The following is a 72089-nucleotide window of genomic DNA, read 5'->3' as shown; positions in this document are numbered from 1 at the left end:
TTAAAATAAGTGCTTCAACATAGTTATCATTGCTGGAGGTATGCACAAATATTGATAGATGTCTTGTAATGCACTATTGAGGAACCTGCAACCCAAGTTTTTCATTCAGTGCAGAACTACACCACAGTTGTGTAGGCCTATATGATATGTCAATAAACCTTAGAAAATCTTGAAATCTTGAAAGGGATGTGCAAAATAGTCATTACATACAGTCTTTAATTAACTATTAGTAGAGAATAACGAGTAATGAATATACTTTATAGGGATCGTATTCATATCTAATAATAAAAATAATTAAATTCAATAACATGCTTTAACCACCAGGTGTCCCTTTATATCAGCTGTGCACCTTTATGGTGTAAATACAGCCTATCTACCAATTGGATCAAATATAAAAGTGAGCCGAATTAGTGTTGATACTGCAAGGAGACGTATTGTGTGAAAAGAAATGTAAGATGTTGTTTAATGGCTGATATATTTATGATCCACGTCACGTTTTCAGTTCCTTATGTTTGTCTTCTCATCAGGGCTCTATAAATACAGAACTACGGCAGATATGTAATATGTAATGCAGCCGAACCGTGTATTACAATGCCGTTATGTGATGACTTTCAAAGAGAAAAGCAAGCACACTCGGAATAAAGTATTATTATTATTTTTGTTAAATGTTTTCGGTCTGTTTCCGGTATTTGTTAATGACGATGTGCTGTGAGATGTGAGACTGGAATTGCACAGGGGGAAAATAACGTAGGCTATCTTTAGATGCGGATTTTGTTAAACTAATATGTTTAGGCTGTGGACCAACACTATACATTGACGGGGAAGGGGGTAGCAATAAAGATAACACCATTAAACAGTTACACAACATAACAGAAATAATATCGATAGCAGCATCCCTAGCAACCACCTTGGTAACAATGAAAACGTCGCGATTTCCTGAAGTAATCTTCGTAATAACTAGCAAACTAACGATCATGTACATCCACTGCACACATAATCTGAAATAACAACTCATATTTCTCGCATCAAATGACATCAAAACGCATTTTAATGGCCAAACTAACTTTGAAATAGGCATTTTCCATGAGAATAAAACGAATTTCGGCCATGTTTTATTTTTCTGCAGGGAGAAATTTGAAGATCATGTGACATAAGCCGCGTTCACACTGCGGTACTTTTCCCACAAAGGTTCATGCGAACTTAGTTCATGCAAACTCTTTAGTTCGCATGAAATAAGTACAGATCGCGTTCACACCAGAAAAAGTCCCTGGGGGTGGATTAGGCAAATGAAGCCGCTGACGTCACTTCTTCTTCTTCTGCTTTGGGTTTACTGGCAGGCCGCAAACCACTTCACGGCGTATACTGCCGCCCAAAGTCCCCGGCCGGAAGTCCCCGGAGTTGGGGACTGGCTTCAGTAGAAGCTGCTGGGAGTCCCAGCAGCTTCTACTGAAGCCTTCCGAGTAAATCGCCAGAACGCCGACACCTCCTCATCTCCACCGCTCCCACGTTTTATTTTGTGTTGCCATAAGTTAGTCTCTCTGCGTTTCTGCGCTGGGCTAATGCTAATGCTAATAATGCTAATGCGAGGATAATAACATGGCGGCTTCACAAAACTTTTTGGGAGTTTTACGGGGCGTGGTTTGCAATTCGCCCAGCCAATCAGGAATATAGCTCTTTTCTCAAAAAGAGCCGCTCGAAAGTCCCTGCTCTCTAGCAGGGACTTTCGAGGGGGTAAAAAGGTTCGCATGAACTACTTTTAGTACCGGCTCTTTTTGGTGTGAACGCGATCATGAACTAAGTTCGCATGAACCTTTGTGGGAAAAGTACCGCAGTGTGAACGCGGCTATTGACGCCAGCCATCGGAATGAATGGTGAAAAAAACGGGGTTTGTCAAACAGAGCACATGGTGTAGTCCAAACAATAGCTGGGGATTCTGGGTAGTGTAGTGTCTTCTGCCATCCTTTACTCAGAAAAAATATTTGTTTCTCCGAATCGAAGGGGAAAAATACAAAAGCATTGCACATAATTTAAACCAATCAATGTTGTGTAATTAACAAGGATAATCTGGTGTTTTTTAGTCGATGAGTAGTGCAGATATCACTGTAAAATCAATCGACAGTAAGAGGAATACTTACTTCCGGGTGTACAATTCTCCGTTATCCAATGGGAATGGACGCTCACATTGCCTTTAAGGGCAGCAGCATAAACGAATGCCGTGCTTCCATGAGCGCCAAATCCCGACGCAGATGGGAATACATTGCAATCAGTTGAAAGCTATTTGCGTCCCTTTATGACGCTGAAGGAGCCTAGGAGCGTCACAATTGGACGCCACGGACACTGACCAAACGTCGCTATTGGACGCTTAGGGAGTGAGAGTGTGTTGCTTCAACATATACATTTTTATTAGGGCTGTCAAGTTAACGCGTTAATAACGCGTTAACGCAAAAAAAAATTAACGCCACTAATTATTTTAACGCGATTAACGCATGTGTATTTTTTTTTCCTCAGCCGCCCCGTAGTTTCAGAGCGCATGGAGTTTAAAATACCATCTACAAACTGATGCTGCTGACAGCCCCACTCCTGCCGCCCGCTTGTGGCAGACCACACTTCCACGCTCACCGGCAGGCACCGACTGGCCATCGGGAGGACCGGGAGGGTGTGTGTTTGTGTGGCCCGAGCGAGCGAGAGAGAGACCTTCCGTGCATTGTTGTTGTTAGCATCGGGTGCTAGCTAGCTGCGCTAACGGATATACGGAGCTGTTTAAATGAAAACAGAGGAGCGCTCTATCCACACAACTGCGCCGAGCACTTGACTTGATGCAGGCAGTCAGACAGCGGGACATTGTAGGAGAAGTCAGCACACTCATGATTGCAGCAACATGATTGCAGCGTCCAGGCAGCTGCCCGTTCGAGCATATGCCTTGAGTTGCACATAGCTCCAACGATCCAACACACACACACACACACACACACACACACACACACACACACACACACACACACGCACACACACACCATTTGTATTGAATGAGAGAGGTTCCAGGTTGTTGTGTTTAATATTCATGAGAATATTTGTCATTGTTCAAATGATAATAAACATTAGCATAAAGCATATTTGTCCACTCATATGTTGATAAGAGTATTAAAAACTTGAAAAATATTCCTCTAAGGTACATTTAGAACAGATCAAAAATGTGCGATTAATTTGCGATTAATCGCGATTAACTATGGACAATCATGCGATTAATCGCGATTAAATATTTTAATCGACTGACAGCCCTAATTTTTATATATTACCAAGTGGTTTCATGTACAACCCACACAAGTATCATGCTAAATGAAGCTCTGTTGCTTGGATATCACTAGATCCTGATGTCAGTGTAATATAAAAGTACATAACGATTGATGTGTAACTTAGCATAATTTACTAGCTAGCTGCTAGCTGCTAACTGCCGCCTCGTTAATATAAATCCAGTACTATGCTGTCATGAACGCGCGGTGCTGTTACGTGTACGCAAATTCATGTGCTTAATGTGAACGAGCCTTTTGGGCGGCGTGGTTAAAGTTGCGCATGCTCTATGAGCGCACATACGGGTACTTCTCAGGTATGCCGGGTAATCTGTGACATTTCGCTCTCTCAAAAGTTGGGCCATTTTGTCATCATGCGCCATTGAGCAACTCTCATAGGAATGAATGAGGCCCCGCCTCCCACGCTGTATCCAGTTCTTATTATACATCCATGGGCGGAGTTTTAGGCGTGGCCATGCTCCTGAACCTATGTTAACAATTTAACCTCATTTATTGTCCTTTCACAGAGTACCATTCCAGTCAATTTTTATGGTATTATAAACATGTGTGCAGAGCTTTGGCATTTAATGACAATCCAAATCGTGTTTTTTTTAACATAAACCAGCCTTTGAATTTCATCAAAAGCAAAACAATTCTCAGTGAAAATTAAAAAAAATTAAACTTTGGTGAAAGGACCATAATTATCTTGACTAATGTTACAACTCAATATACACTCAAAATAATGAAAGATGTATCTGTAAATCAGATGTTCACTTTACATCAATCACCCGTTATATTTGTGGACGTTGCACCCACTAAACTCTATTGCCGGAGAGTTGTGTATCTTCAGTTAGGAATGTTTGAAATGAGATTGTATTTTTAACTCCACACCAAGCACAGCTTTGTAAGAACTGTTTGCTTGTTTTTAAAGATAATTACCAACTCTGGTTCTTTTTCAAGTTTGACATAATAAATAAATTGTTTTATATGTTTATGCGTGCTTAGCCCTGTGCTAGTGCACATATCTCTCTCTCTGTGTGTGTGTGTGTGTGTGTGTGTGTGTGTGTGTGTGTGTGTGTGTGTGTGTGTGTGTGTGTGTGTGTGTGTGTGTGTGTGTGTGTGTGTGTGTGTGTGTGTGTGTGTGTGTGTGTGTGTGTGTGTGTGTGTGTGTGTGTGCGTGCGTGCGTGCGTGCGTGCGTGCGTGCGTGCGTGTGTGTGTGTGTGCCAGCCATAGTGAGTGTAGGCGCAAGGCAAGAATTAAAGAGGCCCTGGGATGAATATGTAGAGCAGATGTAGAAGCCAAGCTCAAAGGCTTATGCCTGGTGCCCATTTGACACTGTAGGAAATGTCGTCTCTGACAGAAGGCAAAGCGTCTGTGCGGTCACCAGGTTGAACTAATAACTGAGTTCTTCAAAATGATATGAACATATACAGAAGTATACATGCTTGACCCTTCCAAAGGAGCTTTTCTGTTTAACAGCATAATAGAGGCTGTTGCCATAAGTCTGGGAGTGCGCTTTTACGACTTCCCCATTTAATTCCTGTTCCTAACATAAAGGCATTTGTAATATAATAAAAGCCAGCAACTTCTAGGGGGAAAATCTATAATTCACTCCAGTTGGGTAATTTATTCCATTTGTTTAGTAACAAAGGGCTTTGGTCCGGATCAGGAAACTACAGAGACAACTGTCTTTCGAAAGCGAGCAGACTGGCCTGTGATCAGTCAGTTCCTCCGGAGCAAAAACGAGGAAAGCGTTTCTCTGTAGTCTCAACAACGCCTCCGAACTCACACGCCGTTCTTACACCATAAGGAAACTCCATGTCAGCGTTTCATCTCAGGACTCCCACTCTCTCTGTCCCTCTCTCTCTCTTACTTACACACACACACACACACACACACACACACACACACACACACACACACACACACACACACACACACACACACACACACACACACACACACACACACACACACAGCTCTCTATTTATCTCCCTGCCTCTCTTTTGGATTCTTCTCTCTCAACTTGCAAGAAAACACACACATGCCCATAAACAAGCAGAAATAAAACATCCATTAGAAGTCTGTGAAATGTAGCCTCAGTGCATAATGCTAAGCAGCAAGAAAGGAGTGTTTGATTTAGCAGCTGGCCTGCATGCAGACAGTGTAGTGGGACGTTTAAACTGTGAGCTGCAGCCTAAAGGTCAGGGAAGCTGATTTGTGACCAAAAAGCTGCTGAAAGCCTGGAGAGGCTGTCAGGCTGCCTTGCACACGGTATTTAACCCTCGGCCGCTCAGGCAGAGCTGCTTTGTGGCCAGCACTTGATGACTTTGGATATGTTTGCAGCTACCAGGTGTGAATGTGTGTAACTTGTGTAAATGTGAAGCGGGGTGTTGATGAAAAGACCATGTGGGCACTGTCGACTTTTTTATTTATTGAGAAATTAGGGTTAAAGACTTAATGTTAAACAAAAGCAGTGACCATTGATAATGAAGACTGAAGAAAATGTTTGAGACTACAAATATTAAAACGGAAGCCATGACAAAATGGGTTTTTTTAACAATAAAGCTAATTTATTATAAGAAAAATAATTAAATGAACAAATACATTTGTCAAATCTCAATCATGTGATTATGAAACAAAGCATAATTTATTTGGGGCTATATGGGGATGCCAAATGTTTAATTGTACATGGAATTTCTTCGTTGCTCACAATCAATCATGCCTATTTCTGAATAGATAAAACATAAAAATTAAGTATACTGTTAATACAAATTTGAAAATAACTCATGTGATTTCAATTAATGAATAAGTGTGCAATAATAAATCACCATGTACGCAAAGTTACACTATGCCAATTTGCCATCAGAGCAGCATCTTGGCAAAACCAAAGGCTACTGTTTCAATATAAAAGAACACTCACACAAGAGCACTTTTAAAGCACTAAATATATTTCAAATTTATGATGAATCTCTTGTCAAAATCTGAAGGGGGAAGCATGTAAAAACAGCATATTTTTGTTCCCTCTCCCTTATGGTCTCTCTGACTGTCTGTTTCAGTACTAGAGACAGCACTGAACATACAGACAACAAACATTATCCATTATCAAATGTAATTCAAAGCATTTTCCAAGATGCACAGTTGTTAATGAAAGCAACTAGTCCTGACATGGTTTGAATTCAGTAAACCTTATGTATTCAGTTAAAATTATATGTTTTAGATAGGGTCGGGTGTAACGGTTCACAGAAGTCACGGTTCGGTTCGTACCTCGGTTTGGGGGTCACGGTTCGGTACAACAAGGAAAACTAAAAAAAAAAAGTCCCAAATGCATAATTTTTTTGCTGTTATTTATTTGTAACAGTAGTGCAAGTTTTGGTATGAAAATATGGACCTCTAACATTTGGAATCATTAACTGTATTACACAGTTAAAAACAAACACAAACAGTAACACGCACACTCAGATGGCCATATTATTTATAATGGCTGATGTCAAACAAAAAGCTGAACAACTAAAAAGAATGTCTTGAAAATATTAAAATAAATAATAAGAAAGTGTTTCAATCACAATCAATAAAAGGCAATACTGAACTGTATAACATCTCCTGATGTCAAAATATAAAATAAATACAATGATAAATATAAAACAAATACAATCTTTACCTTTAGGAGCAATGTCTAACATGTGTAATTAACTTGTGAGTGTGTGAGGCCATTATGCCTAAATAAAGGTACTCAAGCTTTACTCTATATTCAAGTTTTTCTTCAAAAAGATGAGTTTGTCTACGTTGTCAGTAGTGAGGGCAGATCTGTTGGCGGTAACTATGTCACCTGCCGTCGAGAAAACCCTCTCGCTGGGGACTGAGACTGACTCGGATGTGATTGAGCATGTTTGACGTGTTACCACTAGCACACCGCACCGCTGTCGAACAACGCCGACACACCGTCCTCGTCCGATCCACAACTCGCACCCCATCATTGTTGTAGTCCACAGGGAACCCGAAATGTTCCCACACACCTGATTTAAAAGAAGCAGGTGGGTCTTCTAGCTCCTGTGTGTTGTGCGAACTCGCCATAGATACTAACTGTTCTTCTTCATGTATTGTGTTTGTTTTGTTGTGTTTTGTTCTTGTTTTCTTCATTTGTTATTTACGGGCGGCTGGCTTTTAGACGCAATACCGCCCCCTGGATTATATATGTGTAATACTGCCCTGAGTGACAGACTTTTTTCCCACTCGTAAAAAAAGGCGTATTCGCCGTGTGACTGCATGTGCCGAACCGTGACATCCGAACCGTGACGGTACGGGACGAATACGGATACCGTTACACCCCTAGTTTTAGAGCTATAACATCCAAAAATGTCCTCCAAAATGTTTAGATTTTCACAGTGGCGTTGCTGCCCAGCTGTTCTGTGCCAGACAGTATTTCGGATTCTTCTCCCAGTCCTGGGTGATAGTGTTTATTTTTCTGCCAGCGGAGGCACCAAGTGTTAGTGCAGACACTGAACAAAGACTGCGTAAGTAGATTTGGTGTGGGACTTGGTATATTTGGACATCCACGCTTGTGTACAGTAGAGGCCCCTGAGTGCACTGCGGTGTGTGTTTGTTTGCACCTGTCTGTCTCTGTAGATATAACCATGAAAGATACAAGCTTCCATATGGGAGAGGGATTACAATTAAAGAATATCGAGTTCATCGAATACGTTAAAGAGTTTGTTATCTGTTATATAGATTTGTGTTCATGTAAGTGTTCTGCAAAGGTTACAATCCCAAAGTTCCCTCCAGAGTGAGTTTCTCTCCTCACTAACAGATACATGGTGAGTTTTTAATGTTATTCGTCAATGTGTGGCAAATTTTCAATACCGAGTAGTCTATTTTTAATATGAACACAACATGTAATTTTAACTCAAAAGTAACTGCATGTGTACAATTAATGTAATAAAAAAGTAATGTATATCCCTCTGAGATATAGCAAAGTAAAGGTATAAAGTGACAAAAAAAGTACCGCAAAGTTATACTTAAGTACAGTAAATGTTTCACCACTGGCCAAACAGATCGTACTGTAAAACATCTGAATTGTCAAATCTCTCTCGTATGGCATCTTCCTGTTTCTGTATTATATACTGATCATCACTGACCATTTTCTTGTACAGTCCGTTTACATCCTTCTGCAGTTTGTGGCATGCAACTTCGGCTATCTATTGAAACCATGTGTCTCTTATTAAACACTTCCCTTCCACTTCAAATAAATCAGCCATAGCTGACGTTCTAACTTTATTGCAGCTGTATTAGACTGCGTCATCCCTCTCAAACTACTGCAGATATTCTTTCACTTCTTTATTGGAGCTCCTGTTTGGCCATCCAGGCGTGCTAAAGGTACAACAGCTAGTTCCTAGTAATGCCATTTTGTTGCAGAAGAAGTGGAAAATTCCATGTTATCCCCATTTTCATACATTTACCAATTTCATCTGGCATCAAATTCAAGATTTGCTTTGCTTAAATTGATTTAAAAGAAAACCCTGTCAGGCTTTCATGACTGGATGCTCAAATAGTGGAAGGAACTATTTTTAGGAGCCACCACAACCCCAAGTCACCCCACCCCGCCCCGTGTCCCATCCCCACAGTCTACCCACCGCTCAACCCTGCCACACACACTCCTCTCCTGCGCTCCCAAAGCCCTGCTGTTACTCCTCTGTGATGAACTAATCTCCGAGGGTGAGGGTCAGGCTGCAGGAGAGGATGACACGCCTCTGACTCTCCTCATCCATCCAGGCCTTTCATTACAAACCCCCATGCAGCTCTGTCTTCCGTGAAACCCCAACCTTATAGCCTCCGTCTCAACCTCAGCCCAGGGCCCTGAGACAGCCAGGCAGCCAGACCCCTTAGAGAGGCACGGGCCCTTTGTGTGGCTGCGCTCCCCAGCTTGTCTGCCTCCCATTATTTCCCCAAATCAAAGCCAGCTCACATATGAAATGCTTTTGAGGTTTTAAGCTTAACTATACCACTGGTACAACTACTGCAGCTACTATTACCAACGCTGCGTGATGGATCAATATTCATGCGTGCCTACAACTGTACAGAATTATAGGCAAAGTCGTGCTATGGCAACAATATGTTTGTGTTTCCGAACTAATTAGACTCCATGAGCTAATATATCTTATTTTCATTAATAACTACACAGGATCTTGTGGGGAGTTATAATTACAGTGTAAGTTTTTCATTCCCAGTTTGACAAGTGGTCAGTCAAATGGAGTGCCAGAGGGCTGGAGAGTCCAGAGTACAGAGGGATTTCTTTTTTGCAGCTCGCTCTTTATTTAATTTAGCACGAGTGGAAATGAAATGACAGCTGTACCAAGCTTGTATAGCTCACCAAACGGCGATGATGGATGCTTTTTGATTTGTTCTTTTTTATCTGATGTACATTTTTACCCCGGTGCCCTTTCAATAAATAGTTTTAAGTCTGTCAGTTAATTCTGAAATTCCATCGATGAACTCTGTCCAGAAAAATAAACGGGGCAGCCACAGCAGTTGGCCTGGATGAGGAGTTGTTATTTTGTTCAGGCTATTGGCAGGGACTTTCCGCAGAAATATTGCTTATTTTGCTTCTGACAGTTTATGTGAAAAACGGCAAACTGTATTGCCATTTAAACACAACTGCTCAGCTCTGTAATTACAAGCTCCATTCAACAGATGAATGAGACAGACAGCCGCAGAACGAGGATTGTTCTTGAGATGTAGACATTCCTAAAATCTATAACAAAGTTTGGTAATTTGCAATCAGACGGAGGAAGAAGAAAAGATAATTCATCTCATCATATTTGTATCAATCACTTCTTGCTTTTTAAGAATTTAACTTGAAACCATGGAAATCCCAATAGGGCAATTTGTTGAAAACAAGTTGTAATAACACTGTGGTGAAATACAATGTCCGCTCTGTCAGTATTTCTTTATAAAGGATGTTGCAGTGCAGAAATGTTGACACAATCACCTCAAAAATTTCCTGCGTCAAAAAGGCAGCTTGGTCAGGAAGTTTAGAACCAATCATCGCGCTTCATTGTAAAAGTCATGAGTGGGCCAGTGGCCGTAGTGGCCCACAACCCACTGAGTGGGCTAGCTCAAAAATAGAATGGTACATTCCAAAACCAATATAACAGCGGCAGGGCACCATCACAGGACCGCAGTAAATTGCAAAATTATTGTGCATACTTTCTGAGGCACGCCTTAAAAACCCAGCAGTGTCCACATGCACTGCCGCTAACATCAGGTAGCACTTAAGTGTCCTTCGCCCTAATGTATGACTAAACATGCTGCCCCTTCGCCGAGCCACCCCGATATGCAGAGAGAGACACTGCCATGTGTTGCTGCCTCGCCAGGCAATAAAGACTCTCGGGCATTCAATAACAGGATATGGTCTGCATTTCTCCTTTAGAAAATGTGCACAAACAGCTCTTTAAAACAAAACGCTGCTTCTGTTTGATAAAAAAAGAAAAGACAAAGAGTCCCAAAAGCAGCCGCCCATTTCCTGGGAAACTTTGCTTTGTCGCTGTAGCATGTTTTTTTGTTTTCTCTCTTACTGTGCAGTCTGCTGTTTTCCCACTCTTATGTAGTAAAAATCAGGAATGTCCCCGCCATAATGAAGCGCCTCTATGAAAAGACAGGATGGGAGAAAATTGAATTAATGTTAATATGGCCATTAGGTTACCACCCAGCAGGAGAAATATGGCAATCCTCAGCCATTCATGCTGTACTGCTGTTAATCACTTTGTTACACTCCAAACTTTCATCTGCATAGTTTTGGCCAGGAGCAGGGGGAGACGGCAAACCCAGAGCTAAACCAGAGATCTGTCTGCAACCTACAGTAGTTTGTCTTCCAACCACGCACTGAAAGCTCCTGGTGAGCACACAAACTGTGTTGTGAGGTATCTTTGAGGAAAATATCCATTTACTTCACAGCAACACACAAAGGTGTGCCTCAAACCGGACTGAAGTAAAAAAGCTGACACACACCGACACTCTGGCTGCGACAAAAATCCCTGCTGTTTCGAGTTCTCCGGGGTGAGCGTATGCCAGTACTTGTTGGCCTTTGGGGAGGCTATTATGAAACGGAGTGGTGACTTGGACCAAAGCTGTCAAAACTTTTAATATAATCATGATGGAAAACTTCACCTCATACAAAAACTAAGCAATGCACAGTTTTACGTCTTCTGGGAGTTTATTTGTTGAAGAATTTATGGTCTAAATATTGACTTAAAATTGTGCCTTTAGTGCACTATGCCAGTTTGACATAAACAGTAACAGAAGCTATGAAATTGTGCATGCAGATGCAAAACACAGATGCTACCCTTTGCTCAGTCACATCTCACAGCTCTGAATGTGCCTGTAGCCTGTCAGAGTATTTGTATATATCCTGTGAATCATCTGTTGCATATCAAATAGATCCACAGTTTCATCTGACAATGGGAGTAGCATCAACATCAATGTGTTCCAGATCTGGCAACCTGATAGCCTGCCTTTCTTCTCCTTGTGAACAGATCATCCATTCAAAGCCTCTACATTTTACTTAAAACCGGCCCAGGCTCAGTGTCCGCTGACTGGTTCCACGTGTGGGCAGGCGGCACTGAGGTGTACGGTGGTTGTGTGCGTATGCGCAGGCCCCACTAAAGGGGTCATGAGTCACTGAAACATGAACGTGACTGATGCCCTTTCTAAGTCTTACTCTAATTACTGCTGAGGTGTCTGTGATTGCCGTGGTGACAATCCTGAGCTCTGTCGGTGTGCTGTTTCATCCCCGCCAGGATGACACTGTCACAAAACCCAAGTCCGTAAGGTGTAATTGTGCATTTTCAAAAGTACTGCATTAGTCAATCACTATACACCTTGGTGTTTGGATGTGCGTAGGTCGTGGCGAGCAGCGACCCTGTCAACTGCTGTAGTAATTGCTGCTGAGTAATGTTCTCACTTGGGTTTGGGAAAGTGCAAAAACTCACCAATAAATCTGGAGGCCATTTTAGGACTTTGCCCAACAGGCTATGAGTTTGCATGGGAAAAAAAACCTTTACTAGTATAAGCCAAAAAGAAATGGCAAAGTTGAAACCATACAACCTTAACAACATCAAATTAAAGCTCTCATCAAAAGTTGGCCGCCGTGGAACGAGGGCGAGAAGGCACAAAGTTGGCCAACAAAGCAGCGCAGTTAAAGGAAATACACACACCGCTGACTGCACAGAAGCACAGCCTCTAGTCATTTCCAATGCTTGCAAAGACAATGGGGATATGCTGAAGCTTAAGTAATAAGCCCAAAATGACTTCCAGAGCGGCAGGGCCTCCTCATTTCACCATGGCAGCCATGCGGGGAAATCAGAGCCACGCGAGTTGAGGGTTTCGTGGAGGATCAAAGATCGTGATTAGCTTAGACTGTCCATCCAACATTATGGGGAGCTCTGCCGCCAATGGCAACCATATGCTGGCGGGATTAGCCCTCCATCAGAATCACTATACAAGGGAGGAGGAGACGAAGACAAGAGGAGAGGAGACAAAAGTGGAAGCACGAAGCAAAAGAGGAGAGCAGAACCGAGAGGTGAGAGGAGCCCAAAGAGGCGGGGGAGGAACGAGAGGAGTGGAAGTGGAGAGGTAGAAAACATCAAATGTCAGTGATGTGTGGCACAACACGTGTGCCCAATATGCAAGAAGGCTTTTGGCAGGTTTCCCTGACCTATCCGGAAGTTGGAGAAACTGCAGGCTGAAGCAAGTCTTTCAACTTTTAAATGAGCCATAGTTGATGCTCTGCACTGCACAATTTGGAATTTTAATAAGCTGATACCAAGTGAGGAGTAAAGATGTGTTATTTCACAAGCTGTGTTCCAGGAGGGGGTCATCTAGTTCAGTGAAAAAGTGTGATTTTTCATTAAAAACTCAACTAAAATGCCTCTTCGTAATCATAAACACTTTGTGCCAGTCTATGTATTAATTTGATATACAGTGGGGCAAAAAAGTATTTAGTCAGCCACCAATTGTGCAAGTTCTCCCACTTAAAAAGATGAGAGAGGCCTGTAATTTTCATCCTAGGTATACCTGAGAGACAAAATGAGAAAAAAAAATCCAGAAAATCACATTGTCTGATTTTTAAAGAATATATTTGCAAATTATGGTGGAAAATAAGTATTTGGTCAATAACAAAATTTCATCTCAATACTTTGTTATATACCCTTTGTTGGCAATGACAGAGGTCAAACGTTTTCTGTAAGTCTTCACAAGGTTTTCACACACTGTTGCTGGTATTTTGGCCCATTCCTCCATGCAGATCTCCTCTAGAGCAGTGATGTTTTGGGGCTGTCGCTGGGAAAAACGGACTTTCAACTCCCTCCAAAGATTTTCTATGGGGTTGAGATCTGGAGACTGGCTAGGCCACTCCAGGACCTTGAAATGCTTCTTACGAAGCCACTCCTTCGTTGCCCGGGCGGTGTGTTTGGGATCATTGTCATGCTGAAAGACCCAGCCACGTTTCATCTTCAATGCCCTTGCTGATGGAAGGAGGTTGTCACTCAAAATCTCACGATACATGGCCCCATTCATTCTTTCCTTTACACGGATCAGTCGTCCTGGTCCCTTTGCATAAAAACAGCCCCAAAGCATGATGTTTCTACCCCCATGTTTCACAGTAGGTATGGTGTTCTTTGGATGCAACTCAGCATTCTTTCTCCTCCAAACATGTCTAGTTGAGTTTGTACCAAAAAGTTCTATTTTGGTTTCATCTGACCATATGACATTCTCCCAATCCTCTTCTGGATCATCTAAATGTTCCCTAGCAAACTTCAGACGGGCCTGGACATGTACTGGCTTAAGCAGGGGCAGAGTGCCTTAGTTACTTTGGTCCCAGCTCTCTGCAGGTCATTGACTAGGTCCCCCCGTGTGGTTCTGGGATTTTTGCTCACCGTTTTTGTGATCATTTTGACCCCACGGGGTGAGATCTTGCGTGGAGCCCCAGATCGAGGGAGATTATCAGTGGTCTTGTATGTCTTCCATTTTCTAATAATTGCTCCCACAGTTGATTTCTTCACACCAAACTGCTTACCTATTGCAGATTCAGTCTTCCCAGCCTGGTGCAGGTCTACAATTGTGTTTCTAGTGTCCTTTGACAGCTCTTTGGTCTTGGCCATAGTGGAGTTTGGAGGTGACCAAATTATTTTTACCGAGGAATTTACCAATTAATTCATTAAAAATCCTACAATGTGATTTCCTGGATTCTTTCCCCCCATTCTGTCTCTCATATTTGAAGTGTACCTAGGATGAAAATTACAGGCCTCTCTCATCTTTTTAAGTGGGAGAACTTGCACAATTGGTGGCTGACTAAATACTTTTTTGCCCCACTGTAGATACTAAACAGAGGACAGAAATTGAAACTACACATGTTATGCAACACATGCTACTGGATGCAACTGGCTTAAATGATTCCTATGCTACCTGGATCTGCACACTGCAGCTATATTACTTTTTATTCTTTTGTCAAAAGGAGAGGGTGGCGGCGGCAGGGTGGTGTGTGTGTCTACAGAAGGTCCAGTTATGATAGACACGGTTTGCCACTGCTATGCGGTATAACTGTTCTTTCAAGGAGACAACCTCAGTTGTTTGCTCCTAGCTGCAAATTATGCTGTGGCCCTGTATAATTTACAAACATTGTGTGCTATTTCCCTCTTTAAAAAAGCCTGATCAAAAGTGTATCTATAACCTTATTCTAAATTATGTTTTGTTTGGGAAGTAATTTCTGAACATTCAAATAGCGTAAAACGTAATGTACTGTGCAGAAATCATTTCAGATTAAGCAACAGCAGAGGTGTTCAGTTTGTATAGAGAGAAATGTAGTCTAACTGCAACACAATATATTTCTCTGTCTGCTACAACATTTAGCTGTGTAGATCTTGTAAGAAATGTATATATTTTTGGTTTCACCTTGCAATATTTTGTTTCAGCATGCTGCACAACACAAGAACGACAAACTACACTTTTATCTGAGCAGACCAAAAATAATCCAGACTGCAATTGCATTTGTATGGTTCATCTATAAGCCATAACAACATTGGATTCCCAGCTTGTGTTGTTTAGCCATTGGAATGCTGGAGGTGCTTTCACTGCAGTACAATACACATAAATTCGATATGTCTAGGATAATATCATTGGAAAATGTATTATTTCAACTCAGTTCAGCTTTTCAAGTTTAACCATACAAAAAAAGAAAATAACTATAACTGTCAGTTGTTTGTCCCTCTATCATTTTTGTGTCTCCTTCACCCACTTCCCCAGCTCTGTGCCTGTTCCAGATTACTCAGATGAGCCGATGAGTCGTAAGGTTTAATGGGCCTCTGCTCTCTTTCATCAGCAGAGCGCCCAGTCATCACAACTGAGTGGAAAGCCTATGTGGGCTTGGGTGCTCGGGGAATAGGAGCGGGATTAAGTGATATCATATTGTTCAGCAGGGGATCCCCCTCCCTTGGCAACAGCCCTGAGAGTCAGTCATGCCTTCAGTAGGTGGTAGTCATCTCAACTCGGCTCCAGAAACGGTGATCTCTCCATTGGTGATATTTTATATCGCAGCTGTCATGACAATACATTGAAATTAAAAAGAAGGCATTTGTTGGAAAGGGATGAGTCGCTTGTATATAACATCCAGTTATATTACTCACAAGGAGAATCTGCGATAATCTGTCTTCCTGCTCTTTCCAGCTGAAAGAGTGAGTGGGTGGGACAATTTAGCCAATTCCCTAAAGTCCTGTTTTTGCGTGGAGAGTGAATTATCTGATGAAACAGTGTTTTGTGAGGCAGCAGTTATGGTTTATATATTTTCTGTGTAAACCATGTAGCCCTGTTTGGCAGAAAGATACTTGAAGGACTCTGTGAAGTTACTTAAAAGCATTTTGCACTGAGATCATGTTGACACATTAGCACACAGTGATACTTAGATTAACTTACTCAGAGATGCTTTCGGGAAACCTGGCACTGGTTATAAGAGAATGTCAGGCTAGAGAACTGCTGCTGTTTAGGGACTGTGTTGAAGCAGTTCACAGTAGGCCTCAGATAACATCCCTGTGGCTCTTTAGCTCTAACAACAAAAGTTAATGTCACATTTTAGAGCCTTGAAACAGTTAAACCTCAAATTGTATTCTTGCATAATTAAAACACCAGAGAGAAAATCATGTCATGCTTAATTTGAATGTGTGCTTGAATAATGCAACAGGTCTATCCTCATATGCAGGGCCGGCCCTAGACTTTTGGGGGTCCTAAGCGAGCTTTGCATTGGGGCCCCCCCTCACTCTAGCACGTTTTATACTACACACAACACAGAACCAACTTTTGTCTTGTTAGCATAAGCACACATATTGTATAAATAAGCATGTAAAGTTGTAAACACTGTGGACCTAATGGTAAATATTGAAGTTAAAAGCATCAATCTGGTGCACTTTGAGAGCAAAATTAAGAGATCTATGGATACATCTCTCAACACCCATATGAAACAGAACTGTAAGTAGATTTTTCTTTATGGATATTTTACAAATCACTCCTTTTAAACTTTATTCTTGTTTTATCATATAGTATTTCATAACTGTTTTTCCTTTATTCTCTCTGGCCGTCCATCTCATAATGTTCACAGAAACTAGCTGTCAATTGGAATATCATTCAGAAGAATTATAATTTCATGCAAAAAATCTGTCACAAAAAGAGGTTGCCCATTTAAATTCAGGTGTTGTTATGGCAACGTCAGTGGGCAAACAGCCACATTTACTGCTGCAAATACGTTCACACATGCTGTCGACACGTAAAGCAGTGGCAACTATGCCACCATTTCAGCTGAATTTTTCTCAGAAATACTGTCACATAACATCCATATATTTCAGTGCTAGGTTGATGCTTAGCTAAGCTAACTATGAAACACTTTAACTGACAGGACTCAGGATCAACTGTGTACTGTAGCTTCTAGCTTCATGTCGAACAGTAAGTCAACATTACCCAGAGAGCTTTCTTTTAAATCACCAGGTAACGCTAAAAAACATTACATTTCGATTGTATGACAAAGTGTTTATTTAATATCTCTGGCTAGCTATAGCTACTTGCTAACGGTTTAGCGATTCAAAGTAACGTTAACGTAGCTGTAATTTATGCTTTGCTTACATGTTCGCATAACTTGGAAGTTTACTGACATTTACATACCTTGTTTACCTGGCTCAAGTGGTGGCTCTGGGGTTGTTGTGTGAGCAGTTGAGAATTGTTGTATTTTTTAAGAAAAAAATGTCTTATGTCCATCTTCAAAAACTCTGAGTCAGACTGACAGTTTATTTTAAACATTGTCACAGCTCACAGGATAGGTACCTGTCAGCCAATAAGACAGATGTTTATTTCCATTCAACTCTCTGGTTGGTCTGGTGTCTTGCGTCTGTTGCATTCACTGAACACGGGAAATTACAATCCTGCCGTCCTCTCTAGTGTCATGATGAGGTTCAGGTAAAGCACGGTTAATGTATTATATTATTGACTCAATAATATAATACATGACTTTGAGAGTAGGCAATCTAGGCATATTAACTAAATTAATTAAACATACTTATCACGGTGACGGTGCAACAGATTCAATATAAACGTCCCTGCCTTTTTATAAAATCCTGCCCATTAAAATAAGAACTACCATTAGGGAAACACTGATGTAATGACTGCTTTCAATGCAAGCCGTTCTAAATGTCAGATGTCATATTTCTTGGCCACCCAAGCTCTCCGTGTTATGAACCCTTTAGGAACGTTCACAGAAGATTGTCAAAATGCTATGTCAGTTATTTTCTTGACCAAACACACAAGCCTGGATATGGTAGAAGTGGAAGGTTTAAAGGGAATAAAACAACATATTTATCAAATCTGGTAGTAATAGTGTCTCTTTTAAAGTAGAAACCGAAACCAGGCTTGCAAGCGATATTAAGTCTTGCCCTTTCGAACTGAGCAATCCAAGAATATCAATAGCAGGTCTTAGCTGTCACTCCATATGCAGGTAAATTAAGGAAAACATCTCCATGGATGGTATCATAGCATATATGGTTTTTTAAGCAAATAAGAACCACAGCGTAGATATTTTGACATTTAAAACTAAAGACTCGGCTATGTATTTTCAAGACCCCTATTTTTTTGCTATAGACTGCAGTTAAGATCTGATTTACTTCTAACTCTAGGCTTAACTCATTATATAAATGTTTAAATTAGGGATGTCACTAACACGTTAATGCTCCTGATTAATCTGGAAACTTTAACGCGTATAAAACTAAATATTATTAGTCGCATATTAATCACATTGCCAAGTCTGACACAAAGTCTTTAACACTGCATTTTCTGTTTACTCATCTTGTGTTGAAAACGTATATATTTAGAATTTATTTTTTGTGGAGTGCAAACAGCTTTCAGGCAGTGAATTACTAAAGATTAACTCTGCATTATTGGTTAATGAATACCTTGTTTTTCACGAAGTAATTTACAAGTACTTTCAATGCTTTCGAACCACAAATTGCATAGTTATTAAATGTTTCTCAATTTAAAGTGAAAAAGCAGAACTCTGGTATATTGATTGATTCCCCTCATGCTGTAACTTTAGTAGTGCCTTCTGGAAGTATCTATTCCTGTCTGCGGCTGGTTTTCCAAAGGACAACAAAAAGACACTTAAGAACATTTCATCAAATTTCATGACATGGAGAAAAATACAACAGGACAAATGTTATTTTTAAGTTTATGACAGTTGACATTAATGGTGATATATGAAGTTTAATGTGTAAGTTAGAAATCTCTTCAGTTCTCAAATATGGCAAGGAATTTCACAGCTTTAAGGATCCCTCAATTTATTTTGAGTAAAAGTTGGTTCATTAAAAATACTGGAAAATCACATTTACTATTCTGGTCCACAGTATAAAAAAATCAAAGAGGGGAAGATTTAGAATTCCAAATAAAGAAGGCGACGGATTTTGTCTTTAATGTCTCGTTTTCTGTTTTTTCAGCGGGATCAAATGGTTACTCTGTACTTTGCTTGAGCATAAATATGTTAGTCGGACCGTCTGGAATGCTTCTGCATTTCAAGTGTACGTTTTGGTTAACTTCCTTACACAAAGAATCCTCCGTAAAGAAGAGCTTGTATTTTATTCTGAAGTTATGATGTCTGTGCTGACATAGAAAGTTGCTTCCCCACCCTGACTCTTTAGAGACGACACCAAAGGGAAAAGACTGTAAATCTATCATGCAAGACTCCCAACAATTTAGTCACCCTTTGAAAATTGCCTTGATGAGTGGTAATTGCCATCCAAACCCTTCCATCTTCTTCACACTTTCATGTCCCCTCAGTGGGTCTTGAATCACAGCATTTGGTGGTCTCCTAAACGACCCTTCAGGTGTCTGATCTCTGAGAGAAGACCACCAGAATTGCAAAACTTTGGCACCAAAGAGGGCTCTCTGGTGTGCCCATTAAATCATCTTACCCTATTCCCATCTCAATATAGCCACGTATTTCTGAACAAGATAAATATTTGACCAATACATACTGTAGGTGCAGGACTGAGCTCAAGCCAAAAACACCACTATCAAAACAGGAGAGAAAGAGCAGCATTCAGCAGTCGGGGATTATTGCAGATGCAGCATTTGCACATCTCTGATAAGACTGGAGTCTCATTTTGTCGCAGGGATTTAATTCAAAATCAAACATCCTATATAAAACAAACTAACATTGACCCACAGCCACAAAGTCAATCTTTGTATTTTGGTTATTTATAGATACAAATTAGGTCCTTACAAATGGGGTCTCGACATCCAGAAATATGTTTGCCCTCCTGTTGGCCCGAAGACCTTTTGATAATAAAATAGAAAAATAATTGACGGCAAAATACCCTCGGTTTCAAAGGAAAAGTAGTCTACATTCAGCGCTGTTGCTTCAATTGCAAACTGTTTAAAAAATATCAGCTATAATGTGGAAAAAATAAACACTGATAATTTGTTGAGAGACAATTTTGAAATGTTTACGGTATCTCAGTTACATAATGCCATTCGGGTTGTAGTCCAATTCGAGAGACACTGCTGGCTTTCATTAGCAGCAGGCATTTTTCTCCATCATATTGAGCGATGCTGCCAGAAGTCTGTGCTTCTAAAAACATTGCAGGGCCCTGCCAACGAGTCCCCCCACCTTCTCCTCTCAGCGCAGCCAGAGCGGGGCCAGATTGCTAAAAGGCAGCGCAGGCAGTGTGGCCCTTCTCCCAGCTTGGCCACTTTGGAAATCGCCACACGCAAGTGCTGGCCTCGCTGTCGGTGGCGTGATGGGGTCACCTCTGGGGCCTGGGGTGGGTAAACACACATGACCCAAGACAAACTTTCACAATTCCGCCAGGTGTGCAAACAGGAGGCCGCAAAAATACCCGGAAAACTCTGACCATGCAAAAACAATATAACTGCCTCTGATGAACTCCTACGAATGCAGAGATAGAGTCACAAAAGGCCAAACCAGCGGATAGAGAATGTTTAGACATATAAACGCTTAGACATATAAAAAAAAAAAATCTAGCTCAATAAAGCTCGGCACGTGGCCAACGGTCTATTTAGTGTCTTTGTAGTGTTTGTTTCATGGCCCGCACCAGCGATCCAATCCCTCCCGTCCTGATCCATTGTCTCCTGGGCCGTTGAGTCCTGAAGCTGACCTCTGTGGGGAGTCTTTCCGGCACCAAATGTTGGTTTTGTGTCCATATGAACTCTACTTGCTTCAGCACTCGGGCCTATGGCACCACGTCTGAAGGACACAGCAAAACAAGAATTTAACTACAAGCAGATGCAGCACTGTCCTCCCAGATCATCCGTTATGCTTCGTGTTAGATATTCCTCAGAGATTCGTGCTGGTAGTGGAAGGTAATGCCTGTTTGTTTGTTCGCAAGTCAAAAATCAAAGCTCTTGCGATATATTTAGATATGTTTTCATCTGGTTTTGCCCTTTTTTTCTGAATTATCAGTGGATAGCCTCACATGTCCCTCACAGGGTTACAACAAACCTATATTTCTTCTTAAACTGCCGTAAATCTTTGTCACAACAACATACAAGTTGAACCACCCCGATTTTGGCTTAATAGTGATATCTTTGTTACAGCTTACCTCTGCTCACCCCTACAGCTAGACATTGAGTAAGCACGTAGCAGCCTGCTGGTTATACTATTAGCAGTACAGATGAGAGATGTCTGCATGTCTGTAAAGTCAACCTGTAATTATCATGGCTGTAGATCCCCGAGCGAGAGACTAAGTCAGAATTATAGATTTATTCTGTCTTCAAATTAGCATCATGCCTCAGAATCCAGCATTTCATCTTGCAGGCTGCTGGAATGTTTTGAGAGTAAAAAAAGGAGTGATTGTAATTTAAAAATACACATCCCAAAAACCACCATCTGTAAAATAACGTTGGAGAGGCAACAATACGTGAGTGTACTGTTCACAGGAGACACATAAGAAAGCTCATTTAACTGGAGCTCTACACTTTTCATTTTTGGAAGAGTAGTGTTTGGATAAAAAGGTCGTAAAACTATCTACCTCATTATATTAAGACTGCTGGAAGTCAAAAATAACTGCTTTAAATCTTTTGCTAATTTAGGATTCATGGATCATTTCTGCTGCTGCATTTGAATGTGCTGCTGCCACAAGGCACAGTTCAGTCAGACCCCTTTCATAAATGTTCAGCTAAAAGATGTGTACTAAATATAATACTTTATGTCATGCATTTCTTAATTGTTATATTCAGTTGCTTTTAAGATGCTAGATGTCTTAAATCCAAGGAACAGCCAAGCTAACAATGTCACACATGAACAAAATAAAATAATAAAATATTAAACTACCTTAACATACCTTAAATTATGGTTAGCATGCATAAAAAAGATCTATTCAGTGATCCAGTATCATTTACAAAGCTCCTCCTGGTTTCATTGTATCTGCTGATTACTTGTATTGTGAAAAACACAGATTTGTGTGATAGTACACTCCCTGCGTATTTAAGATTAGCCCGGAGAATAGGAAAATACATTCAGAAGAATAATTCATGTGCAAAGAATAGATGAGAAAAAGAAACCTAGCTAACTTTATTTTTTAAACTTTTGCTTAATAGGTTTTTGCCAAATCAAGCACAAAGAAACAAATAAAAAACCTACAACAACCTCACAATATTTTAAAATAAATCGTTATAAAAATGTTAGTTGAATGTTCCAAACTCATATGGACTGGAACACACATGTCAAACTTTACATGGGATTGATACCACTGTATTACTGAACATATAGTTATATTTAATAACATTTTAGTGGTAAATACAAACGTATGTAATTTTTACTCAGGCAAATGTATCTTTAAAAAAGTGTCCAATAGTAACTATAGCAGTTACAAATGAACTTAACCTCAACCAACAACAATACAACAATAAAATAATAATAGCCACGTAATAAAATACTGCTAACATATTGGTGCTTCGTCATTCCAAACTCAATAAGCTATATGTTATAATATCCCTCTCACCCATCTTTCTGCACCGCGAGTCATTTGTTTTTGCTGATAATTCAGTTCACTTGTACCTGTATTAAAGTATTTTCACATAATGGCATTAATACTTTTATAAATAGGAAGATCTGAATACTTACGGCAGGTGAAAAACCCAGTCAGTGAATATTTTATTTCAGGTATGCATGTGAACTTAGATTTTCTCCTGTGCCACATTTTTACAACAACATAGAACACCCACCTCTGGTTAACTGCACTTTTGAGTTCCTTGCTTTCGCTTTAAAACTACTCCCAGAAGCACAGTAAGCCTCTAATTTTTTACAAGCATATTTAATCTGCATGCGCGTTATAATGGCACATACCGTAGCGCAGGTTCTTTTTAAGAATGTGTTTACAAGTGCCACCTTACCCAGCCATATTATAATATATGCATTCCTACGTGTCAATTTACTGTCTGATTCATCATCCCAGCATACATTATAATGTGATTTCTGTTTGAAGTTAAGTGTTTTATTTTCCACGAGGAGTAAATACATTCCTCGCCTGACTTGTCCCGGGTTGAGCTCTGCTGACTCAGAAAAAAAAATTGCATACCTAAGAAGCATCTAGTAGACAATGCCCCAGGGTTTCTTCTGTGCACGTACAGTTCATGTGCTGACGCCTTTGTACGGAGAACCATTTTTACAGTTCAAACTAGTCTTTGAGGTAGCAACGCAGACATTTAAACTCTGCAGGCTACTGTCAGCAAGAAAGACACATTCATTTATAAAGAGGATCAGGTGATACATGTGAGCTTTTAAACAGCTTAATAATGCACATTTTAATATGAGCTTTAACATAGTTATACAATGCTTAGCAATGTGGTGACTTCTTTTTTATCCAGTATTAATCTGGGTTGACTCGGGAGTATTCCCATCTGATTTGAATTTGATATTTAGACAGCCATAAGAAATAAAGCCATAAACTATGGTGCAGTTGTGTGAGCACTTTTAAATGATTATGCTGAGACAATACAGCCAGTGAACTCTGGGAGCTGTGATGCAGGCTGTATTATGACTGGTTCAAGTCCGCGTCCTGCTTATACATCTTTCTAAAATTATACACCACAATGAAGAAAAGCGGCCACTTTTAACAATGCCAAAAACTCCGATTTAGATCCCTGCTCTTTTTTTTATCTTGTTATTGTGTTACACAGGGACTGAAAGACGAGTCACAGCATTATGAAATCATGTGAGGAGGGCAATTATCCATCACAAAAGCCCCACAGAAAAAAATATAAAAAATAACCCACCGACTGGAGGAGACAACAGAGCCTTTTGTTTGCCCATTGTCAGTGACACAGTGCCGAACTCCTCCTCATAATGGCTTGTTTCTCCAGTGAGCCGCCTGCCTTCATCAGGCCTACTTTGTTCTCCACAGCAAGTAAACTGAGTTTGTGAGACACATAATAGGCAGCTTATGTGTAAGCCATTCAGGTTGCCATGGATGTCGTGACCCCCAGATTTGAGTCACGGCGAAAGCAGAGTTAACTTATTCCTCCTCACACTCGCATGACAGACAGTCATTTCTGTTATTGACATTTGCCTAGGGTGACGGCATCTCGTGACTGTTGGGCACCATGTGACCTCGTAGTGGAGTTGTATCATCGGCGCAATGTAATTATAATGCTGACATAGCAGTTCAGACACTTGAACTCTGTTGACCTCGGCCTAACAGCTATTGTAAAATCTCTCAGCTGTTGACAACTGACCACGCAATGACAGGGTTTACAGTCGCCGCAACTCTACTGTACCAACCTCAGAGGAGTGTTAGAGCATCACAAGGTCCTCAGTCATGGTCAGATAGTCTTCGGTATGAAGAATGTGCTCTAAGTCTCAGATCTGGTCTCGGCAGCCGGACCTGTCCTCACCTTTAACACAGCATGGCATATATAAACAGGACTCGTGGAGGACTAGTATTGCTTTTCATACTGAGAAGAACCATTAAGTTTCACAGAGGTGAAGAAATAGCAGGAGAGTGGTATGTCTGCCAAGTAAGAAAGATATATATAAGTCCACCTCCATCTACTTAGCACACAAATTAAACCGAGTTGTCAGTGAATGTTTAGAAATCATCGCTTGGGTCTCTGCGGGCCTCGCTGTTTGAGCTGCAGTGTAGGTAGGCACTGTTTATCCTGGACCAGGCGCTTGATTAAAATGAGGAATGGAGGGGAAAATAAAAAAATAGACGAGTCTCTCGGTGGTCAGCCACAGCCTCCTCATCGCAGTCTCCACCAACGATCCGACTTTACCCCCCTTTTTTTGCAACTCCAAGAGCTATTTTAAATGTGTGTTTAGGTTGTGCTCGCGCCATTCAATATTAAACATTTCCCCTTATTACTTAAAGGCTGACTTTATTTTCTCTCAAAGCTGTGATTCCAAAAACAGCTGTCCAGACACCACAAGAAAGGGCTTTAAGCGACTGGAAGATGTAGATACCACCGCTGGACTCCAAAAGAAAAATATCTACTTTTCATTACACCATACCGTACTGTACCTTACAAAACAAATCACACAGAACATCAACATCCTCTTGGCGTCGGAGCGTCGTAGATTCAGTTTCTGCACTTCAATGAGTTTTCGGGCCATGCTGAACTGAGACCCTTCATGACTCTGGCTTCAGTCTATGGGTCCAGGTCAACGTCCCGCCTCAGCAGCACTGTAAGCAGATATTTACGTTCACACCAGCGGCGCAACGGCCAACAGAAGCTGATTGCAAGTGGTGTTTGTTTCCAATGAAAGCACGTTAATTCGGGCTTGGCCGCAGTGTAAACTACCTTGGCGTTTTACAGATGTCGCCTGTTGAAGTGAATCACTGTACCTGCCTGTTTGCCCCGCTGGACCTTTCTGATGCCTCGCCAGAGAGAGTACACAACACGAGCCAAAAGGGGCTATTAATAAACCCTTCCTTTTCTAATACTGCAATACCTCCACGTGTGTAATGTCTGCGCCGGGCTAATTTTGTCACGTCATTTTTAGCCTTCGGAGAGAAACGAATACAGACGGCCTCAGTCTGAGTTAATTTTAACTCATCTTAGGTATCATTATCCCCAGATATCTTTCCAGAATTGATTTTCTTTCTGCGAAGTTCATCTGATGTGACAAAGCGAGGAAGGTAGATATTTTATACACACTGTTAATAGCATGTATGATTTTAAAGCATGTTCTAACACATGATACCTCTATTATGTTTCTGTGAGAGCTTGTGATAACAACGCAAGTCCATTTGAAGGTGTGTGGTCCTGAGTGGTAGAGAGAGAAAGTGTCTGGCAGGGTGGGCCATCAACCACAGTCCTCAGGGCAGACCTTGGCCAGAACCCCGAGTATGGCCAGGCTCTTCAACTCCACACACACACACACACTTACAAGTACAGCAAGTGTAGTATCCGGCCACCAGCGGAGACCCAGTAATGAATGAAATATTATATTCAACATCATATTCCAGCATTTAATATTATTACCGTCACATAAAAGCAAGGAGCACATATATTACAAATGTGTCTGCGCAGCAAAATGATAACCTTTTCAAAAGTGCTTTTTTATTTTTTCCATAGAACTCTCTCCACTGCTTCAATGCATACCCATTATGATATTATGTTTAATCTATTAAAACATTCACATAAACTTCAAATCATAGGCTCTTCTAAAGATATAATTAGAAAAATCCATCCAATCAGGCCAGAACAAATTCAATAAATACCTTTTTAACCAAACTGTTTATTTGCCAAATGCTCCAAAAACCTTTTATAACTAAATCTAAACCTTTTATTGGCATGATTTCTAGATAGGGGTTAATTGACTTGAATCTTCAGACTTGCGTTTCGACACAAGGAGAAGATGTGGTCCAGGTTTCAGTGATGGAAACACTTTATTGTGGTTTTCTTAAGGCAGGTGAACCGCTGACCTGACCCAAAAGTTGGACACGTAAAACAACGGTTGGCCGACTTTAACTAAACGTTGTTACGGTATCTGGGGAAAACATCATCCATTCCTGGCCATTTCAATCCTTGCAGTTGTTAAAGAATTCATGCAGAGATATCTGAGACTGCAACATCATCATAGTTCAGATTTTCGCCATCAAGGTTGTTTATCAGATGCCATGCCACCCAAGAAGTTATGTTTCCTGGCTTAGTAGCGGAGTTTGACATTTGTGCATTCTTTTTTTCATTCAGTATTTCAGATTCAATCACGATGTGCAAATTATACTCCCATCAAACTGCAAATGTAATTTACTGTGGCTCAGCAGAACTCGTTGCACTCTGTCCTAAAGTTGAACGCTTCTGACAGCAAAGAGTCCACTCGCAAAGACCTACAAAATGGTTACATACAACATGAAATATTATTCTTGGAGTACTGAGTACCGAACTAATTCTTAGTACAGTTTGTCTTTGGCACTGGTGGGCCAAAACATATTCCGGAAGCATTGTTCAGAAAGCATCACGCTAAACTGCATTCATGACCTGATCGATATAAATCTGTGAATGGAAATAGGTACAGTGTCTGATCTGGGGGATTCAGTGTGTGTGCAGCATTTGAGAAGACTTTCCCTAAAGAGAACGTGTTGACGTGCGCTGCAACTCAAGAGCCATGTTCTTGTTTTAGACAGCAAATATTTACAAAGCAACAAACCAAATCAAAAATAAGGTAGGTGGCAAAGACTTGTGGAGATGCTGTTGTGTAGAATTCGGGGGGGGATTGTTTGTATTTCAAGTTTGACATTTGTATTCCCTAACAGCACATTAAGGTAATTACGTTTTAAATGAAGGTTGTATTGCTCAATAATAAAACACATTTAGTTTCAGCATTTAAACAGATGATTTACACACACACATATTTCATTATTTGTATTTTTAGCTCTCATTTTATACTGACTAGTTAGTAATTATGTCATGACTTCACTTGGATGTAACACAATAACATGTATCATTGATGTAATGTAACGTTTGCAAAAAAATTACTGTTTATTATTACAATTTTGAATTTTAAGACAAATTGTGCTTATATAAATGCTCAATTCATGGACAAATTACACTCTAAAAATGTCATTAAACTGTACATTTTCATTATGTAACAGTTTAAAAATAATTTCATCATCTACCTTTTCTGATATTTAGTTTTGAAAAAGTGTGGGATATGTATCTGTGATGTCTGCTATTACCTCAATGCATCACAAGTATAACTTAGTTTACTTATGGAGCTCACAGCAATACAGATATGCTTTTTTAAAAATCAGCAGCACCACAAATACTTTACAAAGCACAGTTTCACTGACTCCCTGTTTGATAGAAATGTGTTAATATGAGTTACTTAATTAGATATCTCAAAGCACCTGGCACATGGCTTTTTAAATTCCTATACCCCAGGCTGTGATTAAACTACAATGACATATTTATGCAAATGACAGTTTAAAGGTAGTTTCAGTCGGCAATAACAAAGAGCACAAGGCATTGGTCGTATATGTACTGCGTAGTACATGCCCACTGGCCTGTGGCACCGGTTGGCTGATATACTTTCAAACCTGACTGCACTCCCAGGTCCATTCCTCACATTCTTCTGCGTCTCTACTAACACCGTCTGTGTTTTTGATCTGTTGAAACAAACACCTGATGGGCGCTGATCAAAGACGAGCCGTGACGTGCAAGGGTGTTTACTGCATGTGCGTGTGTGGGAATCTGTGTGTGCGATGATTCACCGATGAATGCCGTGAGCTGGCTGCGCCGCACTACATGTTGGCACGGCCATTCTTGCAGGGCGTCCGTGTTCAAGTGTGTGTTTCTCTCCGGGTGTTAGCGAGACTATGAGAAGGCATCTCTTTCACATGGGGAGACAGGTGGCCACGATTTATGGCCTGTTACAGGAATCGCCCACGTCTGCCGCTTCTATGAGAGCCAATTAAAGGTCAGTACGGACTTGCATACACACACACAGTTATTACAGTAGTGACACTGTAGTTACATGAAGTTAGTGACAGCAATATGAACGTGTGAAACAGCAGGAAAAAGCATCAACAAAGTGACAGCTCTCACACAGTTCTCTGTAAATAAGCACACCACCCCCGCGTCCTCCTCACACACACTCACCCAGCCTCTCTGTCTCTATTTTTCCCCATTCTCTCTGCTGCACATGTATACACAGTCACACACCCAGTCTCACACCGCGAGCCAGCCAGCCATTCGCTCCTCACTCACACCCTCAAGTCTTACCAAGCTCAGCTCTCCCTGCTCAGAGGCAGACAGGAGCAACACGGCAGCCTGTTAAAGGAGTTGAAGAGAAGGAGCAGTGGAGTCAGGGAGAGAGACATAGAGAAGAAAGAGGGAGAGTGGGATGAAAGAGTGAAGGGAGAGCCTAGCAGAGAGAGCACTGTTCTCCATATGCTGAGGACTTATGGGCGGTTGAACAAGCTGCCCCTACTGAAGCCTCCTGACTCATGGGAGCGTCAGCCCCCGATCCCCCAGAGAACCCGCAAACGCTGCGGAACCACGCGTAACAGAGAAGGAGGGGAGAGAAAAAAGTCAGTGGAGAGGGAAGAAAGCCACAACGGTAGGCTGTCCCACTCAACTGCCGTGCCGTGATGACGTCAGAGGACATGTGACCCGGGCTCTCCAGTGACGGCACATGGAGGGCAGGAAAGAGACGAGTTTTAAAGCTGGTGCCTTTTGGGTTGTGTGAGGGCTCTTGCTCGCTTCCCAAACAACCACAGAACCACAGACGTGCGGCTCGGGGTTGGTGTTTGAGGGCGACCCGGAGTGTAAATGGTTAATCGTCGCGGGCCAGCACCAGTCACAAGGACGGCGCTAAGCGAGTAAGTACGTTCCAACCACACTCGCCAAGCAAGCAAGTCCGACACCATCTGATCTATCCGCAAAGACGATATTTGCCTCTGCAATTTTTTTTTTTTTGCTCTATAAAACCAGAACCTGGTTGTTACTTGTGGTCATCTAAATAGTTGATACGTAAAAGCATGTCTTGTGGATGATTTTTCCATTTTTTTTTCTTCATGACACGCTGCGTGCTCTTGGTTTAGGACGTGTCAAGGGTCACGGAAACCACAGAGGAACAAAAGTGGGGCTTGGTGCGACCAGAAGCAGCTATGGCATCTAACAGCCTCTTCAGCACAGTGACACCATGTCAACAAAACTTCTTCTGGGGTGAGTACCGCTTCTCTGCTTGCTGTTGTGTCTGGAGTTGGATTATTGGGAGTTGGGTGATGGGGAGGACTTGGGGTCAGGTGTTGAGGTTTGGATTGAGGAATTAAGGGGTTTTGGGTAAAGAGGGTAACGACATTGGATTATATCCAGATGAGGGGGTATGGGAGGGGGATCAGCTGAGGTCATTGAGGACCCTGCTATCAAGGTCCAAGCTTTTTGTGGTGGAGGAAAGACCCAACTATCATCAAGACTTTCTGTGGTGCGCAAATACAAAAAAAACAACAACCAAAAAAGCTCTTCATTTAGAGATTCCAGTATTTACTCTACCCTATGTTTATAAATATTCCTCAAACAGGAAGATGACATGTTTGTGCAACATACCCTTAGATTTACAAAGCGATGCCATTGCGGAACCAAAAACAAAAGCGCGGGTGATATTTTTGACAAACGTAAACAGACGCCTCACAAGAGAGTTTACAGTCGGGCATTGAAACAAGATGTGGGGATCACTGGATTGTGTGTGTTGAGTGTCTGTGTTGTTCATGGGAAAGAAGTATTGATCAGAATGCCAAGAAAGGTCTGTAATCGCTTCCTGAAAGTGTTCCGTCGGCTGCTGTCACTAATTAATCAGGGTGGATTTCTGCAGCCTCCAGAGAGCATTTCATCCACAGACATGAATCCACTTGGAACAAGAAGTTGCTCCATGTCCACTTCCATGATATGAATTTGTAATTAAAGTGCTGGACTAATTCATGTGAAATTGAAACAATCAATTAACTTAATTGACTTATTGCTTCACCGCAAATTCCTGAAACGATTATATATAATTGTGTGTGAATAATTAACTCCTTAATTGTACTTTTTCAAGAGTTGCAAAATTCAATTTGTTCATTTGAATGTCATTTGTTCAATCATATATTCAAGATCCTGCTTATATCCTAACGAAGATCTATAGAAAATAAGACCCCAAAAAGTCAAGAGCTGTGAACAGTAGCAGTGTAAATCATATGATTTCCAAAAACCTGTGAAGGCCAACTCGTATGCTGCAGTTTGTGGCCTCTGTTTAGGGTTTACTATATTCTATTGTGACAGCTTCTTTACACAATCTAATTTAATCTGCAAAATAAATGATGTCTTTAGGTTTGCCAGATGAATTTTGAAATTCAAACAAACATTTCCATTCCTGTGCGACACGAAGAATAGACATTTGAATAGCCCCCCCCCCTTTCCTCCTCTGTCTTCTCCGCTCCGGTCCATAGCCTCCGCTCCTCTGTCCAAATCAAATGTTTAAAAGATGTTTTTAAGAAGTCGCTCCGTGGTCAGACACAGCTGTTGGAGGCTCCGCACAGAAGCAGGGTGGCTCCTAATACACTCTGAAAGCCGGGAGAGAGTGAGCGTCTTCCACCAATCACCACCACCTATTACCATGTTAACCCCTGACCCCTCGGTGTGTCTCTGGGGTCGCAGCGAGAGGAGAGGAGCGGGGCGCCGCAGGAAATTGAAAGCATGCTGTAACAGAGGCAGACAGGAGCAGACGTGTACAGATGTTCAGGTGGAGGGACTCGGAGGACAGATAATCACTGATCAGGTCTCGGGTATAAAGCATTGTGGCTTGATATTGCGCTGCGGCTCATTGATGTTGCCCCTGTTTATGAACATCTGGGCAGTAAATCTGTCAGTGCAACCACAAAAAGCCCCCTTGACAGCCTAATGTAATTTTGTAAGACCACTGGCGTTTTTCTGTTGTATTCATGATGTAAAATAAATAAAAGTAGTGTACTGTGTTGTATCAGAACCGGCAAGATTAGGATTGGCGCTGCACATTTATTTATTGTTGGTTAGGACAAAAAGAGTGTGGGTGAAGTTTGATTTTGAGTAGTTGTGAAACTGACATAAAGTGATGTAAAAAGTGCTAAATAGATCTTAGATTTTACTACATATATTTATGTATGTTAATATTGATTTTTAGTTACAAAGATTAATTGTTCATTCTTCACAACTTGTTGGGAAAGAAACACAATATGACTGAGCTAAAGCCTCGCCTTCTGTTCACTTTATCCTGTCCTCTTGTTACCATGTTCACATTATTTTGTCCGGCGTCAGCCCTTTTTATGGGAACAAAATATGTTTGTGTTAGTTAGAAAGCCACATTACTCCATCCCGTACTTAGATTTGTATTAAAGGACATTTTTAATTTAGGACTGAGTGTACATTCCCAGCGATAAATTGAGCCGACTTGAGGGAGAGGGCAAATATTCCAAATTGAGAAAAAGGGGGCTCATTAAAATTTGTCTTGGCATTTACATCAAGCTTTTTTTTCATCTTAATTGCCTCCAATACATTTTTTATAACTCCTCAGACTGGCAGATGAGATGAGGAGGGCAGAATAATGTTCAACATGTGTGGCACCCACTCAACCACCATGCCTCTCTGGGGAACATTTAAGGGCCCATTTTCTCTATTACAAACTTAATTACATATAGACAATTAAGTCATGGGAGCAATTATCGTTCTGTAAAGTTGTGCAGTCGCAGTGGTGAAGAAGAAAAAAAGTGCTTACACAGACGGACCCAAATCAACACGATCAAAAGGAAAGCGGGCCGATGTGGGTAAATATCTGAAGACTCCAGGCGGAAAACTTTCCCCAAAGAAAATCTGAGATAATTTGCAGGGAAACCGTATATGTATTTGAGAAAGGCAGCTTCTGTTGCATAAGTGTTGCCTTAGATCTAACCACATGCCTGCTTCTTGGAGACATCTTAAAAGTGAACCAGACATCCTCCTCCCCTCATCCAGGGAGAGACGCGAAGCCCACTCATCAATAGGTAATTTGAAAAAGCCAGGGGGAAAAATCTGAGCGCTTCACTGGCTGCTACTGTGCAGAGGAGACTCTTCCCTTAACTCCAGGCTCAAAGGAACTCTATTTAGCATCGCTTAATTGTACCTCAGAGGCAAACATGTTATTTATTCCCGCCACGGTCATATTGATGGAGTAAAATGGTGCTGTGTGTGTTTGCATGCTGCGCTAGCTCTTAGGACTTATTAGCGCTGGAAGTTCACATTAGTCGGCATAATTCCTGAGGGTAATCAGACTGTTAATGTGATCATTGTTTAATCAAAGATGGATTAATTGCTCTGCATGTTCACTCCTAGGTACTAACAGTGAATGGTGGGTTGATTGTGGCTGCAGGCACTTATTAGGTCCACATTAGAGCGTCATGGTAGCACATTAACCTGTGATTTGAACAGGCTGGGAAAAGTATTTCCCCCCTGTTGATGTTTAAGAAACGTAGTTTGTTGTTCATTTGTAAAGGTGTTTGCATGGTCATAGAGCATATTCGATCTGAAACACCATCTGAAGTCGATAGAACTGTGACGCCTTTCCCCAGAAAACAAAAGAAACCCTGATTGCGAGCCACTTATTCTCTGTAGTATCAACTTTGTCGTCACATCACGAACAACCCTGAACAATATCTGCCTGCTTCTCCTGGTTCCAAACGAAGCACTGTGGAGCTGTAGAAACATGGAAGAGATCACATGAAATCCTGTATTATGGAGACTGCAACAACAAACCGAGAGTTCAGTGTAAATACTCACAAGGCCCCGTGTGTTATCCCTTCTTTTATCCCCATATTCAGTAGCTCGGGGGCTAATTACACTGTTGTGATAAGGCAACCTGCCAATTGACTGTGCTTAGCGTAGCTTTCAGCCTATTTAAAGTGTTGATAACAGACTCCAAAACTATTTTCCGATGGAGCGATAAAGCCTATCTGTTAAAGGTTATAAGTGCTAACACCTCTGCTTTTTATCACATAAATCAATGTGAACGTTTAATATCTTTGCCTTGTTAACTCTAACTACCTGCCAAGTGTGTGTGTGTGCTTTACTGGTTGCTCTGAAAGCTTATGCTACAGAACGCAATGCAATTACCAGGTAGTTTAATGCCAACGTGTTAGCCAGCGAGGCTTTTAATGCAGCACCGTGCTATTTTCACACTTAACAAGATCCTACAGCCCCTCATCCATTTCAATTGCATCATGCTGGGCGAATTACCGTTATCCGATATAAGCCCTCAGAGAGGAAGTAACTACCTAACACTTTGAAAATTGGTATATCTTGGAACCGGTTCACGCTAATGAAACAGAACACCAGTATTATAACGTGGATTTGTATACCTTGTTCCCTCTGCTCTGTTTAATTTCCTCTTGGTTTGAGTTATTCTGGTCAGAAGATGGCTTTAAACGGAGCTGATACAGAAAACCTGAACAGCATTGTTAGGCATCCCCCCCTCGCTTTCCTGCGAGAAGGCTGAGGCGGCTTCGCTTCCACGCTGCGTGTTTCTATAGGGGGGAAATATGGAGTGTCGAGCCTCTTGGATGTTTGGGTTCAGCCCGTAACGATGTGAGTGAGAGCGCGGCTGCAGCACCTACACAAGGCCTTACCTGTTCTGCCCCACGCCGTAGAAAAGGGCAGGCTTTTCCCCTTGTTGGTTTATTCTTAAAGGAATGCGGTGTCCCCTCTGACTCAGGCTAAACTCCCCAAAATATAAACCTGCTTACCAGCAGGTCATGAAAAGAGCAGCCCGGGTTGTACGTGCTTTTTAAGCAATTCTGATTATTTATCAGGTAACACACACTGTACTTTAAGTGAAGACATAGAAGGCTAGGATTCTACTCAATGTTTTTGAGAGAGAAGGTGATGCAAGATTAGCAAAGGAGCATCAAACAGCAGCTCTGGCTGTGATCAATAGCCTGGCAGCAGATCAGTCGGGCTGTCTGTCTGAAGGGATAAGCACACCGTGTTACAACGTGTCTTCAGACGTTGGTGTTAGCGCTCTCCTTCTCACAAGCTGTAATCATCACCGACAAAACTTTTTTGCATTTTCAAATGAAGAGTTTGGTTTGTAGAATGTCACAGAATAAGCACAGTGGGGTTTGTAGTTACTTCTGTGAAAGTGTAGTGCCGTATGTGTGCGCTGAAGGTGTCTGTGAGCGGAAGATCTGTCCGCTTGATTAATGCTCTCACTCAAACTGGCACCTGGAACCAATCCCCCTCCTGCCGCCCCCGTCCCATGTGCAGCGTGTGTGTGTGTGTGTGTGTGTGTGTGTGTGTGTGTGTGTGTGTGTGTGTGTGTGTGTGTGTGTGTGTGTGTGTGTGTGTGTGTGTGTGTGTGTGCATTCCATACACTGCGCCTTCAGAGGGGCTAAGGGTGGGTGTTGAGGCACAGATGGGACCTGGGGACTCTGAGCGGAAGAAAAGAAAGGTGCGTGCAGAGGGGGGAACAATAGGCGGACGCTCAGTGGAAGGTGTGGGGTGTCATTAATAACACACAGGCCCCATCTCCTCATTTGCTCAAATGACCTGCCCACACGTTGGGCCCCCTGCCAGCATCGAGGTGTGAACACAACAGATCAAATACACCTGAAAATCAGAGTGCCCACCCACTCGGAAACGCCCACGCAAACCTTTTATGGCAACTTGACAACTCCGGAAGAGCCCATGTTTATTCTTTAATGTGAGAGTGAGGGGTAAAAATGTTAAAAAAGTTACAGAAGACATTAAATTGTAGAAAAAGAGTAAGTGAGACATGGATGTAAGACAAAGGAAAGGATCGGTTTGCAGTCAGAGCGACGCAACGCCACTGACTCTTTCAAACCACCTCCCGTATGGCACCGCGGGGGTGGACATTTACCATCATCTACCCTCCTCTTCTCCCTTCTTCCCTTTCCTTCCTCCTTCCCCTTATGTCCACCCTCCATCCTTCCCCTCCCACCCACGCTTTCAGGAAAAGGGGCGATGACAAATGTGATGGGCGGCGATGCTTTGGTCACCGCAATAATCAGAGCCGAGTCACCAACACTGGAACCACCTGTGGCACACACGCGCGCACGCATGAAGACAAAATGAAATGTGTGCACAGACACTGAAATGAAATATGCCCCTGAGACACAAAAGGGGCCAGGAGTGTGTGTAGGTGTGTGTAGTGGGATGCCAGTCTTTGATCTTTGACTCGTGTGTGTGTAGCTGATATTGACAAGTCCCTAAGGAGAAGAGGGAAGCTAGAAAATGGTAGCTCCTGTTCGTAAAGTGGCCTCTAGAGAAAGAGATATAGAGAAAGGAAATTAGGTAAACAAGTATGAAGATAACTGGGATTGAGAGGCAAACGATTACGTGGTAACACTTCTCTTTAACTCGCTATTACTGTATCAGCAGACATTGTTTATCAGTGTATATGTGAACAATTTATTAAGCATCTGAAAGTGATTCATTCACTTCTTCCACATGGCCTTCATCAGTGGATGAAGGCCATGGCAGTGGAGTTTACTCAGATGCTAAAGAGATTAAAGGAATGTGGATTGGATTATATTCTTAACTTAAAAAATAATATCTGTACTTATGCACTTTTGCAAGCATAATAAATGGGTTCAAGCATCCCACATGATTCTGAACCATTGGCTGACTGAAGCAGAGGGACCAAATACATTTGTAAATTACTTGATTATTTAAATAAAAAACTAATATTTCATACATTACTATTACACAAATGCATGTACTGACAAAAGTTGTATATAACAAGACAGATATGTGTTTAAAACTACATTAAATTGTGTTATTAATTCGTTATTAAGTGTCTGCATATAAAGCTTTATATGGGGTTCCATTGAAGTGTTGCCAGTTGTTTTTATCTTACGACTTTGCTGCAGACTTTTTGCTGTGAGAAAAGGATAAGTTTCGAACAATTTCTGCGATGTTACAAAACTGCAGAATCCCCTAGGTTACATTTCAGGTTGTTTCAAAGCGCCCTCCTGCGACTGAGACTGCCAGTCTTTCGAAAAACTTTTAGCTGCTGTGTTTTATGTTGATCACTGAGCTGTTCCAGTTTACACATATTCAATCCAATCATAGCGCTCCGACACGCAGCTCTGTGTGATCAAAGTCTATATACATACACATGTTCTGATGCTCGCAGAGCAGCCTCTCAGTCTGGAGTCGGATTCTGTCACTCACCCAGACAGCTGCCCTCTTACAGTCGTCTGTACTTCATTTTGTTGTTGCAGTTAAAAGTTTTCCGTCAACTGTTGAGCTCTTCATTCTATTTTCTGTCTTTTCCCCAAAGGAAATAGGTCTCTCTCTTTTCTCCTTTTTGGACGGAGACCAATAACAGGCGTTTTCCACTTCACTTCTCCTGATGCTGAATGAGCAAAGGAGGATCCCAGGGGAGCAGGAATATTTTATTAGAGTGATATTTTTGAAAGTTCCTCTCCTTCATCTATTTCTTTCTTCTTCTCTTGTGATGGAATTTTAGGATGCTGCAACAATTCTGCATGTGTGTGTGTGTGTGTGTGTGTGTGTGTGTGTGTGTGTGTGTGTGTGTGTGTGTGTGTGTGTGTGTGTGGTGTGTGTGTGTGTGTGTGTGTGTGTGTGGTGTGTGTGTGTGTGTGTGTGTGTGTGTGTGTGTGTGTGTGTGTGTGTGTGTGTGTGTGTGTGTGTGGTGTGTGTGTGTGTGTGTGTGTGTGTGTGTGTGTGTGTGTGGTGTGTGTGTGATGTGTGTGTGTGTGTGTGTGTATGTGTGTGTGTGTGTGTGTGTGTGTGTGTGTGTGTGTGTGCGAAAGAAAGCCCACGCAGAGCAAAGACAATTCAAAGCTACAGCTAAATGACAGGCTGGGAGCTCCAGTCTTTTGAATTGCATTTCTTTTTATTCTGGCTTGGGAGGAGGATCGGGGGGGGGGGGGGACCCAATTGGGACAGAAAGCGTGCAGTTTAGTCTCTGGAGAATAACACTCGGCTCAAACTAAAATAGCACTCACTTTTTGCTGACAAACACTTTTTAATGTGAGGGAGTTTTCGTGTGGAGTTGAGCTCTTTTTGTTTTCTTATTTATGACAAATATTTCAGGGAAGAAAGCGTGGTGTGTGTATTGTAGCCTTGATTTCCTGTAGCTTAAAGTTGTAATAGGGAAAAATAAGAATGAGCAATGTCTGAGTTCTTGAGCTTAATTGGAAGCACCGAATTCTAAAAAGAAAAAGAGTACATTTACATTTTTTACTTTAAGGAAATATATACGGCAAAATGTATTTCCTATTCCCACAGCTGATATATCTTACATATTATAAGAAATGTCACTTTCACATGAATACTGCATTACACACATGATTACTCCTACACACAAACATGCACACACATCCAGACACACGCACACACACACACACACACACACACACACGCCCTTTCCCTGCAGGGCCCTGCAAGCAGCAGAAACAGTAGAGTTGGTCTCTCTGGTAAACAAACAGTGAGAGGCTGCTGGGAGTCTTCACTGGGCCTCTAAATTATAGTTTGCTTAACCAAAGTCTCAGGGCCAGCCCCTGTACTGCTACACACATACTGTGCATACACACCCACAACAAATGCATATGCGCACATAAGCTCATGACCTGTGTACATTAAAGGCAAGCACATATGCAATCAGGTGGTAATGGGACCTTGTCTGTGCTGCAGTTGAGTCAAGAGTAAAGCTTTTATAGACATAAGAGAGACTAAGATGCAAGCAGGCCCTTAGGGCCCATCATAAATATTACTTAATCATCAGGCACACAGTGTGAGGCAATTACTAATGAAAAATAATCTGTTGCTATGTCAACAGAGTGTAATGTTCACAGCTTTTAACCCTGTATACCTGTTTTATGATGTATGTACTAGTACTAGCTGCTTTACTTTGACAGAGTACTATGTGATGCTTTGTGGTTTGTGAAATATTCGCCTATTTTAATTAAAAGTTACTAAAAGTTGATGACGACTGTTGTCCACACATTTTCAGTGTGAGGAGGTTGGGTTGTTTAGAGCTTCTTTAATTGTCTCTAAATGAGTTCTGCAACTACTGGGGACAGTTGTTAGTCTCTCTGGGATGCTTGAACATATCAGAGATCTATGATGCCATCAAATCCCCTCAAAACACTTAGGATGATCAGTTCTCGCAAAATTATTTTCTGTAAATCTCACGCCTCCAGAGTGACAGCATATTCCAAGCGGACAATTTAATTGTCAGCCCGAGACCACATCCCAACAACTCTATTGCCAAAGAGGGGGTTTTATGTGTGTGACGTTGAAATACTCAGCTTATAATGCAGCACCACTGAATAGATTGTGTTTGAAGGACAGCATTTCACAACGTAATTGATGTTCCCTTTGGGACCAGGCAGTTGATGAGTCTCCGTGTTCAAGCCTCGATTTAGGCGCTATAAAGCTGGCGTCATCCGAGTCTCAGCCAGGGGTAGAGCAGACAAGAGATGAAAAGGCCCTTTCCTGGAACAACCGGCAACTTTTGAGTTTGTGTGGAAAAGGCAGGGTCATAGGTCGCATAATAACAAAGTCATTTATCTTCTGTGAAATCATGTTTTCCCCCTTTTGCTTTCATGATGTTTCCTTTCATTGAACCCACTTTTCCTATAGATGACTGGAATTGATTTTGTCTGAGGACATCTCAGGCTGGAAGCTATGAACTCCATCCACCACCCCCCCCCCCCCCCTCCCCCCCCCCCCTCCCCCCTACACCCCCACCTTGTCATGAGTCATTTCTGACCAGGAGCTTAATAGGCTCAGTCTAATTACAGGCTAAGCTTTTCAGCAAAGGAACCATCTCTTAGTGTGCTTCATCAGCAATGACACTCAACTTTATTTGTTAACTCGTTCGGCACTCAGAGCATCAGATGCTACATGTGAGGCCAAGCCAAGGGTTTTCCCAGGCCTTTTTGACGCCTTAATAGTTTGGAATCTGATCTAGGATGTATGGCTCCAGGTTGCAGAGTTCATGCTTTTGGAGAGGCTCCGAGCTGGACTGTGACCAGAAAGAGATCGGGAAAAAAGAAAAGGAGCGAGATCCAAACCCTCGGAAGTTGAGTGCTCGATGCACGCCCATGCGGCGCCTGCCCAGTGCTGTTTTTTTATTTCCTGTTTATCTGATTGGCTGTTGTCTTAGTGCTGGACATGCTGACTGACAGTTTTGACATTGATTACCCCCCAGAAATGAAGTAGCAAAACAATGCCAGGACTCGGCTCAGTGGCTGTCACATATATTGCCCAGTATGTGACGATGGCCAACCCAAATATATAGTATATTTAACACATTTAAACACTCATATGGACCATTTCAAGGCGTGGGTTTGCACCGTCTATGTTTATGTCTGCGTGCAATTGAGCATCCACGGTAGACTTTTTTTCCCTTCATATGGCCCTCCTTCTACAGCTCCTTATATCGATTTGGACCCGTTGCACCTGGACATTCCTTCACCCTGCCTCCATTCATATACATATATACATCCTTACCTCCTGTCTCCTTCCTCTCCGTCCCTCGTCTCCAGCCCTGTCCTGTTACTGTATTTGCCTTCCTCCGGTCTCGAAACAGGAGCAGTGGAAACTGGCGAGTGATAGCCGATAGCCCCCCTGCGAGTGCTAGTCTGGGCCGCTGCTTGTTTGCCTCTCGCCGTGTAGTCACTCCATCTTTCTCGCCTGTGCCTCCCTGCCTCACATAAATCATCCTCAATCGCACCACACGGACAAGGGAGAACAGAGAGAAATCTCCCCTCTATAAATCTGGTATTAGTTTTACCTCGCATAATGAACACAGGGGCTAAACGATCCTGGATACATGAGAACAGCATGTCTTGCAGATGTACTATAAATATACTAGCCGGCTAGTTTGCAGAGGGGAAGTAGACCAGTGAAATACACAGAGGAACGGAAAAGTGTAAAGTGGAATGTTGGCCTAGCCCGAGTGTCTGTATTGTCTTTAGCACCTACAGAGGGTCTCGGTCCAAGAAAAACGCTCTTTACAGGGTTCCTGTTCCCAGCCGTGGGCCGGTACCACTCCTGGATACGCTGCGTTTCTTTCAAGCCAATCCTTCAAACTGGTCTCCACGGAGGGGGGCTCATTGTTTGATTAATTGCACGATCAGACCTGATTGAGTGATAGATGCTGTGAAGGGGAAACCAGCACGCCTTAGGGACACTCTGGGACTGAGTCTGAAAAAGGCAGCTCGAGGAGAAGGGTTTGATTGGTGGAACGGCTGAATTAAAGTGAAGGACTAATAACAGCATAGCTAATGACACGATGGCTGCAGCCAAATATGCCTGATCACTGTACAGAGATGTTGTTGCAGCAATGTAAAGACAAACTGTAACATAAACTCCCTTACAAAAGTGGAAAAACTGCCTCTCTTTGGCATTTGCCTGGCGTAAGCCCCGGGCACTGTCACTCTACCCCATCAAAGAACCACACACCCACCAACACAGAAAAGCCTACAAATACAGTCGCTGCGCTGTGACAGCAGGTGGTGTGTGACACGTCAACATCTGAGGGTTCTTTGGCAGACGGAGAAAGAGTTCTCAGCTCAATCGCTCAGATCTATCACTAGGACTCTTTAATGGCAGCCTTCGTCACATATTACTGCTTTATTTTCTCCTTTCCATCTCCCAGCCCACATAAGTTCCCTTTTTTGTTCCTATTTTTAAGTACAAGTGATCTCAATTAGGGACCTCCATGAAGGCGGTAGGCGGCAGACAGTCAGAGCAATAAGAGCAGAGAGGAAATTGTCTTTATACCCCTTCTCCCTCCCTCCCTCCCTACCTCCCTCTTCTACCCTCCTACCACAAGCAGTGAGCAGCCGCCCCCTCCATGTCTCCATCTCTTTCCATGCTGTTCTTTCAAGAACAGAGTGAAATATCAGACAAAAAGAATTCTGTATATTCACTGAGAATAAATACATGAAACTCTGAAGGCACTCCAGCCACCTCAAAGTTTAATACAAACCTTGAATTTCACTCGTTAAAAATGGTGGCTTGGGAACATGCACACACACCGCAGAACGTGCCATCCTCCTCCTAACAGTTCACTGTGATGTCACGGGCTCGTTGACAAACAGTCATTAAGGGCTTAGCTGCGATCTGGGATCAGTGCAGGGATGTGTGTCGATGAGGTCAGGAGGAGTAAAGTTTCTGCCCATCGTCATCCTGGTTGGACGTCGACCAGTCCAAGTCTAACTACAGTGACCGGCAGGCTAGTTATGTGGCCGCTCCCCCAGTTGGTTGGGTTGATTGGCTAGTCGACTGGATCTTTGGCTGCCCTGCTGCCGAGCCTGGTGGGCTCCCTGATTGGTTAGCTGGCAGAGCCCGTTGGCTGGTGGCCTGCCAAACATGGAAACATCCCGTTACAGCCGAAAAAGCCTGGGCCTCGTCACTGCCCTCTTCTAGAAAGCTATAATTAAGTGTCTTGAAAAATGCACCACTGTGAAATGGAGCCCTTATCCTGAGTCTTAAGTGGCTGTACTTTTCCTCTCGAATGGCGAGAGCATGCAATGTGAAGAGGAGATGAAGAGAGTGTCGCATTTTATAATAGCGTCAAATATATAGTCATTGTCAAATCCAAAAGTGAATGTATGTGTATGAAGACTTGGGTGTGCCCTGCTTTTGCACTGGACTATATTGATTTTTAGCATCAACACTGCTCTGTCATCTTCTCTATAATGAGGTGTTAATAGCAAGGATAGATTGGCCTCTAAATGTGTGTTTGCTTGTAAATCTGTGTATGTCAAACAGGAAGAGAGATGTTAAGACGTTGACAGATGCACAGTTGTTTTTAAAAAAAAAAAAAAAGACAAGGGAAGATAACAGAGATTTTGCATGGTTAGTTTGCTGACAACTTTGAAGCCAGCGTGTGTGTTCATATTAGCGGTTCCCATATTGTCTTTGTCATTCCAAGTGGGAACTGGAACAGAAACTTTTAATGACATGCTTGATATCACAACAGGGAAATTAACCAGGGAGCGTCAGCTGAGTTTGATTTTTATTGAAAACAAATCATTGAAACTGAGCGGCAGAAATACAATATTACCATAAATCATAAAACACACATCCTGCTCTATGTGGTACACTGTGGTTCTTCACTGTTAGTGACTTCTCCTACTGTGCAATGACTCGGAGCCAGAGTAACACAGTAGATGAATAATACCAGAGCTCAGAGAGACGATCCAGCTGTGCGCCAGGCGAGGAGCAGCCGCATTGAATGAACCACTTTATGCTAGATTAATTTACTACATAATACATAGTGTTAATACTGCGCGGGATGGGTCCAATATCCTATAAGTCCAATAATACATGAAGGATACAGCATTCACATTTAATTAGAAGTAGATTTTTGGCAGGGCTAAATCTTGGACCATGAAGCGAGAAAGTGCTGTTTCTTTTTTATCGAACAGCGTATCCTGGCACATTAACGCCTTCTCTTGTGTCTTCCTAACATCTTTGCGACTTCAAACGACATATTTCAAACTCTGAGGTCGTCCTACCTCTGAATGACAGAGAGCCGGGCCTCAGTGTATGAAGGCAGGCCGTATCCTGTAAGGAGCTGGAAGACAGATGCTGGACGCACAGCAGAGAGGCAAAGCGGAGTCAGATGGGACAAACACTCTTTGATGAGCTGAGCTTGTCAGGGTTAAAGTCACGGCTACACTGGGGTTAAAAAAAGGGGGGGGGGGTGTTAAGGTTTTCAGATCTGGCTGGGGAAATCAATAGGCTCTTCCAGCTGCGTTAATGATGGGACAGTAACAGGGTGTAGAAAATCCACATTAAAGACTGATTAGCCGGCCTAAAATTAGCCTAACTTTATTATCTTGATAGAAATCTAATCTGCCATTCATAAAATGTACCTTCATTTGTCTGTGAAGGATAACAAAAAAGTTACAAAATGAAATTCCAGTTCAAATTTCAGTCAAAATAACATAAAAACACATCAATAATTGTGCTGATTAAATTGATGGCATGAAATTGACTGAGCTTATTATTTCATGCTGAACATTTCCTAAATGAAACTCCTCTACAACATTAAGGATGTTTTCCACATTACCCCAGATGTATTCAGCGGTGAATATATTATATTATCTGAGCTGAAACTTAACTCTGTTGGAATAACCGGCTCCACGGTTCCTGCAAGGCCATGTTTATCACTATTACAGATTTAATTACTACTATTCACATTTATCCATCCATGAATTGTTAGTTGATCTTTGAGTATGTAGGACAATGTGAACCATATTTCTGGTGTTTGGGGCACACGGAGGGGAAGTGTAACTCAATCACTCTTTTTTTTTTTTTTCCATTCCCCGTCCACATGACGAGGTGCCAGATGCATGTCAATGCTTTCAGACTTTATATATCCCTCCCACATCCTCACACACACACATGCTAACAGACATGTATGCATGTGCACACATAGGTACATACATTCTTATGTAACACAAGAAGTCAAGTTATTTCAAGTTACAGTCCTCAGGCTTTGGGCTTTTTCTCTCAACACAGAAACCTTATTATAAAAATCTATAAGACTGAATCCAACTTTTAAAGCATACTGTAAAAACAAGCTGCAGAAGCCCTGACAGAACCCAAATAACCTCACAGCTGTGCCTCCTAGTCCCTTTTATTTTGAAACAGGCCCGGATTATCAAAGCCCTTTTCTTAAAGACTCTTTGCAATTAAAACCTGTAGGGAGCAACGGAAAAGGAACATAGACTGGCAAGTACACATGCTGCTGTGTGATGTGGCACCCAAATAACGCTCTTTCGGAGACTGATGGGTAATCAGGGCAGAGGGCGTGGCGGTGATGAAAGCCGGCTGAGACATGGAGTCTCACAGAGGGTGGATGATGCCCTCTACAGTAGACACAGGAGGGGCAACAGGCCTGCTCAGAAACTGACTTCAGAGCAGCATCCTCACTAAAGTATAAAACATTTCAGCTCTAAAATAACATCTATATTTTATTTTAGAAATGTTTTTCTCACAGTATGAAGTTGCAATTATGAACCAATGTGCAGATGACTGAATTAAAAAACTAAAAAGATTTCAACAAAAATTGTGATTTGTTTATTTTTGCCGTGGTGGAATAAGACCCTTTAATAAGTAGAAGTAGAAGTAACACGCTTGGAAAATCCTGCAATCGGATAAATTACATGATTTAACATATGTAGAATAAATCCGAAAAAAGACCATTGTGAGTGTTATTATATATAATGTCATGGTACAATACTGATTTTTGTTGGTCATAGGAACAGTCTATTTTATTTACTCTATATGTTGGCTGTTAAATCTAAAACAATACATCAATACATATGAGCTCATACTGTATGTATTGTATCAAACATCTTTATCTGCAAAGTAACTAATAGGCTATACTCAAATAAATGTGGTGGAGTATAAAGAGTATTAACTCTAAAATCTACTGTAATGTAAATATAAACTGCCTAAAAAAATGATCAAGTGCAGTGTTTGAGTAAATCTTGCAGTTACTTTTTAATTTGGATTGAATCACCGTACCCTTTGGCGCTGTTATGTTTAAGTTCAATTGTAAAATCATTTTAAATTGTATGAGGCACAACAGATGGTGAGATTATATTTGTTTACTTTCCCAAAAAGAACCAACCGTTCACAATAAACGGCCACATGGCTGGGTAAACATAATGAAAGCCCGTGTTGGTCGAATACCTGTACACCTGCACAACAGCTCTCCCCTGCGACCGAGTGAAACCCTACTCCTGCCTGCGCCTCTACCTGACTCACCGCTCTCCGGTGACTCACCCCCTCCTACCTTATGGAGAGTAACTCACTTCTCACCCGGGCTCGGATCTCTGAACGCTCTTCTGAGCCGCGTATTTATCGGGACATAGTGGGTAACACAACGCGGAGTGATGGACTGACTCGCGTTATTCCGACTGGAAATGACCACCCCCGGAGTTAGGAGCGTGCCGATGGTCCGGTGGAGCGGTAACATGTTGGTATGTACGTGAGGCAGTGTGAAACTCTTATCCACGGAGAGAAAATGCGTGAGACGTGCGTGTTTCATGAAGGTATCGACGTTAGACCTGTCCGGCCGTGTATATAGGCGTGATAGATTATGGCAGAGGGAATGGATCTGACTCCAGACACCACGTGTTGGAGTCGCATCAGCGCAATAATTGCTGGGCGCTCGAGCTATATAAACCACAAAAAGCCTGAGCACGGGAAACCCCGGCCTCCAAACAGTAACCACATTTACGGCTACAAATACGGGATACTATTTTTCCGCCTCCTTCATCTCACCGGCGATTTTTTTTTTAACTTCATCCACCTTTTTAACCTTACAACACTGCCAAGATACTTTACGGGACATATACACACTTGGAAGGCGTCGGTGGTATATAAATAGCTCTTAAGTATTGTTAAAGTGTATTCCTTTGACTTTGAACACTTTGTGTGTGTGTGTACATTGCCTGCGGGCTTTCAAAAAGCCTTTCAGTTTGGCACAAAGACTTCAATGACGCACCTGGAGCAGTGCTTTGACTTTTCACTAAAGGAAGACAGACAAAACGGGTTTTTTTTTTGTACATCTGAGTCGACGGTTCCCTTTTAAACCTGCCTTTTTTTGTAATTGTATAGCCCATTACGAGCTCTGACATTTATTTGATGTTATTTATATCCACACACGAGCAACTACGCCTGCGTTACGGCGCATGGACGCTTTCCTCGAGAAGTTTGAAAAAAGGAGCTCGTCATTTAAAACATCATCAAGTTTTCAAGGGTTGTTTTTCTTGACGGAGAAGTATATTATATATTCGTTTGTAGTGGAGAGGGTTTTGAAACGCGGTGTGCGCACACGAAGTTTTCCATTGGCAAGCGCGCTGAGGTTCTGCGAGCAGCGGCGCACACTCCGAGTTTTCCCCCTGAAGTGTGTGAGAGAGACAGAAAAAGAGGAGCTGGAGAGCCTTTGGTGCCTTTTTGATAACCAACGCTGTTGTGATGCGAATTCCCGTAGATCCCAGCGCCAGTCGGAGGTTCAGTCCGCCGTCAAATAGCCTCCAGCCGGTCCCAGGGAAGATGAACGATGTGAGCTCTCCAGCGGGGCAGACGGACTCAGCTGCGGTGCCGAGACTGCGCCCCCACGAGAACCGCAGCATGGCCGAGATCATCGCAGACCACCCGGCCGAGCTGGTTCGGACCGACAGCCCCAACTTTCTGTGCTCCGTCCTGCCGTCCCACTGGCGGTGCAACAAGACGCTGCCTGTCGCCTTCAAGGTGAGTCCCGTCTCAGCGATGTGCTCCGTAATTAAGTAAACCATAAAGTGTTCGGTGTTCACTCTAAGATGAAACTAAAATCAATTTAGACATATTTTGTGTATGCATAATTTTTTCTTGAACCCCGTATCTACTAAAAACCTTTAAGTAGCCTAATGTAATTATTTGTATGGCGATTTCTTTTTCCTTTTGTTTTTATTTCAAATTTACAAAAAATGTAAGTATTGATGTCATGGGGATCTGGGAGTTTTAAATCCACTTCAGAAACCACACAAATTCAGAAAATGAATCACAAAATGATGGTGATGTTTAAAGGGACAGAAAAAATAAAGGTTTGGCCAAATGTCTTTAACTGTAAAATAAGTAAAGTAACTAAATGTACACATTGCTACTCGCATTTTGTAAACAAATAATAATTGTATATTTTTTCCAAAAGGCACTTAATGTAGAAAACTATAACATTCATGTCTCTCTTAAATACCCCCCAGATGGTGGTTATTTTACAATGAAAGCTTTGTTTCTATGGTGATTAATATTATTTTTATTTTCAATGTAATTATCTTCATATGTTACAATTATAAAAACTATACCTCAACATATATATGTTAACACCACGTTATGGCCTATTCTAGCTCCTATTACAATTATTACCCAAAATGATATCAAATAGTTTTCACATGTTGATTTTACTGAACATGAGCAGAAGAGCATTAACAGAAAAATATATATTTAAGCAGAGACTAATTGTTGATACATTAAAGGCCTCTTCTGGCATTTTTGAAGCCTTGACAATATATTGCTCCCATGATATTTCACAGGAAAGGCCCTATTAATTACTTGACAGTTATTATGTAAAGGATGGATCAAAGAAACACCAAAGTGGAAATGTGTAGCTGTAGCCTGGCTGGCTCCAAATCAAATGTGACACATTTTAAAATATGTGTTACTTAACCGTTCTTATTACTATGGCTCTGTAATTATTGCTGCTCTGTAGGCCGGCTCCTGCTCTTTTATCTGCATCCAGGAATCTACAGTAAATGATAACACAAGGCCTTGCAACATTTGTTTTGAAGACAGCATTCTAGAAGTGAAGTGAAATTAAATCCTTTCATATGATATTATGTCAAACATGTCTGTCACATTAGCTCGAAGGAATTCTTCTCAACAGTGAAACAGAGAATTAGTTTCATTTTGGTTTGGCTTTCAACAAAAGCATTTCCTTTATTATTAAAATATATTTGTTCAGTTTTACATTTTTAATTTCTGTTTTACCACAAACAGAGGAAGATAATATTATGTTGTACCAAGCTGAATGGAGTGATTTGTTTCTATATTTTGTCGCAGTACTAGGGAGTAAAACTGTGTCTATCTGTTGACTATTGTTTTGAGCAGTTAATAAATGTATGCCCTTTGACCTCTCTGCCCCTGCCAGGTGGTTGCCCTGGGAGACGTAACCGATGGGACTGTTGTGACCGTCATGGCGGGCAACGACGAGAACTACTCCGCCGAGCTGCGGAACGCCTCTGGTGTGATGAAGAACCAAGTAGCGCGCTTCAACGACCTTCGCTTCGTTGGCCGCAGCGGCAGAGGTGAGGCCCGACACACTTTATCCTCCATTCACTAAAACTACAACTCAGGGGGAGCCATTCGATTCAGTGGTGTGGATTAGTGGTCACGTTCCCTTCGTGGCTACCACATAATGATCTGTAACTCCAGGCTCAAATCCCACCGCCTGTGAGTGGTAAATCGTGTTGCTTGAAAATGAACGTCCTCAAATAATTATTTGTCTTTTTAACCAACTTTTTAATGCTTTGTATCTTTGCCCTTGGGTTTAAGAAACAAAGCTTTGAACAAAAATAGGATGTGTGATCAGCCGGTCTGCTGAATAAGACAGTGTTGTTCTGATGAAAAAGAAAACAAGTTTGTCTTTAAAATAATGTCACCTGACATGACCCGGAACAGTCGAGGCTTATAAACATGTTGATTGCTCTGCACATATCCTCATGCTGTCAGGCAGTGAGGCAGAGGCCCCATCCTATTGGGTCAAATAGCATTCCATAAATATTTGGCATTGCAGGAGCGACTCTTCGCCTCATTTAATGTCATGTTACCAAATCGTCTTATTTACGCGCGCCCTCTCCAAAGATTTTTATTTTCTTCAAATCTCACAGAAAGTGGTCGCCTTCCATAATTTGACGGTGATAAGAGCTGTCAGTGACTTTTCCTCTGTTGTAGCTGTCAAAAAGGGAGGGTAGCCGAGGCAGCCAGGAGAGATGAGGGGCTGACAAAAGTATAGAGGCATGTTGGCTGGACCTATTGCCTCGGGGACCTTGCGTGCGTCTCCCTTAAGAAGTGACACAGAATCTAGTCACAGGAAGTGACATAGGAGCCAGGGGAGATCGGACTACGAGGTGTCTGAAATGAATACCTGAGATAAGTACAAGCAGAGCGAACTGATAGGATGTGAGACAGCTAAAAGTCGTGCACACAGAGGCAGGGAGAGCTGACTGAGATGGACAAAGATTGATAGTCAAAGAGCTTAAAATAGTGCCAGAGTACGATGACAGCAAGGTGGGTAATTCAGAGAGGAATCAGATACTTGGGATAATGTCATTAGAGTTAATAGTATAGCCGTGTGCAGGGTTGCCTGAATCAGATCGCAGGTAACGGTTGACAGCAGAGATGATGGCGCCCTACTTTATCACAGATCGCCCACATGCACCTCAGATATCAGGTATGGGGGACACCTGTTGCTTCTGCTATCTCCTGAGTCATCTTATCGCTTATTTGAAAGGCTTGTTTACAGTGAGTGTAGAGCAGGAGAGAGGAGGACACACACTACTAGGTGGCTGCGCCTGAATGGACAGCTGCTCCGATGAGTCGCTGCAGCAACCTGCCCCCCGCTTCCTGTTTCCTGTGCGTAGCCATGGCAACGCGATGCGCCCGCATACCTCAGACGTTACTGCTGCTGCTGCTGACTTGGCTGTTGCGCTCTGATTCATAGGGCTCCTTGTGCATACACAAGGGAGCATTACACACACACACTCAACCCCAAGGCAGCAACTGCTGGGGATTATCGAGAAAGGAAGTGACTATTAAAATGCCTCTCGCCCACTCACACTGCGCTAGACAGGGAGAAAAGTCTGGATAACAAGATACTGGCTCCTCCAGTCAATCCTCCATTAAGACTCTGCCAAAAGACTTAAATAGATCCTCTGAAACAGCAATTGTTGTCTGTTGTTAATCCTCTTAAAGTCGATTTTTGCTGTTTGTATTGGCTATTATGTGATCACAACCACACTTGGGGACTTGGGGATGGTTTAGCAATGAATGAGGCTCATTGTCTTTGCAGATGGTATGTCATTTGATGTTGTTTGATGTCACCACAGGCAAGAGCTTCACGCTGACAATCACGGTATTCACCAACCCGCCACAAGTGGCCACTTACCACCGAGCCATAAAGGTCACCGTGGACGGACCACGTGAGCCCAGGAGTGAGTACAACGGCACGCACATACAGTACAGTAAGGGAATATGTCTACACACGCACAGATAACATAATACTCCTTCTTTTAATCAGCTTTTGAATGGGTACACCAGTATTTTAGGTGAGGTGCTTAAAAATATGGGGTTTATGAGAAAAATGAAAACAATTACGAATTTGAGGTCAAAATATCATACATTTTAGTGTCTAAGCTTCCTAGAGCACTGTATCCTACATTTCCCAGAATGCAACTCAGTAGTCTTTCATTTAGACACTATTTCAACTTTACAAAGATACACAGCATTGCGTAAGAAGACATTATACTCTGAACTGTTTTTTTTACATGCTCAAAGGTAAACTTTATGATGAAAAACTAAACTTTATAGTTAGTGAAGTGCTGCTTTAATTCATCTGTGGATGTGACGTACAGTACATTTAGCCAATGGCAGCAAATGCCCCATTATAATGGTGACAGGCTAATAAAAATAAGTTAATTAACAAAGTAAACGTTTTACTGGAAAAAAGTTCTGATTATGTTAATTGGCTTTGAACAGACTTTTCATTAAGTTGACTTCTCAGAAAGCAGCTCAGCCTCCCGAGTGACGATTTCAGAGAGAAACGAGAAATAAAAAAGTAAGGCAGAATCTTCCTGAGAGGGTATACTGGGTAGCAGAATGCTAGCATCAGCTCCTTTTAATGGGCCATATAAAAACAACTGAGGAGGGAAAAAAAACTTTACAATAGCCCTCAGTGCCAACTGGTCTGGCATGCAGCTGTTTCCCCGACCCTCCTCCCTATTCATAAAAAAAAACATATTCTCATCTCATGGCGTCTCAGTGAACAATATCAAATCACAAACAACCCACCCACCCGACTGCCCGTCACATATGGCACCAGAGACACAGAGGAGCCAGGAGACAGTAGGATTAGTACCACCATCAGTCTCCATTGTAGAAAAACATGCCCGTTGTGCCAACAAATGCCTCAGACGCTCGAAATTCAGCGTTCATCAACACGCACCCTGAAACAAAGGCACATGCTTGTTGTCAAACACACATGTACTCACAATCACACCCACTGTTTCCCTTCTAACTCTCATTGCACTCAAGCCATCTTGTTTGATCAAAAGCATTTCCTGTGCATCTGCTGTCCCTCGTCAGATGACTTTCAAACAAGTTCTGTTATTCGGTGGCGAGCAGATGGGAGTCGGAGCAGAAATTGTTTAGAAAAGGCCCACTTAGGTGTTAACAGAGTTGCAGTCTTGTATTTGTGTCTAGAAAGCCTTTATGTAAGCCTGTGAGTCACTAAACTAGACAAAGGCAGCATTACCTGATGTAAGGTGAGGGATTGGGGCATTGTGAAAAGACTTTACACTTTCAGTCATTATTCCTCCATTCTATTTGCTCAATTTGTGGTCTGAGACAAAGCTTTAAAGTTGAAGTCTGCATCTTATAACTTCAGTCCCAGGACAGTAATTTAAGCAATAAGGAGTATGTCATCACACGTAACCCTTGAACTTCTTTACTTCGCTGTTAAGTGGTCAGAATTGCAGCGACGGTGTAATTTACCCAGAAACTACAGCCAGAACACGTCTCCCTCTCAGGGGTCATTAAGCCGAGGTCGGAGGGTGGCAAAACACACATGTGCCTTCTTAACCACACCTCCCCTCCTCCAGGTTTCAGCATGGAGAGACTCCAAGCTGAGAGCACCGGCTGTCTCCAAAACTGCGATTCTATCTGTGAACGCTTCATTGACACATTGGGGGGGCTTTGTCGGCCATTACAGCTCTATTTTGTGTTAAACGAGTGGGTAATTAGGAGGCCTTTGGAACTCCGGGCCCCTATAGGGAGGGGTCCGAACAGAGACACGCGGAGAAAGAACAGTGGGCTGTCTTGAGCTTGACATACACTGGTACTCTGTGGCTCTTCTCTGTGAAAACACTGTGTTGTTGGAAAATAGGCTGACAATAACACAAGATTTTAACGTGGGCTGGTAAGTGGTATAAAAAGCTAAAATAAGTAACCATTCCCTATGGTTTTATTAATGTTTTTTACACTTTCCTGATGTTATTGGGAGGTTTTGCTCCCTGTTAATGACTTGCGGGGTTGTGGGTGTCAAGCTCAGGAAGGATATTTTGTGTAGGCGTGTTTGATGAGCCTTATGGTAGCCATATGAGTCTTCCTGAGGGATGTCATTTCCCCCAGCGTTTCCACATCTAATATCAGAGAGGGGGGGGGAGTTGGACCACCCGCGAATAAATGGGGCTCATATCTCTGAACTGTGGCTCTGAGTTTAAGCTAATGAATTGCGTGGTCAAAGTGACGAATATCAGTGAGGCCCTGTTTTAAAGATCTGTGGTATGATTTTCCTCAGAGGTTACAGAGTGTGTGTGGGTATGGTAAGTCAGGTCCCTCTGGCCACTGTGTTATTAGCAGGAGGCTAACTCGGTTTCTGTGGCTCCCATTGTGCTTAATCGCTTGACAGCTCTTGGTTACTCTGTGGTTTGCCACTGCACCAACAATTCAGCAAGCGTGTACACATGTCTGTGTGTGTGCAAGCGTAGAGGCATGTGTATGTCTGCTCCTGTAGATATGATTGCAAATGCATGTATGTCTGTCCCATAGCGCCTGAGTCTGCAAGCGCGGACCCATATGTCATGTTTTGCAGAGAGAGAGTGTGTGTTATTGGTGTCATTAGTCTAGTGTAGCCACAGTGCTGGAGCAGAGCTAATAGGCCTCATTAAATGTCATTTTGAGCTAATAGACAGGGAGTGGTTGTTTAAACCAATATGCTTTTATAGGTGGTTCTGTCTCCTTTCAGCTGCTCCTGGCGGTGGCTGCAGCCAGCTGAGACAAACTTCCTGAGTGATAATAACCGAGGCGTAATAACACAATATACTAGGCTTTCTGTCCAAACCCACTGTTCTCATTATAGTTAATTGATCACAGACAAACATAAGAGGTGACAAAAACCATTGTGGCGTCACATGTACTGTGCCTTGCTGGGGCATATAGCTGCGGTTACTTTGCATAACTGAGTCACAGTGTGTGTGTGTGTGTGTGTGTGTGTGTGTGTGTGTGTGTGTGTGTGTGTGTGTGTGTGTGTGTGTGTGTGTGTGTGTGTGTGTGTGTGTGTGTGTGTGTGTGTGTGTGTGTGTGTGTGTGTGTGTGTGTGTGTGTGTGTGTGTGTGTGTGTGTGTGTGTGTGTGTGTGTGTGTGTGTGTGTGTGTGTGTGTGTGTGTGTTAGCGGTGGAGGCTAGCGGTCAGGTTCGTCTTTACTATGGGGTTTAAAAGCTGCAGGGTCTGGCTGGGGGTATCTGGGCTTGGGGACAGGGTCGTGTTTTGGTTCGATTTTGGTCAGGGTGTTAACAAGTTTGGTGAAGAGGCCCTGGTTACTATAGGCCTGTAGACAATATTAGTGGTCCAGGAGACCTGTCTGCCAAGCCAAAATATTCCTGTGACACACAAATACTCATACTCACACACATACACATAATACTTCCAGATATGCTTCTGCATAGGTTCAAAATAATAGCTTTAATAGTAATTGTTACTTTATTTGAATTGCATTGTTCAATATAAGAATATCTTTAGATATAAAGAAGTCTACTTGGACTTTAAAAAACTTTGATGGTATGTTTTTTAATTGTTGTCCCGTTTTGACCTGTATTTTGTTTCTATTGAAGCCACAGCTCACTCATAGGTAGGATGTGGCAAAAGAAAGTGTGTGTGGCTCTCCTACCTATCAGTGGGTAATCTATCTCCACTCCAATCTAAAACACAACCAGTGTGTTATAATATAGGGTCATACAGAGTAAAGCCGCCTGTCCCTTTAAGAGAGAGAGGGGGAATACCTGTGTGCATGTGCAAAGCGAGCGAGAGTGAGGAGCAAGTGTAGTAGGTTTCTGGAAGTGAATGGGAGTAGCAGCAGTGATAAGTCTGTCTACAAAGTTAGCTGCATATCACAATTGCAAATAAATACAACAGACTCCCAAGGAAAATCTTGCCTGTCTGCCTTATTTAAGAGTGGGTTATTGAACATTTAGTGAAGATTCATCGTCGTCGTCGTCGTCCCCCCCCCCAGGGGGCACACCCTCCATTTCGGGAACCACTGGGTTAAACGTTAATTGACTGTCAAGGTTTTTAGCGATATGCCTAACAAAGTGGAATTTTGCTTTATTGCTTTATTGCCATTTAATCAAAAGGAATTTTTGACATTCAGCTTGTAATGGTAATTAATGAGAGTAACACGATTGCTATTGTGGCCAAATGCTATTGATACCTACAGCTGGATGTCATCTGATTAAAAATGAAACTAGATATTATATTTGTGAATAATGCCCACTAAAGACAGCATGCAACAGAAAACAATAGCGGACCTTAACCTGAGCCTTGTGGCACACCACAAATGAGATATGTTTCACCATATTAAATACACTGCTAACACCCATGCTCACTCAAATGCACTCAAACAAACACACACCCACACACCTAAACAACCTTATAGTAGTGGTTGCCAGGCTACGTCCCATTATAGCTATTTGAAAAAAACTGTCACCTTCATTGCTCCTTGGCTGTAAACAGTCTAGAGTAAGTGAGACACCTTTATTAACACGTCTCTCATGATGACACCAAAAGGTCTCTGAACAGTGTCATAACACACACATGCCATTACATGCACTTGTAGGGTACTATTACATGCTGTAAGGCCTTGGCTTTGTTTCTGTCAACAGACGTGTTTGCTCGGTGCAAAATGCAAATTAAACTTTTCCACACTTTTTAAATAATGTCAGCCATTTAAACTATGTACATTGACATAAGGACCTTTATGTTCTTGGATTGTCATGCCTCGTCAGTGACTTCCTCAAGTCCAAAACATCGAATATACTTTTGTACAGCATCCAGGTACTTAAAGAGGATTTGAGAAGACTCAATACTTTTCCCCTCTCAGACAGTTACACACCCACCTATCTGCTGCTGCCTTACTCGGAACAGCTTATAACAATGGGAGCCGGACAAATAAAACTCACCCGAAACATCAGGAGGAAAAGGAATGAAAAGAGGGAGGGAGGGAGAAAGGGGGAAAAAGAGAAAAAAAGACTGCAGGCTTTTCCAGAGGCAGTCAGTCAGTTGAATGTCTTATGAAGTTCCTTGAAGAGGTGCCAAGGCCTTTACAGCACAAAACACAAAATCATTCAGTGGGAGGGAGAGACAGAGAGCACAACAGCAGAATAAAGAGTGAGAAGGGGGAGAAGAAAGTGAATCATAAAAGTGATAGAGATTATTGAAGAGGGTCAAGAAAAAAACATCTCAGAGGGATTTGGATCAAAACACTATAGTTTGACCAGAGAGGTGCTTAGGGAGTATACCAAAGCCAAACTGTGTGATTGTATGTGTGTGTGCTATTTAAACTTTGTGCAATATCGTACAAGTGTGTATATAATGTGTTTTTGTGTTCAATAAATGTTTCGCCTTTGGGAATTGTTGTGCATGTCTGTGTGTATGCATGTGTGCGTGTGTGTGCCTTTCCCTTGCCTGGCTTGCTTCCTCCAGGCTGGAACGCATGGACCACACAGACGGCTGGCAGCGCTCCACGACAGCCTGGCTCCCCCTTTCCCTCCGTCTCCTTCTCTCCTTCGCTCGCTGCCTGATCTCCCGCACCTTTTCTCTTTTTCCCCTTCTTCATTTTTTCTCTGTTTTTCCCAATTCTGTTTTTATTATCTACCGTCTTTTCTGTCTCCTCCCTCCCTCCTTTCCTCCTCTCTCTATACCGGACCCCCATGGTAGACAGGCGTCTGAATGTCACCCACTCAGCGCTTTTCCTTTCGAGCCATGCTCTGCCAGTTTCAGATTGCCACCTGAAATAATTCATTGTTTCTGACTGCTCACAAAAACAACATGGCCACTGTGAGGGCTCCAAATAAAAAAGTGAAATATGGACCCAGTGTATTCATTCATGGACTTAACTGGCTGTTCCACTGCAAAATGACTGACACACACATACACACACACACACACACACATACAAACACAGACGGGCTGATTCAACCCAGGCTCCATGAGCATGGGGGTTTTTCTGAATCAGCCCCAAAGATACATTCATCCAAGCTCACCCAGTGATCATAAACTAGCCTGAAGGGCTTAGAGGGCATGACGTGACAGCAAATTTATAAATCATCCCATTTATTAAGGATCTTCTGGCGCTCCGAATTTTCCTCCCTTAGTCAGGCAGCAGGCAAGATAATTTCCTAGTTATGTGTCTGTAGTGATATCTGAAACTTCATGTGTTGGTGTGAGGAGGAGGTTGAAAAGAAATGCCTTTTTGGAAACATTTCTCACTTAGAACCTAAGAATCCTATTACAAATAAATGTAACACAATTTGAATGTAACAACATGTTCTTACTAGCACCTCTAAATCTCACTTATTTGTTTAATCTCTTTTGTTACAAATTGGATTCCCTTTAGACCCAAGGCAGGCTTAGTGTTTCGACAGCATTGTATTCTCAATTGTCTGGTTACCATGTTATTTTCAAAACATTATTTTGAGGGTTATAGCTATGCATTGTTTTGCTTTTGGTTTTGCATTTTTTGCATTTCCAGTTGCGACTAAATAACATGTACATAGAAAACTGCTATCAAAGTCAGGTGTCTTACTATGAAGAAATTGGTGTCTTAACCAGATGTCAATCATTGACCTATTTACATTGACTACTAAACTAGCTTAAATAAAGTATTTATTTTCAATCTCAATCTTTATTTATTTATATAGCACATTTAAAACAACCTTCAGTTGACCAATGTGCTGTACAGGCAATAACTACAATATTAAATAACACAATGGGAGTACAATAATAAAACAATAATTAAAAACATGATAAAAAGCACAATAACTAGAAACATATACAAAAAAATGTAATTGGAAACCCGATATGTTTCACCATATAGCCTGTGTTAAAAATGGCTTAAATGTTTACATATGTAAGAGTTGGGTGTGAAAATGTGGTGTTAAATGACACATATCCCTCTGCACAGACATGAAAGTGGCATAAATCTGCTGATCTAACTCCCAGAAAATTAGTGTATTTCCCAAAAACGATCCCTTTACACTCTTTAGTCATGAAAAACACATTGGCACACTTTTTATGAAAAAAATACTCTGCGAATAATTCCCAAGCTATAAAAACGCTTTGGTATTGGAGCAATATTTTCAGACATGACATATATGGGAACTGTTCGTCAACTGTGCTCAGGCTCAAATCAAAATCTAATGCTACCATTAATTACAGAGGACTTATATTCTGTTTGCCTACTTCCTATTACTAACTGTTATCAGATCCGAAGGGGCGAGTTGAATCCAGACTTATGTCTTTGCGACGGCTGAAATAATACCATTCTAGGATCAGTGTGCAACTGTGTGATTACAGATACTATAGAGGTGTTATCTAATCATTATTAATCTCTTTACTGTGTATGTGCAAGCCCGGGCCTGTACTGTAAGTGCATGTACAAAGGTGTATGCATGGTGCCTGTGTGCAAATATTCATGATTGCATGCACAGACGTGTGTTTGCATAGATCCATTCTTGCGTGTGTGTGTTTTTCATGTGTTTCCGCGTGTGTGCAAGTTGCTCACATCTGGTCTGAATCTGTCCATGTTTCCGGCCGCTGGCTGGGCAGGGAAGTGGCAGGCGCTATCGAAAATCTCCGCTGTTTTCACAGGGATGATGGGAATCTCAGGGACTTTCCCTACGGCAGTGAAATCATCCGCCTTTCCCGCTCCTTTAAATACCCCCGGCTCATTCCTCCGCCCTGCTAGGGTTCCGATAAAACAGCTGAGACGTCTTGTGTTTGGCAACAGTTGTCGTCTAAAAGGTGTAATTAACTCATGAAAAACTGTATTTACTGTCAAGGCAAGCTAAACTAATGGACTTGAGGTCTGGCTGTTTGCAGTGTAAATTGGACCTGAATGTGGTGGTTGACATGCTGCATTCCTATAGGAGAAGAAATACGTTGGTTTCCTTTAAAACTGGGTTGCATCCATAGGTATTTTGACAGTAAGGATGGTAGCTGAGTGTTGCTGAAATTGTGACAAGCTACCAGTAACATCTTCTATCTATCATGTTGATCTATCTTTATCTCCTTAATATAAATGTAAATATCTGTCTGTATTTTGGGATCTTCCTCACACAAGTCGAAATCCTAAACCCTTTAACTATTCACCATTCGCTGTGCTCTGTGTTCACCACTGTGTCTGCTGACTGGTTTAACTCAATCCAGTACTCTTAATTTACTGGTCATCAGGGTCTCTTCCTCTCTGTGTGCCTCCTCCGCCACGTTTCCTTGCCTCTCTGTCTCCCCTCATCTCCCTCGGTCTCCCATTGCTATTTATTCCCATCACTAGGAGACGGCCTTGTGCACAAAGCCCGCACTGTGTCCCGAGGCTTTTTTAGAATAGAAATTTGGTCTGTTGAAAATGGAAACGCTATGATTGACTGGGCACAGCTAGCATAGAATGATGAGGAACGCCAAAGTAATGCACAAATTATCCAGAGAAATATTATTAATGAAATATGGCCATGAATTATGTTATGAAGAAAAAGAAACTTCAATAAGCTGAGGGTTTTGCAAGTAGCCCTTATTATCCCCCTTCCAAGTCATCTATGTTAAGAAGTGGATGATGAGATAGTCTGTTTATTTGAACTTGATGATGCCAGTATGGTAACGTCATTGTAATAAAAAAATTTAAAAAATGCCAGACTTGCTGTAATGGACAAATAATACACAGAGGATTAAAATGATTATTTGTAATGTCTTCTGGTGTTTTTATTTGATATTGAAAGAGACAAAAGAATCTGCAAAGAGAGATGATCTCCTTACTTGACACCGATCGTTACCGTAACTAGTGTCAGGTCTTTGTTCCCAGGCAGCAGGCAGGTTGGGCAGGATTCTGAAGTAGCTCGTTGTTTCTACCTGAGCCAACTGGAGCTCCGCCAAACACAGCAGGAGTTTCTACCCACCTCTGTTTGATATTTACTTTACCGCCTTTACAGGAGAACTAGTGCGGGACCAGACAGACGCACCAACATAGACCTGTGTCAGTGATAAAAGGACTGTGTGTGTACAGGCTTCTCTTTCTACCCCACCTTAGCTAAACTATAGTCTAAGCCTGCACCCCATGGGAACATATTTGTTGTGGTTCTTAATATAGGGCACACATGGCTGCTGGGATAGAATTGGTCACAGTTTACACACTGTCTTGTGATGTCCTGTAAGTGTTTGCAATGTGCTTGTACTGTATTTGTATATTGAAGGGGTCTGGAGTTAGCCCAAAAGAGATGAGAGTATAATCAGGGCAATAAAGGGTGTACAACTATTGGCAGAGGAATGCCGGAAAAGATATACATTTTTGGCATAAGTTACGACTCCTGTGGGGATAATTGGGCAATGGCGTGAGAGCTTGTGTTTACCTTATGAAGAAGCCTCAGGTTAAAACTAAATATACTGCACGTGCAATGTCTCACACACTCGTAATTCTCTCTAATGCTCTGATGCAAGGTGAGAGATGATTGTTAAGTCTTTGTTAGTTAGCAGGATGTAGTTGCATCCCATCCCAAAAGCCTCTCTTTACCTTCTCTTTGTTTAGGAGCACACACTGTGTTTACCAGGTTAGGCATGGCACACAGAAGAACTGAGTCATTTTGACACTATGGAGAATCCCTTGGTTTTGACAACCTTCTTTCCAAGAGAAAAAACTAACAATGATCTGTTCAAAACTGCACGCATAAACACCATTATCAAGTACAGTTTGTTCCCCTGCACCTTGAAACTTCCTAACTCATAAATAGTTGTTTTTCCTGTGTCCCCAGGACATCGTCAGAAACTCGAGGACCCTCCAAAGACTGGGCTCTTCTCAGACCGCCTCAGTGAGCTCGAGAGGATGAGGGTGAGGGTGGCCATTCCCAATCAAGGCCCCCGGCAAAGTCTCAACACAGGGCACAACTCCTTCAACCCGCAGGGACAGACGCAGATAACAGGTGAGCAGCCGGCTCTCAACTCCTAGTCTCAGACACAGAAACGATAGAGTTTAAGAATATTACAGCAAGCATCCACTCTTTAGAAGTGTGGTAGAGCAGGATCTTACTGAACTGGAGCTGCTATTGACCTCCGACCCCCTTAATGACATGGTTTGGCTCCCCCAAGTGGCTTCTGTCATTGAACAGGATTCATTAAATAGGGTTATACACTGAACAAAAATATAAACGCAACACTTTTGTTTTTGCTCCCATTTTTCATGAGATGAACTCAAAGATCTAAAACATTTTCTATATACACAAAATAACCATTTCTCTCAAATATTGTTCAAAAATCTGAAAAAATCTGTGATAGTGAGCACTTCTCCTTTGCCGAGATAATCCATCCCACCTCACAGGTGTGGCATATCAAGATGCTGATTAGACAGCATGATTATTGCACAGGTGTGCCTTAGGCTGGCCACAATAAAAGGCCACTCTGAAATGTTCAGTTTTGCTTTATTGGGGGGGTCTGGGGGGGTCCGAAAACCAGATACTGACTGGTTTTCGGACCCCCCCAGACCCCCCCAATAAAGCAAAACTGCAAGTTTCAGAGTGGCCTTTTATTGTGGCCAGCCTAAGGCACACCTGTGCAATAATCATGCTGTCTAATCAGCATCTTGATATGCCACACCTGTGAGGTGGGATGGATTATCTCGGCAAAGGAGAATCAAAATGTTCTGTCCAAAATCCTAAAGCATATCACTTAAAAAGCAAGAAGGCTAAGTCACAAAGTGTATTAAACTCTACTGTATGTGAGGGGAAACATTAAACCCACTCTGGGGCCATGTGCACATCCTGATGGGACCACAGAACGCTCAGTGCAGTATGTTCCACTGCCTCCTGGATCATCTGTCCTTCTCTGCTCCATGTCACTCTATCAATCTACATCCTAGAAGGTAACACCATCTCTCACGGCTGGGGATGGCTGCTACCTGATCCTCCACACCTCCGTAGGCTCGTCACAGGTCGTCATTTAGCTCTTAGTTTCTGTCTGCCATGGCTTTGTAGTGTTACTTAGTGGATCATTTGAGGCATGGTTGGACAGCGTGTGGCAGGGAGTATTATACACTGGGCTGGACCTTAATTGGATGTGAGCAAAACAAATCTCCAGAGTAAATATTTAGAGATGAAGGATGAAGTTTATATCCAAGTTCAGCTTTGATTAAAGAAGTGGTTCCTGACCTTTGTTGTCCGGCCTTCCCCCAATAAAAGGATTTTTCATCACAAATTACAATAGGTTTAAAGTTCATTTTACACTTTCAATTATATAAAAGTGGATATTAATGTTTTCATACAATTGAACTTTCAATGATTTAGTTGTGTCGCATTTGCATTCGTAGTACGTACCACAACAGTTTTTCATTTTTTTTTATTGTATAAACATGATTTTATCTCAACCATTTATCCCTTTGTACTTATACTGTAGCTAACAATTGTAACTGTTTATCTATTCCTTTTTTAACTATACTAACCCTTTATTAATTTCAACTTTTGGATAACTATCTTAAATTTTTGTGAATTGATCTATCTAGTTGAATTATGAATCCATGGCTTTTAGCTTACTTTTTTAACTGTTTCTTTTATTTTTTAACCAAACCATTTCAAACTTTTATCCATTAATACTTTCAGCCAGCTTTTTCAACTGTTAACTCATTATTTTTAGATAACTATTCTTTCAATATTTGTTCAAACGTCTTGCTGTTTTGTCCTCTCTGCTATCGTGCTTACTACTTTTCATGCACGTTTAATAACAACATATACCAAAAACTAAAGCTTACTCAATATGTTCTTAATCTCTGTTGCATGACTACAACTCCTGGCGGGACCTACCCTGTGCAGTAAACCCTGAGTTAGAGATTGTAAATCACTACACATTAGTAAGCTAATTTCATCATAACACATACAAATAGCTCCCATAAAATGCAATATCGAGCAACTCTCATGCTCTCCGATACTGTTGCAACACAGATATACACAATAAAGTGTGTGTGGCGGTTGTTTTCTTGGTTGTCTACCAGTGTGTTTACATCTTGGTTGTGTGCCAGCAAGGCTCTCTGTCCTCAGCTGTGAGCACAATGTTTTATAAGGCAAACAGGAAGATCTTCTCTTGGAAGGTAAACATTAGATGTGTCATTAGGGAGGATGTTGCATAACGCGTCCAACTGATACTTACCTCTAAACTTAAGGACAGAGACACTAGAATTCAACAGTTGTGTCATTTTTGGTCAATTTGCCAAAGTAAATAGAACATATCAACCAGACGATGGGCCACTGGTAACTATTCTTTGTATTTTATGTCGATTTATCTCCTTCTTCCTTTCCTTACCTCGCTTTCCTTCTCCCCATCAGACCCTCGTCAGTCCCAGTCCTCTCCTCCCTGGTCGTATGAACAGACGTACCCGTCCTACCTGAGTCCCATGGCGTCCCCCTCCGTCCACTCCACCACCCCCCTCTCCTCCAGCCGAGGCACGGGCCTGCCTGCCATCAGTGACGTGCCTAGACGATTGCCAGGTAGATCCATTACTTTATCTCCTTAAATCGCCACAAATGATCCAGATAATACATGTTCTTAAGCGATAGACAACAAGCTCCCACTCAAAAGCAGAAACATAAACAAAGACTACAAAAAGATCCATGTGCTACCATTTACCAAAGACTTCCATACATAGCGAGCTGCTATTGGCTCATTCTCAAATTACAAGATTTGTCCCACTGACTCTCCAGAGAGCGGTTTGGATGGCGTGGACGACAGAAAAGAAAAAAAAGGATTGTTTCCTTTTTTCCCCTCTCCAAGCCTTTGATCCCAGATGAGTATGGGTAATAACAGACCCAGGGATAATAACAGGCTGACAAATAAAGTGTCTTTATAGCAATACGCCACTCTCACAAGGCATTCTGGGTAATTGACTTAGCCAGTGTGTTTGCCTTAACGGCAGCATCTGTGTTCCAATTTGTCTCTGTTTTTTCCCCCAACCTGAAAGCTCCTTTAATCTCCCTACATGCCGCCAGACAAGTTTCTCCCCCGTACACCTGTTTGACTCACTGCCATGAGACTTTTTTCCCTACACTGCTTTTTTTTCTCTCTGTTTTCTTGTGCTAACATACTACACACACGTGTGTGTGTGTGTGTGTGTGTGTGTGTGTGTGTGTGTGTGTGTGTGTGTGTGTGTGTGTGTGTGTGTGTGTGTGTGTGTGTGTGTGTGTGTGTGTGTGTGTGTGTGTGTGTGTGTGTGTGATTACGCGACACAGCCGTGTGACTCTGCATTAGGAAGGGTTTAAAATCCAGCCAGCTGCCTTGTCAGCTATGATTACTTTGGTCTTTCCCTTCTGCTTTCATCTCATGAGCGTCAGGCTTTGTTCTCAGTGACACACGTGCATGCGTACAAACCAAAAAAAACCCTCTCCTCCCACCTTGGCCCACTCGCACACCTCCAGCACTTAATGCCTTCTAAGTGATGCGACTAAGGCTCTCAGATCTCTGCAGATCAAGTTGACACCTCGCCAGGCTGCGCTGTAACAGAATCCAGCCACAGAAACATACCAACAAGTACGAGCAGAATATGGACGCTCCAGAGCGAACTCTGCGGCGTCACACTCACACACACACACACACAATCCAGCTCATCTGAAATGTCACAGTCGCTAAGAAATGGGTTGCAAGAGTTCATCAGTCAAGTAAAAACACCTAATTCAGAAGTGATGCTCTTCTAGACTTTGTAAAAACCCTTTCTAAATATTTTGACATGGTTCCACTCTGGTTTCTTTTAAGCTAATAAAGATCGATCTGGCTCATCATCACAGGGCCCCTTTGAGGACTAAAATAGGTCCAAATGTTAAAAGCAGGAGTCAGGAGTTTATTGAACAGAGCTGGTCACGTCTGTGATCATAGTGGAGACAATCACCTACTATTTCTATTAGAATCAAACGGATCTTGTGGAAAGAGGAAGTTTAAAGGGCTTAATTGGCAGCATATGCTATCTGACTCTAGCAACAAATCCGGCTTCGCAATTTCTCCCTGCACATAAACACTGCGTCCCCCTCCTCCCTCCTCTTCCCCGCCACCCCTTGTCCTCTCACAGCAGACATGGTGACACGGAAGACGCCTGGTGATTTATGATAAGAGCACCATGGCTGGACTAAACCACTGAGAGGAGACGAGAGGGAGGGAGGGAGGGAGGGAGGGAGTGCGAGAGGGGGAGGACCTCCTATTCTCCTTAAACTCTGCGCCCAGCGCAAAGCTCGCCACAGCCAGTTAGTGGTTTTCGGGTATTTTTTAAGGGATGAAGCAAAGAGAGGAACGAAGGGTGAGATGGAGCAGCTCCTTCTCGGCTCTCACTCGCTTGTTGCGCGTGCACACGTACACACGTACACACGCACACACACACACGCTGGAGCCGATGGGAGGCGAGGAGAGGAGCCACATCAGAGCTCAGCCCTGCCTCATTATGGATCTCATGGAAACTGTTTCTGCTCTAAGTGTTTCCACATGTGCAGCTCCTGATTCATCCCAACTGCTTTTTTATGTGCATAAAGTATTCACACACACACATACACACCATCAGCCCCCCCACCAAACACATGCACCCACACACACCGTTTGCACATACACATTTGCATGCATAAACAGTTATACAGATAGACATGCGCCAACACACACACAGAGACATAAATATGCAGAGGCATAAACATATTAAGGGATATGCATGCACACAACGTCTCTGATGTGTTTGTTAACTTCATCAAACCTCACGAGCTGGATTGGAAAACTCCAGTGAAGATGACAATATTTTTCGACTAATAATATTTTATAGCTCTGCACACAACATCCATTAGCTAAAGTATTTTCCTAATTTGGTTAATACACTTCTTTGACTTGAAATATTTGATTACATTCAATTCAGTTTACTACTGTTTAGCCCCTCAAGGGACTAATTTGTTCAATTCAACTACGCATAAATAGTGTCCAAAAATACAAGTGTCACTAAATCAAAACTGACAAACTGCTATGAATCCATTTCTGCTTCTATGATGATGTGTGCTTTACTGCGAATTGTAAAGTAATTATGTTTTTTATGTTTCAACAGGTTCTTCTGACTTGAGCCCGTTCCCGGGTCAGTTTGAGCGCCAGTTCCCGAGCCTCTCCTCCATCACAGATAGTCGTTACACGGGCCCTAGGATGCACTACCCGACCGGCTTCACCTACACCCCGCCCGTCACCTCCGCCATGTCGCTGGGCAGCGCGCACTACCATACCTACCTTCCCCCCCCATACCCAGGCTCCACCCAGAGCCAGAGCGGCCCCTTCCAGACCAGCAGCACGCCCTATCTCTACTACGGCGCGTCCTCCGGCTCCTACCAGTTCTCCATGGTTCCCGGCGGGGATCGTTCGCCCTCCAGGATGATCCCGCCTTGCACTAGCGCCTCCACGGGCACCTCCCTGGTGAACCCCAACCTGCCCAGCCAGACGGAGGGAGGCGTGGACGGCGACGGGAGCCACAGTAACTCCCCGACTGTCCTCAATCCCGGGGGCCGCATGGATGAAGCCGTCTGGAGGCCGTATTGAATAAAACCAAAGGGGGACGGAGAGGGGAAGTCAAATTACGTCATGGTTTGAAAGCACAAAACCTTTATTTTTTCATTAAAAAGGGGATTTTTGAGCTCTCATCAGCTATCTCTTCCTGGTACTTGGAAATTAAGGTTGAGATAAAAAAAGAAAAAAGCCAGACTTGTATGGACTCGTCTTCCTAGAATGTGTTTTGACCAAGGCACTACAAAGGGAGTCATTCTCACAGCAATAATGAGACAAGACAATTGTGGTTTACTAGGCCCAAGTGGATGAGACATTCTTTAGATTTCATTATAATCCACAAGCTAAGGGATGCTTCAACAATATTTGTAAAAGACTGCCTCTTTTGTATTGTGTTTGTATTTCAATAAGGCTTTTTGCAGAGCATGTTTTTGTACTACGACAATATCAAGATGCAAGTTAGGCACTGAGTAGCAAGTGATGAGAGTAACACATATGTTACCTCAAGTGGTATGGACAGTAAATTTGCTTTAAACCATTTAATTTAACTTGTATATTGTGGGTGAAACTTGGATGTAGATTGAGGCGTTTTCTTAGTTTTAACTTATAAAGCCATAAATTATGTATTGTATTTTAAACTTGAGTCAAAGAAGTGTAATCTGAATATTTTTGATGCATCTATATGACTAAGTTAAAATTATGTTCTTTTCTTTTTGATAAGTAATTTAAATAAGTGAGAGCTTTTAATTTCTTTTGTAGTACCCAAAGATTTAAATCGTTTCGAATATGAAATGTAATTTCCAAAGAGTATTGCAACATGTTTTCTCCTGGTGTAACTTTCAGTTTAACTGCTCCACACGTTAAGAGCCCGACATACTCGCTAGGCGTTGACACACATTTGGCTCGGAATGAAACCTTTGGTATTTATTGAGCAATAACTCGTATTGTGCCTCTTGGCAACAAACCATGATAGGGAGCTTCAATGGGGGAAAAAATAATTATGCTTTAGGGGGAATTCGTTCTGATTGCTTTAGTTGGTCAAGTCTGACATGCACACAGATACATATGAATTTTCTTGTCCAAATAAGAAATGGTACATTTATACACACTCTATAATGGTGCCACGCCTAATGGTGCACTCAGCGGGTCAGACTTTAAGGTTTGCTTCTTTTACGATACATGAACTCCTCAGGACTGGAATTATCCATAGATCTCAAATCAATACAGATTTTGTAGATCTGCATATCTTTTTTTTCATATCCAATGTGGCTGAATCATCTGTCAAGATTATCAGAAAAAACATGCCAAGTCTATTGTAGCGTTCATATCATGTGCAGAAGATAGCTTTGAAAAAGTTTGTCTTAGTGTGTGACACACACGGGTACTTTGTTTGTTTGAATTTCTCTCTTTCAGTCTCTGAGACTGGAAGAGAAATATCACCGTTAAAGACAAAGAGACTGTGACATTCCTTCAGACATTTATTTATTTTCCTTGTTTTTGTTGCTTTTGTTGACATGGTTTACCTAACCGATTTCTCCTCACTTATCCGAGTCACAATCTAAAATCATTCTGTGGCAACAGTTTGAGGCAGAGGTCTGATATTTTCCCTTTTAAAATGAATATGTGAGATTTTTTAATAAAATAAGTGTTGCGGTTAAAGGAAAAAAAAGTGCAGAAACCGAGATGATTGGATGCAGCTGCTGGCAGCAAACTGGTAACCAAAAAATATGGGAGACTTGTGTATGTTTGTTTCATAAAGCACTTATTTCTTGTTTTATTTTCTAGCAGCACTTGCGGCAGGCTGCCAGCAGGGCTCGTGGTTTTGGTCCTCAGTGCAGATATAACGCCAGTGGAGTCACACATACAGTACACACACACTCAAAATGGATAACACTTGGCCAAACAAGCCATTTACATTGGAGTTGAATCTGATCTCACTAGGCAGTTGGTTTTTTTTAAAAGCGTTTTTCGTGCTTTCATACAATATGATATTCAGTGCATGAAGGTAATATAATAACCCAATTTGAAAAAGCTGAGAAAAACATGGCCCTGTCCAAGGATCAGACTTCAAGCTTTTCATTGAAGGTTTGCACGCAGCGCCTGTTTTCCAGTCTCTGCAGAGGATGTTCTGAACTCACTTAATGGAATTGAACATGTCAAACTACATTTCCCCAACTGCTCCAGCCCAAACGAAAAATCTTTTTGCTGTTACAGTGTAACACGAGAAAGCAAATAAAATATTTTAGATTGTTGTGATTTTAAAGCTTTTTTCCAATACAAATTTGGTTAATGTCTCCATAGTAACTATGCACATATGTTGGACCTTTCTTTAATCAGCTTTTTTCTTTCCAAACTTTGGGCAGGAAATGGTCTTTTAAAAACTGTTTACACATCAATGCAGCACTGACATCCCAGTTTGTTCTTATCTGCTTTTGTTAGTGTTGTGTTATTTTTCATCAGAACACAAGAGGTTTGTCATTTTTCTTTCTTTTGGTTAAATGTTGTATACAAACTGTCATCAAAAACCTTGTATTATTTAATGATCCACATGTATGATATCCAGGAACCATACCTTACCCTGCTCTTATGTTACGTTTACTTGTTATGTATATTGTTATGCTTCTTCTCTCATGGACACTTGTCAGGAAACTAAAGCTAATGGAGACCCCATTAGATTTTGCTGGTAGCCTACGTTTCACAAACATCAAGTACGTTTTTTTTAAAGGGACACACAGACCTGACAACATTGAGTGAAATTGGCATTGTGATTGTACATGTTGTTTATTTTAAGAATAAAATAGGAATTTTGTAACTTAATGTTTGTTCTTAATCTCCTCTCTTCACTAAAATACGTTTTTGTTTAATTTAAAAAAGGCAATATGCATATGTATCGAGATCTAAAAACGACTTTTCATCTGCCTCCAGGTACGTTTTATACCATATATAATACTCTTTTATTATATATTTTTTGTTTAACATTATTATATTATAGTTTTTCCACATACAAACAAAAAATAGGCCGGAAGTAATATATTTCTTTACTCATTACCCTCATTACTCATAGTAATTCTGGATCTGGCCCCGCCCACCGCTGCTCGCGCTAGTCTGAGCAAAGAGCCGCCAGTCTCGCGATCTGGAGAAATGTTTCTGCGTCTGCTTTATTTGTATCCATTTTTATCCATTAGACTGCATATACAAATTCGGAAATATGTGTGTTATTAAAAGGAAGTTGTTGTGCACTACCGTCTGGGACTAGCAGTCGTATTAGAATGGTAAGTGTATTTAGCATCTTATATTTATTAATGTTGTGTGTTAGCTTGCTAGCTTGTAACTGCAGTGGCTGATACAGTGTGAGTGGTTGTGAAACAAACAATAATATATGGTGGGAGTGTTTGGTAAGTGTTGTAGGAAGTTCATGTGTGGTTTACGTACAAAAAATGCAAGCTCAAATGTTGGCTGTCACTTTTAGTATGCTAAGGATACATTTAGCTCTCTCCCTCTGTGCTGTTAATTAAGTCCTCAGCGGTAGAGTTTCCAGGTCAGTTTATTTGTCCGTGTTGTGCCAACTGCCAACGGCCTGTTTATATGTCGGTATTTTGCGTATTAAACAGCGATTGGCTGTTTCATATGTGTGATGTACAAAATGTAGCTTGGCCAGGCCCACATTGAAGATGACATGTTAAGAAAGTGCACAACTATTTAGTGATAGATGTTGCATACATACAAGGCACTGTAGTCAAGTCATGTGAAGAGTTTGACACAGAAGGCCTTTTTTGTCAATTATCTTTAAAGCAATTAAAGATTGTGTTGACACCACAACCCATCCAACTGTGGTGCCTTCAATAACTGATTGTAGGAGACATCTTTTATCCAGTTTTTGAAATGAAAAACATTCAGGCTGCATATTCTTAGATTGTATTTTATTTATAATGAGAGAGAAGGAGAAGTTTGCCTTTTGGTTATTTTACCAGGTGATCTCACAAACCCTAAATAAAAAAGTGTGTGTCTCGAGCTCATTCCCCTTAATGTTTTGATATCTGAATTATATTTCTGCTGAAATTTGTATTTAAATATAAAGGACCACAACTGTCTGAGCATACTCTTAATTCTCCAATAACATTTGACAGTGTCCACACTTCTGGAACAGTTAAGCAGATCTCAACGTGTCGCGCACAAGAAGCACTTTACCGGTGTCATCTCTGGTCTGCAGCTCTGTCTGCACCAACATTGTCGTTGGACAGTGACTAAGGCCGGGGCCGCTAACGGCACACTCAGCCAGAACACTACTACTGCCACCGCCTCTGCCATGGCATCATTTCAAAGGTACACTGCGAAACCTGAGAGATGGAGACATGAACAGAGACGGGGAGACCCAGGGAAGCTGTTTTACATTATTCCAAGACATAATAGAGCCAATCTAAGTGTGCACGCACACACGTACACATGCTGAAACACAGAGAGAGAAGAGAAGGAGATCTATGTTTTTTTAGCGTTCAGATTGGAAACAATTTCAGGATTGCCCTGAATATAGATTGCATGGAAAAAAAGTATCCTGCTGGTTTCAGGTTCACATGTGCAGCGTTCTCAGCCATGTCTAGCAATTATAATAATGAACTCCGGAGGAGCAACGGGACCCAGACACCCAGAACATTTGCATAATGTCCTGCATGCACAGGAGAGACAGCGGAGCCGAGGCAGACTCATTTAGATGGCTTGGTGTGGAGTTTTTGTCCCTGTTGAATTTAGTGTTGAAGAATGATGCCAGTGATGATGTGCGCTTGATTTTTATACCAGGTCATATCGTTTTTGCAGCAGCAGCAGAAAGAGGACTGCACTCTCTCCCTTGTATCACAAGAGAGGAACACAAACAGGAGTTTACGAGGAGACAAAACCCACTCCAATCAGATGACTGTGCACACACGCACACACGCAGAGATGACAGCCCATACAAACTGTTTACTTGACCTCTCCAAACGTTTCAGAGGAGCAGCTCAGGCGGGAAGTGATCCTCAAGGGTCCCATACCACTCACTAGCAGTATGTCTCTGCCTATGTTTCCGTCTGCACTAACAGGGCTGTGTGTTTGTGTGACTTTTCTGCAGGAGTCTATGCATCTTGATTTCTCATTTAGTCCAGAGATAAACTCCGGGCAATGAACTCTCTCGTGTGGGCTTTGCCTGTCGACTCGGCGTGACCCTCCCTGAACCTTTTCTAATCCAATGGTATCTGATCTTAACCTTATGTCTCAGTGGAAGACCATCTCTGTGCTGAAGAACCTGCCCACATAAAACACACAAACAGATCTTAATTTGATCTGATTGTAATTGAGCAACCCCCCCCTTCAGCTCCAAGAGAACTTCAAACTGAGTCACAATAACTGTGTACTCTGGCGCACTCTAGTTGGCTTTTTTTATGTAACCATAGGGACCGGGTTGAGGGGCCCACCCATATGGTGTTTCCATACAGCCACAGGCAAGCTGGAATGTGGCCAAACTAGCTCTTATAATGTTAGTGCTGCTCGTACTAAAGTTCCAACACCCCACGTTCTGCGTCTGTGGACTTCAGCCCGTCGAAGAAGTTTTGCTCCGTGAATGAATGTCGGATATTAAAAGTTCTTCACCCTCATAGAGAGGGGGGATGTAAACGAGACTTTTGAACCGTAATAAAAGAAATGATCAATTGGCAGGCGAGCAGCATCCAGGCAGCGGCCCAGTTCTTCACAGACATGGTAGGTTGTAAGGCGTCCAGACATCCAGCACCAGAATCCATTCATCACTAGATTAAAGCAACCTCGTGTCTTTAGCCTGCTTTGGAAACATTTGATTCCCCGAAACCATTTGCTGCTAAGTGAAACGCAGCTCAGAGAAAAGTGCACTTATGAAACATGAAAAGCATACATTTAATGATTTCCTGCCATTTCAG

At 42.0% G+C, this 72089-nt stretch overlaps 1 protein-coding gene across 2 annotated transcripts; it reads left to right on the top strand.

The window, feature by feature from the left end:
• Positions 1–29936: 29936 nt before the first annotated feature.
• Positions 29937–66815, top strand: runx2b (RUNX family transcription factor 2b). Of its 2 annotated transcripts, XM_034075360.1 has the most exons (7): positions 29937–29994; positions 46826–47085; positions 48518–48674; positions 50475–50579; positions 60435–60602; positions 62991–63152; positions 65726–66815. In XM_034075360.1, exons 1-7 carry the CDS (start codon positions 29937–29939, stop codon positions 66202–66204), a joined length of 1389 nt encoding a protein of 462 aa, XP_033931251.1. In that variant the 3' UTR covers positions 66205–66815. The 2 variants fall into 2 exon arrangements, with proteins under 2 accessions (XP_033931251.1, XP_033931252.1); XM_034075361.1 differs by lacking the exon at positions 29937–29994 and having other exon boundaries at positions 46803–47085.
• Positions 66816–72089: the final 5274 nt, after the last annotated feature.

This window comes from Pseudochaenichthys georgianus, chromosome 24 (genome assembly GCF_902827115.2).
Source record: "Pseudochaenichthys georgianus chromosome 24, fPseGeo1.2, whole genome shotgun sequence".
Lineage (NCBI taxonomy): Eukaryota > Metazoa > Chordata > Actinopteri > Perciformes > Channichthyidae > Pseudochaenichthys > Pseudochaenichthys georgianus.
Note: the sequence above shows the minus strand (reverse complement) of the source record. Positions and strands in the feature narration are given on the sequence as shown.

Coding starts and splice junctions, on each gene's coding strand:
- runx2b (XM_034075360.1), top strand. CDS start 29,937: ATGGCATCTAACAGCCTCTTCAGCACAGTGACACCATGTCAACAAAAC. Junction 48,675..50,474: donor CGTTGGCCGCAGCGGCAGAG/GTGAGGCCCGAC, acceptor ATGTCACCACAG/GCAAGAGCTTCACGCTGACA. Junction 63,153..65,725: donor CGTGCCTAGACGATTGCCAG/GTAGATCCATTA, acceptor ATGTTTCAACAG/GTTCTTCTGACTTGAGCCCG.